This window comes from Mobula hypostoma, unplaced genomic scaffold, assembly GCF_963921235.1.
Source record: "Mobula hypostoma unplaced genomic scaffold, sMobHyp1.1 scaffold_133, whole genome shotgun sequence".
Lineage (NCBI taxonomy): Eukaryota > Metazoa > Chordata > Chondrichthyes > Myliobatiformes > Myliobatidae > Mobula > Mobula hypostoma.
The window spans coordinates 14827-86915 of NW_026948257.1; positions in this window are offsets into that span (position 1 = coordinate 14827).

A 72089-nucleotide genomic window follows, 5' to 3' on the forward strand; every position below is an offset into this window, starting at 1 on the left:
AGTCGGTATAATCTCCCTGAGTGTTTAATCACAATATTTGCAATTGCTGTGCCGATGCTACCAGACCAATAGCACAGAGACACGAGCATCACATTCTTGAACACAAACAGCTGAAAGAACGCTGCTTAACATGTTGACTTCCACAGCTGCTGGCCGATTCGCTACATTTCTGCAGCGGTGTGTGTTTTTATACCCGAATCCAAGAACCCAAAGTCCGGGTGTTTCCATCCAATTCCTGAAATGTGGAATACTGGGAGTGGATATGTGGCAGTGGAAACCGGCGACAGAAACAATCACAGCATTGGAATTAAACTTAAGTTGGCATCAACGGCAGCTGACTCTGCGACTTACCGGGAATTCCAAAGGCTGAAATAAATGGATAGTAAACTTCCCCTATCCGCAAGATGACTGGATACTCCATTTCAGTGAGAATCTGACTTTCGTTGCTCCTGAATTCACAGCTGCGGCAAAAACTCTGAGCGTATGAATGCAAAATGTCCATGATTTATTCAGAGGATCAGTCTCTTGAGATTCAGTTAAACACCTGACTAACTTTCCTGGTTGCAATTACTTTAACAGAAACTATAACTAACATGATTGTCTCTGATGTAAATATTGTTCTGATTGCGGACAAATATATCAAAATTACCTGAGCACTGAATCATCTGGTGGAATTAACGACGGAGCTCTAAGGACAAAGCTGAGCTTTGTCGCTGAGCGGCCACGTTTACAGATTGAATGTTTTTGTTGTCTAATTGTTGAGCTGTAAACAGACTTCACCATCATCGTCCGGCCCCAAACTACAGAGGGAAGTGATGCCGGGCCCAAAGCAAGATTTAGTGAAGAAAAAAGTTATAGTAGAGTGCATAAAAGTAAAAAGCAAAAATCACATAGTTGACTAGATTCTGAAAGGACAATGGGTGTAACGGCACTTTATCTAAATGTCCGTGCATTAGACAAAAAAAAAGGTTAGTGAACTTGTGGTATAGATCAGTACCAAGGCATACGATTTAGTGGCTATTACAGAAGCAGGGTTGCAAGGTGGAGATGACTGGGAATTAAATATCCAAGGGTATCAGGTAATACCGAAAGATAGGCAGGAAGGCAGAGGAGGTGGTTTGGAACTCTTGATTAAGGATGAGACCAGGGCAATTGTGAGAGACGATATAAGATCTACAGAGCAGAATGTTGAGTCCATATGGGTAGTGATTAAGAACAGTAAAGGGGGAAAAAATCACAGGTGGGGATTGTCTATAGGCCACCTAATAAAAACATTGCAGTGGCAGAGGCGATTAACCAAGAACGGAACGGCAGTTGTCATGGGCGGATTTTAACATCCACTTAGATTGGGTGAATCAAGTTGGTGAAGGAAGTCTCGAGGAGGACTCTATATAATGTATAAAAAGACAATTCTATCTTAGATCTCGTCCTGTGAGATGAGACAGATAAGATTAACGATCTTGTACTCAGGGATCATCTTGGAAAGAGTTGCCGTAGTATGATTGAACTTCTTATTCAGATAGATGATGAAATAGTTAGATCTGAAACTAGTGTATTGTGCTTGAACAAGGGAGACTACAACAGGATGAGGGAGGAGTAGTCTAATGTGATTGGGAGCACAGGCTATTTGGTAGGACCGTTGCGGAACAGTGGAATACTTTCAAAGAGATTTTTCACAGTGCTCAACAAAATATATATTCCAATCAAAACTAAGGACAGTAAAGGAGAGCCAGCCTTTGATACCCTAAGGAAATAAAAGATCGTATCAAATCAAAAGCTCACGTGTGCAAAGCCGCAAAGAGTAGTGGGAGACTGGAGGTGGGGCTAACTTTAAAAAGCAACAAAGAGCAACTAAACAAGAAATAAGGGAAGGGAAGATAGAGTATGAAAGTAAATTAGCACAAAATATAAAAGCAGATCGCAAAAGTTTTTATAAATACATAAAGCGGAAGTGGATGGCTAAGGTCAACGTAGGTCCCTTCGAAGACGAGAAGAGAAATTGATATTGAGCGATAAGGAAATGGATGAGGCATTGAACGACTATATCGTGTCGGTATTCACGGTGGAGGACACGTCTAATATGCCAAAGAAGGATGTCATGCACAAAATGGGTGTGGGAGGACCTCGATAAAATCACTGTCACTAAAGAGATATAAACGAGTAAACTGTAGGGCCTGAAGGTAGATAAGTCCCCTGGTCCTGATGAGATGCATCCCAGGGTGCTGATGGAATTGGCGGCGGTTATAGTAGACGCGTTGGTAAGCATTTATCAAAACACTCTAGACCCTGGGCAGGTCCTGGCGGATTGGAAGACAGCAATACCATGCTACGTTTTGAAAAAAAAGAAGTAGGAAAAATACGGCAGCTAGAGGGCAGTTAGCTTAACATCTGCAGTTGGTAAAATGCTTGAAGCTGTCATTAAGGAAGAAATAGCAAAACATTTAGAACAGTGTGGTTCCATTAGACAGACGCAGCATGGATTTAGAAAGGGCAAGTACTGTTTGACAAACATACGGAAAGGTTCTTTGAGGAAATAATGAGTGCAGTGGATAGAGGGAACAGGTGGATGTCGTATACTTGTAATTCCAGAAGGCGTTTGATAAGGGACTTATGAATAAGATACAGATGCATGGAGTCGGAGGACGTGCATTGGCACGGATAGTGGATTGGTTAACCAACAGAAGACAAAGAGTTTGTGTAAATGGGTCTTTCTCCGGTTGGCAGTCTGAGGTGAGTGGGGTGCCACAGTGGTCGATGCTGGGCCCGCAGCTGTTCACCATTTACAGTGATGATTTGGAAGAGGGGACTGAGTGTAACGTAGCAAAATTTGCTGATGACACTGAACTGAGTGGAAAAGCAAATTGTTCAGAGTATCTGGAGAGTCTATAGAGGGGTATAGATAGGTTAGATGACTGGAGCAAGGTCTGGCAGATTGAATAAAACGTTGGTAAATGCGGGATCATCCACTTTGGAAGCAATAATAGAAGAGCAGATTATTATTTAAATGGTGAAAGATTGCAGCATGCTGTTGTGCAGCGGGACTTGGGAGTGCTTGTGCATGAATCGTAAAACGTTGGCTTTCAGTTACAGCAGATTATTAAGAAGGCAAACGAAATCTTGGCCTTCGTTGCTAGAGGGATTGCATTCAAGAGCAGGGAGGTCATGCTGCAGCTATACAGGGTACTGGTGAGGCCGCGCCTGGAGTACAATGTGCGGTTCAGGTTCTCCAAACTTCAGGAAGGATATACTGCCTTTGAAGACAGTGCAGAGGAGGTTCACCAGGTTGATTCCAGGAATTAAGGTGTTAACATATGAAGCCAGATTGAGTCATATGGGACTATACTCTCTGAAGTTCAGAAGACTGAGAGGAACATACACAATTTTGAAAGGGATAGACAAGATAGAAGTAGGACAGTTGTTTCCATTGGTAGATGAGACTAGAACTAGGAGACATTCCCTCAAGATTCAGGAGAGATGATTTAGTACAGAGATAAGGAGAAACCGTTTTTCCCAGAGAGTGGTGAATCTGTGGAATTCTCTGCACAGGGAAGCAGTTGATGCTTCTTCACTAAATATATTTAAGAAACAATTGGATAGGTTTTTACACAGTGAGGGAATTAAGGGTTATGGAGAAAAGGCAGGTAGATGGAGCTGAGTTTACGGACAATAAGCCATGATCTTATTGAATTGCGCGGCAGGCTCGATGGACCGGATGGCTTATTCCTGCTCCTAATTCTTATGTTCTGATGTTCTTATGTACTGTACCTGCGGTTTCCCATTCGGACCTGTCCTTCAGTTCATGAACTCATTTCTGGTCGTACATGCACACGCACACACACACAGATGCAAGCAGAGATAGAATAGACAAAACAAGGTCGGGATGGCAACGGTCAGATGACCACGTTGCTGATGTAGAAAATATGAGAAATTTTGCAGATGCTGGAAATACTCTGCGGAGTTCCTCCAGCGTTGTCTGACGAATTTTATGAACATCGCATAACTGCCAGACGTTTTACCAAAATTGAGAATAAATGTTTCAATCTGCGAGTTAATGGACAGAAGAGTGAAGTAATAAAATGCTACTCTAAATTGGGAGGTGCGTAGATGCAGGATGGCTGGAAGTGAATGACAAGCGTCAGTAATAACGTTAGATACGTATCAATGAGTGAGTCAAAGAAACAGACAGACAGTTCCACAGTCTCAAACAGCAGAGACATTCAGTCCCAGACTGAGCCCAAGACCAGGATACGCACTTCCAAAACCACTCTTACACTGACCCTCAGATGCCCAATATTTCCATTCTATTCTGTACCACGGTGTCCTACAGGTAGGAAGACTGACCTAGATCCCACATTCACACCCACTGGGCTGGGAGGACAGAAACAATAGGGTTGGCAGAGGCAGTGTGGTTTCGGGATATCGCAACAGTTGGAAAATTACGAACAGATGAATGTTCTGTTGGTGGAATTTAAGAAAGTTACGGACCAGCGCATAGTGTTCTGGTCTGCTTGTATAGACTTAGAATTAGTCAGCAATTCAAAGACAGAGAGAGTGAATAAATGGGCAGTTTATCTTTGGGAAACAGAGGCGAGTAAGGTGTCTCAAGGATTGGAGCTGAGACCCCAGGCCTACATAGTCTCCATCGGTGATTGCAATGTGGGAAAAAGTGTATCCATGTCTTCTGCTGTTACAGAGCTGGGTGGTAGGATCAACAGTCAGATGGATACAGAGAGGGTTTGGCGATGCAGACAAAAGTGAAGAAGTGAAGATGTGGCACATGGACAGACTGTGGGGAAACATGAGACCATTCACTTCGAGAGGAACAAACAAAAAAAAAGTCATTTTACATGGGGACAGAGTTGACGGTTCGGAGGGACTTGAGGGTCGGTTTACATAAATCCTTGAGAGTTAGCATTCAGGTACAGCAAGTAATAAGGAAGTCAAACCGTATTTTATCCTGTAATGCAGGATGTCTTACTGTGAGATATCTTATACGGCTCTGGCAAGAATGCATCTTGAATTTTATTTTCACGTCTCGTCACACTTCCTCAGGAAAGTTATAGTTGCAGCAGAGAGAGTGCAGGGAAAATTCGTTACATTAGCTGGACTGCTTCCATTGATGCAGGGTGGCGTGTAACGAGAGACTGAGTAAGCTGTGACTGCATTCTCTGGAATTGTAAACAGAAATGATAGATTCATCCGGATTATTCAGACAAATTGCAGTGATGTTTCCCCAGAATAAGGATTGCGTTACCATGGGTCATAGCTTCAGGATGAAGGAACAGATATTCAGGACGGAAAAACTGAATTTCTTTAATCCGTGACTCTTTCTCTAGTTAGAACCTATAACTGTGCAGGACAGGACGACGCCCTTTGGTCTGTGATGTTGGGCTGACGTAATTAAGCCTGTGATGCTTAATTAAACTAATCCATCTGCCTACATGTTGCCCGTATCCCTCCATTCTCTGTGTGTTTATTTGCCTGTTCCAGAGCCTCATAAATCCTACAGTTTTATCTACCTCCGACACAACCCCAGAAATACATCCCAGACACCAACAGCTCTGTTTTGTTTACTTTGAATTATTTCCTGCCCATGTCCTTTGAATGTTTTCCCCTCTCACTTTAACTGCACGCCCTTTGGTATTTGGTATGTTGATGCTATGAGAAAGATCGACTGTCTACTCTATTTACGACTCTATATAAAGTTTTCAGTTTCCCCTTCACTTCTGGTACTCTGGAAAGAACCACCCAAGTTTGTGCAACTCCTCCGTTTAGTTCTCTTTCTTTTGAACCTGTTCCATACCCTTTTCAAATCCTCGGCAACTTTCCTATAAAGCGGCGACCGAAACTAAATGCAATATTCCAGATGCAACCTGACCGATGCTTTAAAAGCTGCAGCACTACTTTTACATTCTTGAACTGAAACCCTTCATTAGTAAAGGCAAGAATGTCCCGCACCTGCTTTACCACCTTATTAACTAGTGTGGTCAACCCCACGGAGCTCTGGACTGGGACCCAAGACATCTCTGTACATCAACACTGTTACAAGATTCGCCTTGCACTCTGTAATTTCCTCTGATATTTGACCTTACAAAATACAGCATCAGACTTGGCCACGTTACACTCTGTCTGTCATTTCTCAGAATTTTGTTTTTTTGAATAAATGTGGTGTCACGTGGACTGTGTAGCAGTCAGACAGTGATCGGTACTTCTCTGATTAAATAGGAGTTATTGTTAAAAAAAAACAACTCTGATGTTGACTAATGTAGAAGGCACCAGGTGTTGAATAAGAGCAAAGGCAACAGGAGCATTAGCAGTGGAAGAGAGTGACTCATCAGAGCGGAGACATACTTGTAAACTGTACTAAAGTTTATAACTTCCTTGCGGAACATCACTGGCCTCTGTCCTCAGGCAGAAATCCCTCCATCTACTACCTAATCTGCCTTCTGTTAATTAGCTAGTGCCACCATGTATAACGCGATCAAACTCTTCACAAAATTAATATCGACTGCTCCGACATCATCTGTATATTATTTTTGACTTTTTGCAAATAATTCATTCAGGCTCATAGGGACGATCTGCCGACTATCCCGAACCAGAGTACGTTTCTCCAGATAAGCATGAGTTCAATCTCTCAGCATCCTCTCCAATAGTTTGCCCTCTGCTGCCGGAAGATTCACTGGCCTGTAGCTCTCAGGACTATCCCCAGTACATTACTTGAAGAAAGTGAAAACATTTACCATCCTCCGATCCCTTCGTACTACTCCTGCGGCCAGTGAAGACGCAAATATCATGTTCAAAACCGTAGTAATATCCACGCCCGCTTTCACTAAGTACGTTGAATGTATCCGTTCTCGCACCGGGAAAAGATCTATTTTAATGTTTTACAAGTTTCCAGCGCATAATTCGTAACGTCGGCATGTCCCAGCACATATGCGTCTTTACGCTGTATCCACATTCATCAAAGTCTCTCACACTGTTGAGTACGAAGCAAGATATAATTAGCAACCTTCACTGCCTCCTTGCACTCCAGACCCATGCTTCCTCTTTCATCACTGATCCGTCCCACCCTCTCTCTCGTCATCCTCCTGTTCTTCGCGTATCTTAATGCAACTCTCCAAGTCTTTCTCATGTCCCGTTCTAACTCTTCCAATTCCATTGTTTATTTCTCTCCTGACTACATTGTGAATTTCCATAGCCTTGTCTCATCTTTACTTCTTGAGCCTTAAGTATTTTTCTTTCTTTTTCTTGTCGAGCTGTTTCATATTTCTTGGCAACGAGGGTTACTTTACACTAACCTCTGTTCCTCGCCTCGATGAGACAATTCTATTCCGGCCCTGCAATCAAGTGTTCAATTTCACAATCACTTGTTGTGCATTTCAAGGCGCACACCAATTTCCAAATTGCTAACTAATAACACCAATTAATACATTCCATAATGTCTGCTCCCATCCCCGTGTAATGTTATGGTAAATGTCGAATAGTTGACTTGCGACGAGATCTAAAAGGTACTAATGTCCTGGCGGGATTGTTTAATATAGATATTAGGGAGGGTTTAAACTAAGTTGGCAAGGGGAAGGAAACCAAGGAGTTAGGGTCGAGGAAGAGGAAAATAGAAATAAATCAAAAATACTGTGCAGCAAAGATGGCAAGAAGGACAGGCCGGTGAATATACAGGATAATTTGCTGCAAAATAGAAATATGGCAAAATCGGCAACAGATACTGATCTAAATGTACGGTACTTAAATGCAGGCAGCATTAGAAATAAAGTGGATGACCTTGCTGCACAGCTGCAGGTCAAAATATATGACATTATGGCCATCACCGAGTCATGCCTAAATGATGGATGTGATTGGGAGCTGAATACCCAAGGATACACAGTGTATAGGAAAGATAGGAAGGTAGGCAAAGGGGGTGGCGTGGCCCTGATGGTAAGTAACGATATCAAATCAATAGAAAGAAGGGACATAGGATCAGAAGAGGTAGAATCCTTATGGGTAGAATTAAGAAATGGCAAGGGTAAAAAGACACTAATAGCAGTTATATACAGGCCTCCAAACAGCAGCTGGGATGTGGACTACAAGTTGCAGCTGGAAATAGAAAACGCGTGCAGAAGGAACATGTTAAGATAATTATGGGGGATTTTAATATGAAAGTGGATTGGGAAAGTCAGGAAGGTAACGGATTTCAGGAGCGGGAGTATGTAGAATGCCTGCAGGATGGCTTTTCGCAGCAGCTTGTCCAGAAGCCGACCAGGGGACCGGCTGTTTTGGATTGGGTGCTGTGTAAAGAACCTGAGGCGATTAGGGAGCTGGAGGTAAAGGAACCGCTTGGAAGTAGTGATCATAATATGACTGAGCTCAGTTTCAAATTTGAAAAGGAGAAGCTGGTATCAGGTGTATGGATATTTCAGTGGAACAGGGGAAATTACAGTGGTATGAGAGAGGAACTGGCCCAAGTCGATTGTAAAAGTAAGCTAAATGGAGGGACGGCAGAGCAGAATTGGATGAAATTCCTACAAGAAATATGGAAAATGCAGGAAAAATATATTCCAAGAAAAAATGAAATCGTGAATGGAAAAATGGCACAAATGTGGCTAACGAGAGAGGTTAAGGCAAGAATAAAAGCAAAGGAAACAGCGTAGAAGGAATCAAAAACTAGTGCGAAAAACGAGGACTGGAAGACTTTTAAAAACTTAAAGGAGGAAACTAAGAACGCCATTAGGAAAGAAAAGATGAATTATGAAAGGAAGTGGGCGATTAAGGATACGAAGAGTTTCTTAAATATATGAAGAGTAAAGGAGTGACAAGAGTAGATATGACGGAGAAACTGCATGAGTATTTTGCATCAGTCTTCACAGTGGAAGACGTCAGCAATATACCTGATAGCCAGAGGTATCAGGGAATAATATTAGGTACAGTTAAGATTACTCGAGACAAAGTACTTGGGAAGCTAAGTGGACGAAGAATAGATAAGTCTCCCGGTCCGAATGAGGTGCACCCAAGGGTTCTGAAGGAGGTGGCTTTGGAGATTGTGGAAGCATTGGAAATTATCTTCCAGGAATCAATAGACTCTGGCATGGTTCTGGAGGACTGGAAGGTCGCAAATGTAGTTCCGCTATTTAAGAAAGGAAGGAGGCAGCAAAAAGAAAATTAGAGGCCTATTAGTCTGACATCCGTAGTTGGAAAGATATTGGAGTCAATCCTCCAGGACGAGGTTATGAAATACCTCGAGGTGCATGACAAGGTAGGCCGAAGCCAGCATGGTTTCATGAAGGGAAGATCCTGCCTCACCAAGCTATTGGAATTTTTTGAGGTAATCACGAATAAGTTTGACAAGGGAGAGGCTGTGGATGTTGCGTATTTGGATTTTCAAAAGGCCTTCGATAAGTTGCCGCATATGAGGCTGCTTAATAAGATGAGAGGACATGGAATTATAGGAAAGATATTGAAATGGGTGGAGCATTGGCTGATAAGCAGAAAGCAAAGGGTGGGAATAAAGGGATCTTATTCTGATTGTTTGCCGGTTACTAGTGGTGTTGGGGCCGCTTCTTTTTACGATGTATATCAATGATTTGGATTATGGATTAAATGGTTTTGTGGCTAAATTTGCGGATGACACCAAGATAGGTGGAGGAACAGGAAATGTTGAAGGAACGGAAAGGTTGCAGAGAGACTTAGTCAGTTTAGGAGAGTGGGTAAATAAATGGCAGATGAGATACAACGTTGAAAATTGTACGGTTGTACATTTTGGAAGAAGAAATAATCGGGCAGATTATTATTTAGATGGGGAGAAAATGCAAAACTCGGAAGTGCAAAGGGACTTGGGCGTCCTCGTGCAGGATGCCCTAAAGGTTAACCACCAAGTTGGATCGGCGGTAAGGAAAGCGAATGCTATGTTGGCATTCATTTCAAGAGGAATAGTGTATAAGAGTAAGGAGGTGTTGATTAGGCTCTATGGGGCATTAGTGAGACCTCATTTTGAATGCTGTGTGCAGTTTTGGGCCCCCTATCTTAGAAAGGATGTATTGATGTTGGAGAGAGTTCAGAGAAGCTTTAGGAGGATGATTCCTGGAATGCAGGGGCTAACATATGAGGAGCGTTTGTCAGCTCTTGGACTGTATTCATTCGAGTATAGAAGAATGAGAGGGGATCTCAAGGAAACATTTCGAATGTTCAAAAGGTTGGACAGGGTAGATGTGGAAAGGTTGTTTCCATTGGTGTGTGAGTCCAGGACAAGTGGCTATAGACTTAGAATTAGAGGGTACCGATTTAAAACAGAGATGAGGAGATTTTTTTTTAGCCAGAGGGTCGTGGATTTGTGGAATTCGTTGCCACATATAGCTGTGGAGGCCCGATCATTGAGGGTGTTTAAGGAGGAGATTGACAGGTATCTAATTAGTCAGGGTATCAAGGGATATGGGGAAAAAGCCGGAAATTGGAACTAGATGGGTGAATAGTTTAGCTCATGGGGGAGCTGCAGAGCAGACTCGATGGGCCTAACGGCCTACTTCCACTCCTTTCTCTTGTGATCTTGTGAAATATGCCATCGGATCCGCTTCATTTTCTGGTACTAGATCCTGGATGCACTGTTCTCCAGTTCCCCTGCCCGCTTATTGTGCCAGGACACTTTCCGAGACGCAACTGATAAATGTTGTTATATTTTAACCTGAGGAAGTGCCAATGAATATTAAGGAGATTAAGCTGCCTGTGATAACAGCCGTGTTAATATGGCAGATGTCCAAAATCTATCTCACGATCAGTTCTTCTTTTCTCCGCATTTTTGTTTTTTTTGGTGATAGGGTGGGGTGGGGTCGCGGGTTTGGGTGTGCTTTCTCTATAGAATACTCCCAAACGAGTGACTGGTCCGTTTCTGCTTCTGAAATCTACTCACAGTCTATCCATAGACAATCTCTCCACGATTTCTTCCCTCGCTGCTGTTGTGTTACTATCAATCACTCCGCGTGTTTCAGTGGAACTCCCTTTACTCTCGTAATCCAACTCTCTCCATTTTGGAACTTCTGAACCCGGTTATGTCTGGAAGCCAATTCCGTCCTTGTGTTTGTCAATTTTCTGTGATAGTTTGGAGTGTACTTCAACCAATGTAACAATCACGCCAGCCCATTGAATGTTTACCCAGTTTCCATGAGGAATGCAATTTCAGGAAGACCACGTAAATGATTGTTTGAATTTATGACAAATCTACTCTTGCTTAAAACTGTTTATTCGTTGACTCCGCTGAATTGCATTTGGAGGTGGACGTTATCTACACAGATGGCCATTTAATGTAAACACATACCTCAGTCCATTCTTCAGCTCTTGTCTGAATTTCCTCTGTGTCAGTGTATAGATACACGTATTAGTGCACATACTCAGAATCTGCAACATGAGCCCAAATTGCTGTAGTATATATACCGGGGAACTCAAGTACCTGTCCTCATAAAGAATGTTTTCCGCTTTCCATTTCAGGGTATGAACTATATAGGGCATCCAAAATAATATGAAATTAGCTGAAATTGCAAACAACAACATCATCGATTTTCTGCGGTTTTCCGCCTCAGTGTCTTTCTGATTATCACTGCTGTTCCGAAGCCCCCTGCGGACTCTATTTGCCGCAATGATATGTCTTATTGTTAACCCATTCAACACTAACGTTAAGCCGACTGGTAGCAACGGTGTTACAATGCTATCCATTAATTCGAATCCTTTCCACAGGGGTGAAGTAGCGAATTCATGTGTGAAGGCGCAACGCCACGGGGTGTTGTCAATGATGACATCGGGTTCAACGGCAAAGTAAAATGGGAGACATTTCCCGCAGCTCACTATAACCATGATCACCATAACCGTCATTGCTGTTCTGTCAGTGCAGTATCGTTCCCGCAGCTTTCGACAACATATTGCAATGAAACGATCGAAGGTAAAACTGACCGTAAACCAAACAGAACAGTCTCTCGTCACCACCAGAAATACAAGTGTCAGAGCGCATACAGGAGTGATAAACAAGAATCTAGAATAAATGTAGATATTGTTGGTCTCTTTCACTAAACAGAATACTATAACCACCATCATATCCGCTGTTGCCATTCCAACCAGGTAACGGGTGATGCATTTGGAGAGTCCGCATTTCCCCCGAGATAAGATCACAATCGCCGTTAAATTAACTACAAGAAATATGGAGAAAAAAAAGCACAGAATTATGGTTAGCTGCAAATGTCTGAATGTCCACCATTCTTTCGATGCTATGCACGGTATAGTTGTGTTTTTTTTTTGAGAAGTGAACAGAAGCGGTAGAGTGTTGACGACTTTCCGACCATTTAAAGCCGGGCATATGATTTCCACTATTCACGTACCGGTGAACGGTCGATCGCTCCATAAACAACAGCATTTCCATTATTTGAGGTGAAATAGCTGAAGGGATTATTTGTAGTGAAATCATGAGATTTAATGAATAAGGTATGATTTATTGGCTTATGGAAGAACAGACCAGAGTGTCGATATTCGACTGGCCGGTCAGTTGAAAAAGTTTCCGATCTCGCAAAGCGACCATTAACAACAGAAAAAAAAAGCATAACATCGAAATCATATGGAAAGTGAATAACAAAACTATCAGTTTCTCGAACCCTCCATTCTGGAAATACCTTTCATCTGTGCTCAGTAGAAGTCCAAACAGCGCAGCAGAAAAAAAAAGCAAACAGGACGACGGCACCATACATACGGTGACCAGCTCCAGTGTCTTGCCAAACAGAACAGTCCCTCGTCACAACAAATACTACAAGTGTCAGAGCGCATACAGGAGTGATGAGCAGGGATCTAGAATAAATGTAGATATTGTTGGTCTGTTCCGCTAAAGCGAAAACTATAACCGCCATCAGATCCGCTGTTGCCATTCCAACCAGATAACAAGTGACTCATTTGGAGAGTCCGCATTTTCCCCATGATAGGATCACAATGGTCGTTAAATTATCTATAAGAAATTTGGAGAGAAAAAATAAATCAACACAGAATTATCGTAGCTGAAAATGTCGGAATGCCCACTATTTTTCCAATGCTATGCAGGATATGATTATTTTTTTTTTTAGAAGTTAAAAGCATAAATTAAATTTGTGCGGACTCTGTCCGTGCTCTCCGGGTGGACAATACTGGACAGAATTAGCAGTGGTTTGGCGACTTTCCGACAGATCAGAGCCGGGCATCTGATTTCCATGTCTCGTCCCGCTGAAGGTCGATCGCTCCATAAACAACACCATTTCCACTGTTTGAGTTGAAATAGCTGAAGGAATTATTTGTGGTGAAATCATGAGATTTAACGCATAAATTATAATTTAGTGGTATATGGATATTCGACTTGCCGGCCAATTGAAATAGATTTGGATCTGGAAAAGCGACCGCTGTCGGTTCAGAAAGCCAAACAAGGTGAAACTATGGAACTATGGCAATATCGGCAACAACGCAATTGACAAAAGAAATAAAAGGTATCACATAGAAAAGATATGGAAGCTGAATAAAGAAACTATCAGATGCTTGAATCCTCAATTCTGGAAACATATTTCAGACGAAGGTAGCATCTGTGCTCAGTAAAAGTCCGAACAGTGCAACCGAACGAAAGCAAGATGACGACGGCACCGTACATAGAGTGACCAGCTCCAGTATCTTACCAGGGATACCGATCGCTACAATTGCAGGATAGAAAATGCTCACGATGTAGTAAATCGCTGGATATCCCATACTCCGGCAGAGGCAGCGTTCAGTTGCACGGGATGTTCCAACTGCTCATATGGACTGGTGGCAGGTTTTACAGAGTTATATACAGTTCAGAGTCATTCCGCTGAGGCAATTAGCGTGGTTAGGACATCTGTCACATTAGTGACAACAAGCTACACAAATACTTGCATTAAACTGTTTTCTCACTCTGTCACTATGACATGACGTCGTCTCCCCAAGGTATGTTACAAGTTATTAGCTTTCAAACAAATGATAATATGAAAATTGGCAATATAATTTCCAAGATACCTGGCTTCATTTGCTGGAATAGCACATCTTCTGGTCAGTGTTGTTTCTAACATAGTCAATCATCCTGAACAATCAACATAGATAACCATCTTCAAATTGATTTATTTTGTCACATTCGGCCGAGCGAATTCACTTCTAACACCGAGGGCGAGACATCAGCTCGGCAGATGAAATGGAGTACACTTTATTGAAGGGGAAGTTAGGATCATTTTTTTTCTTTCGTTCGTTCTGGTCATTTCGAGTCATTTGAATGACGCAAATCACAGTAACCGCTGATGACATCTTTCACAATAAAACACGCTGTACGTATTTTCTTCTCCGCATACAAAAGAGATCGAAAGCAATATTGCAGAGATATTTCATGATAAAAAGTTACGCGCCCACACGATTTTAGCTGCGGCTTGTGGCCGGGATTGATGAACCTTCGTTTCTGAATTAACAGAGAGTGGATGGCTGATTCTTTGACTCTTAACAAGTTTTTCTTGCAGGATTGGTATTAGGTCCTTTGTTATTGTCATGTATTTTAATAATTTAGATGTCGATGTAGAAAACTGAATCAGAAGAATTGTGGACGTATCCTAGGCTGCGAGCGTTGTGTATAGCCAGGAACTCTATCCATGCTTGTAGCTTGATTTTCACTGGCTGGAAAATTGGTTGAAAAATGGCAGATGGAATTTAATATACAGAAGTGTGAGGTGTTCTGCGTATGAGGAAAGATACAACAAAATGAGCATATATTGAATAGACGGACTTTAGAGAGCAGAATTTAAAAAGAGACCTGGGAATGCAGATCGTTAATTCCAGGAAGGCGGCGTCATTGGCAGATCGGCTCGTATTGAGCCCTAATTACATTGGCCTTCAGAAACAGTTCTCTGAGTACAGGAGTTGGGCTGAAGTTGTACAACACGATGGTGAGGCCGTAGATGGAATATCGTGGGCAGCTGTGACCACCTACCTACAGTTTTGAATTGTCAATATTTCAAAGTGTGCAGCGATAATTTGAAAGGAAGGGTTCAGGGGCTGAGGACAAGAGTTAAAAGGACCTGTTGCATTAGAATTTATTTCCTTGACAGCATGAAAATGAACGTAGATCTCACAGAATCATACAAAATTGTGCGAGCTGCAGACAGGATAAGTGCCTTCAGATTCTCCCCATCCTCTGAGTGAAACTACAATTACTTGATAGGTTTTGGTTGAATCGTGAAATATGCAAGAGCGGTATGTGGTAAAGCATATTCGCTAAGAGGGTCAAACAAGTGTGGAAAGAACTGTCACTGTAAGTGATAGATGCGGATTCAGAATCAGAATCAAAATCTGGTTTATTATCAACGACATGTGACGTGAAATTTGTTAGCTACCTGTATCATTTCAGTAAAGGTTGTCTAGGTAAGGGCATGTGAGACGGGCCGAGTGTGCAGATAAATGGGACGAGGCGAAGGGTCACAGAGGGATGTCCCAGCTGGGCGGGAGAGCCTACTTCTCTGTAGTAATAATCTCTGACTCCATGACCATCTCTGTCCCATTTCTCCATTCAGTGTCTTCTGATTTTACACTTCGTCACCAATCTCGGTCTGTGCAGAACTGTGGATGTGTTAAAATTCACATTTCATAGAAACATAGAAACTTAGAAAATAGGTGCAGGAGTAGGCCATTCGGCCCTTCGAGCCGGCACCGCCATTTATTATGATCATGGCTGATCATCCAACTCAGAACCCTGCACCAGCCTTCCCTCCATATCCCCTGATCCCCGTAGCCACAAGGGCCATATCTAACTCCCTCACTTCAACCACATTTCCTTCTGCTCTTGCAGTACATCACTCTGTGCCTATTGAGGAACTCGTAACGATGAGCAGCTCTCGCCTTATGGACAAAAATTCTCATCACTCTGTATCCATTGTGGAACAGGCATTGCTGTGCGGGCCTCTGATCACTCTGGGATGACTCACCTCTCTGTATCCATTGTGGTGCTGGTATCGACGAGCGGCTGTCGGCCATCCTGCAACCATTGTGGACCTCAGACTGATGAGTGGCACTCGACGCATTTGAGAATATCTCAGCGCTGATACAGGCTTTCCGTTCTTACACTTTGAATACCATTTGTGAGGCTGACTGCGCCAGTCTCATCGACTTACTCAACTTTTCTTGTGAATTAATTTCATCCCTCCCTCGTGAAGAGCTGCTCTTTTTTTGCGACAGATGTTCACTCACTTTCTACTCTTTTTTTTTAATAGTCAACAGCGTCTTTAGTCCATACATCTGATTAATTGATTAATACATCCACACCAACACTGGCTGTCTTGACTTCTGCGATATATATGTTGTTACCAAGGCATCGTTTATTATCTGTCTCCAATTGCTCCTTCTGTGTGGACAGAAAGTAGGATGCTTAAAGAGGCGAGTCACAGAACAAGTCTCCACCATGAATCTGTGCCTCCTGTTGCAAGACAGTTTGAAAGTTAATTTACCAACCAGCCTGGGAATCAGTGGATTCCATGCTTATAGACCGGCCGCAAATCCATTTGGATAGGAATACTGAGAATTGTTTACACGTCCATTCGCTAATGCAAGGATTCCAGGGATTGTAGAGGGTGACTGCAAACGATGGTGTTGCACAATGCCGCAGCCCATCTACATTGGGTCTCACCACTGTGAGGGCTCCATACCGGCAGAACCCGATATAAACGTCTGACCTGGAAGGGCAGATTTCCGTGAATGGTGGCTGGTGAGGGAGGAGGTGTTGATGCTGGTCTGGCACTTGTAACGGTTTCAGGGATAAGTGCCAGGATGGAGATCAGTAGGAAGGGATGCTGAGCAAGGAATTGATGTACAAAGAAATACCTGCAGATAGCGGAGAAGGCGGTGGAGGTGGGATAAGGGATGTGAATCACCGTAAGATCCTGTTGGAGACAGAAGGAGTTACTGAGGACGAGATGCTCGTGGTGTGGTAGGTGACAGTTGGAAGAATCTTTTCCCAGTTGTGACGCGGGGGGATGGTACGAGGGCAAATTCTTTAAAAGGTGAGACATAGATATCAATAAATTCTCAACGAGCTTTGAGAGCTAATATCGTTCAACCTAGTCAAGGTCAGGCAAATTTTGGGGTGACATCCAAAACACTGGATCCTGCAAAATAATGGTGATTACTAACTGAGCAAAATGAGATTACGAAAAATCCATTCCTTAAATGGGTTTCCGAGGAATTTGGGCCGGACGCTAAATTTATCTGCGAGAAAGTATCGTTCACCCAACTCTGCAAAAATTCCAGGAGGTGTGTCTGCGTTAAATGCAATTACTGTCAATATCGGCGTGACTGTGATGATCTCTTGCTGGACCAACAAATATCGTAAACATTTATTATGCTAAATATCATCAACTACAACCTGGATTAAATATAAATGGCTCAGGGAAACGTGGGTTTCCACCTTCAGGAACAGATATAATTAATTGTACCTGAAAATAAATTCCCTTTCTTTATCAAATAAAATTGGGAGCTGGCGAATTTTCAGTAAGAACTGACAGGTACGTGAATCTAATTGTTCATGTTATAAAATTATTAATTATTAGTTAAAGAATAAACAACTGAATTTTCTTGCCAAAATAATATCTCCATGACCTTAATTTAAAATGTTTTAAACAATTATAAAATAACAAAGTTTGTGATATTTTAAGGGACAAAATTAGTTGCTAATTGATCCAGTGAATAATAATAATAATAATAATAATAATAATAATAATCATTATCATCATCATCATAAAATCTCTCATGTTTTTCAGTGTATTGTAACTGAAAAGTTAGCCAGAGCACGGGGTCACACGAATTGAGGCCGCTGCCGTTGCCTCTGTGTATAGAAACCCGTCAAACAAATCAATGTCGTCCGTTGGAAGATATTGAAAATTAGTAGCTATTTCGTATGGAATCTATGATAGGCATGGATTTACTACATGGGAAATATCTCCTACACGCTATTTATAGCCGTCTGTAACCAGGATGCAATTTTCATGCTTTCCCTTTCTTGCTATCCGCTGTATCCCAGAACAGTCGCCTTGAACCGATCACAAATGTTTCTGATGATACTTCCCAGTACTGTTCCGAATTCAAAACATTAGCTTTTGCTTTTTTATTGTATCATTGACTTTGTTTTTGTTCAGTTGTTTTGTTGAGTGCATCAATTAAGTCAATGTAGTCTGTCCTCGCTCACGGCTTTCCCCGTTTTCCTAAGATAAGAAGATAGGTAGGTTCTAGCCCCGCCGCAGTTTTATCGTTCACCAACGCGTTACAGTACCCAGGGAACTGAATAAAAAGGCATTACGTCTCGGCGTCCTCACGAAATATAGATTCATTAGAGCTCCTTCGACTTCTAACTCATAGCGACAAAAGTTAATTTACAAATGATCTGAAAATGGACGACCTGATGCTGAAGATAATTGCTGAACAATCCGGTAATAAGTGATCAACAATAGATGTGAACCTACAAGTAAGCAGTGAGGTCCAGTAATTAAAAGTAAAATAACAAACATACCAGGAAGGACATAACAGAGAGCTAACATCAATATTCTTCCGGCGTTTTACCGTGCACCATTTTCACAAACATTGCAAATATGCATTTGTTTACTAGTTACGACTCTGCAAACGTTCCAAAGAAAACATCACCACGACTATTCCAAAGAAAGAGGTTTTCAGTTTATCACCAATGTAAGTGCGTAAATAAATAGATTGTACGGCATATAGATAGATGCTTACACAGATAGATAGACAGAAAAAAATCGATAGATAGATAGATAGTTAGAGAGATAGATTGATAGATAGATAGATAGATAGATAGATCTAAATGTCTAAACGCCTCTTCATTTGTCCGAAAACATCTCCGTCACCCGTTTTCTCAAGCATCTTGTTAAATATGTCACACCAAATTCAACATTTTCTCTGTTTTCACTTCATTAGAGTTATCAGTGTTGATATGAGCATGTCAATGGAAAAGAAAATTTTAAGTCTGGAGTCAGAGCCAATTGACCCCTTATTGATAATTATGCCGTGGACGTGAGATGGGAGCGAGCCCGTGAAAAATGCTGGCGTGATACTGGCGTAACAGCCTCTCGGATCCGTTGTTGAACTCCAACATGCAGACTATGGAACAGTACCAGGCCACAAAACTCTGCGGAACTCTTAATATGCTCCAAGATCAACCCAACACATCCCCTGTTTCCTTTCTTTTCATTAATGCGCCTACTACAGAGTCGCTGAAATGTAACTAATGCATCAGACTCGAACAGCACTCCGGACAGCAAGTTCCACGCCCACAGCATTCTGCTACCTTCTCCACATAATTTTTGACGCCCCGACTAATCAAGAGCCTATCAAGTTCCGCTTTAAATACTATGTTGAATAACTTGTTTCCGCTGCCGCTTGTGGCAATGAATAGCAGAGATTCACTACCGTCTGGTCAAACAAGCTCCTTCTCATCTCTGTACGAAATGGACGGCCCTAGTTTGGGGCTCTCTTATAATGAGGGCACCAGAACTGAACTCAATACTACAAATGTAGTCTAAGAAGGATTAATAGTTCTCGTCATTAATTCTCCACTGTTGAACGCAGTCTCCCGAATAATGAAAGGCAACACATCATACGCCTTCTGAACAACACTATTAATTTGGGCGTTATCTCTGAATTATGTATCGTGGTCAGCAAAATGGTATGCTCCTCCTCACTGATAAGAATCCTGCCAATAACCCCATAGTCTTCCTTTAATTTCAGCCACAACAGGGTGTGACTTCACACTTGTATGAAGTGAACTTCGACTTCCACTTCTCAGCTCAGTCTCTCTTCTTACTAATGTCCCGTTTTAAGTTAAACCAACCATACACACTAACTAAACATGTCCAACCTTACAGTCACTTATAAACGGACAAATCAAATTTTCCACTTCCTCATACATCGTTTATTTAATAAAATGAAAGAACAGTATACCCAGAACATATCTCCGCGAAACACCATGCAAAATATTTTCCATCTGTTACCACTCTCTTCCTTCTGTGGTCGAAACTGTTCTGAATCGACGCAGGCATCTTCTCGACTATTGCTAATCTGATTTGTGCTGTGCAGTAAGTTTTTCTTGCTTTTCTACACAACTGGGTGGAAACAATGAAGGAGACACATACATCGCAATGTATTCGAAAAAGAAATTGTTTCAATTTGTTAAATGTCTGCTTAGAAAGAGATAGGATATATTGAAGAATATATTTATAACATTCTTTACAACATCAAACAGCAGACAATTTCAGCTGTGCAGTATGAAGTTCTACACATCGTTGAACAGTCAGTGATTCTGCAACAATATTTCTGCATTCACAATTTGGACCATTACCTCCAGTCACTGAATGGAAGTGGCACATGTCTATGCAACTTCTGTTTTGTTTTCACTGATATGCACAAGTGTGTAGATTTAAATCTGAACGGATAAGTCACAGATCTGTATGTGAAAAGACATCAGTATAAATGTACCGCATTCCATTTAGTCTTACAAATGAAAATATGTGTCTGGAAGCTTGGAAGTGACAGATGGAAAACGAAGAGATGGACAATAAGGATATCGTCTCTACATGGATTTATCTATCACTTCCTTTCCCTTCCTGCATATTTTTATTCTGGCATCTATCCCCCTTCTTTTTCAGTCCTAATACAGTAAGTACCTTGGCCTGAAACGTCGACTGTTTATTCACTTCCATGGAAGTTGCCGGACTTACTGCTTTTTTTTTCCAGTAGTGTGTGTGTGTGTGTGTGTGTGTGTGTGTGTGTGTGTGTGTGTGTGTGTGTGTTGCGCCGGGTATATAGCTTCTGCGGAATCTCTTGCTTCAAGTATTTGAAAAAATTGCCTGCGCTGAAACTGTAGTTGAATTGAGCAATATGTCCCAGTCGAGATTATATTATTGCGTTGTTAAATCACCTCACTCCTTCGACCGCTCTATCATGAAACGTTATATCCATTGGTGTTATTTTAATACCATTTCCAATCTGTAATATAGTGACTTATATCCATAGATACGAGACCAGCCTCATTCTGAGAAATTGGGATCTACTGACATTAGGATCATGATTGATATTTAAATTCAACGCCGATGGATGGGATATGCAGTCATCCTGCATTTAAAATAGCGCTGTGGCTGCATGTAGTAGCATCTGTATTAATTCGGCATCTGGTTCGTTTGCTCTATCGTTTTAGGGCAGTAATGTCAATCTTGTCCACGTCGATAACAACTAAAAAGAGTAAGGTACAGAATACAGGCCTGCACTTAGTTGATCCCTTTGGGCTAGCAGTTGACTGAAGGGATTACACAAGGACTTGGATAAATCTCCAGCTGAATTTTGTACAGAAAGGAGACATTAAAAATACATCTGTTTGAGGAATACTGTCAGTGAATGAATAGAGTACGCTGTGGCACGATCATTTTGAGCAGCTGAGGCTGCAGAAGCAACAGAATCAGCAGTAACATCATGTCTTCGAAGAAATCCATTTCCAGAGAAGTATCTCTTTATTGACTGTGCCAATCACTTGGAGTTCGAATTTACCACTTTAAGAACTGTATTGGAATTTTCCACTTTAAGAATAGTTCCAGAGTTGACGTATAGCAGTTACCTTCCGGTTAAGTTAGTCGTTTGAATACTTTTCGCTATTGTCGAGCAGAGTTTAATAAATGTTTGTTTATAAAACGGGACTCAATTATATGGGCTTTGTTGCTGGTCACGTGACACCATATAGGCCTCCTCAACTGGAAGGCTTGCTAAGGCTACAGCCATAAAAAATTTTGAGTGACTTTTTTACCCTTTGTGGATTGCAATGGAGACTCGAACCAGGTCAGAACTCGCATTTCACCGCAGAGGTGATGTAAGATTTAATGATACTACATACAGTAGACGGTCCACATTCCTTCTCGACCAGCAATCCAGTGGAACTGTTGAATAGATGAACACGGCTTTATAGACAAAGTTAGCTAAAATGGCTAAAGAGAAGATTATCATATCGATCACTGTCTTCCCAATTGTCCTTATGATAATTGGAACTATCGAATCTTCTTGTACTGGTTGTCCAACTGTTAGAAACATAGAAACATAGAAAATAGGTGCAGGAGTAGGCCATTCGGCCCTTCGAGCCTGCACCGCCATTTATTATGATCATGGCTGATCCTCCAACTCAGAACCCCACCCCAGCCTTCCCTCCATACCCCCTGACCCCCGTAGCCACAAGGGCCATATCTAACTCCCTCTTAAATATAGCCAATGAACTGGCCTCAACTGTTTCCTGTGGCAGAGAATTCCACAGATTCACCACTCTCTGTGTGAAGAAGTTTTTCCTAATCTCGGTCCTAAAAGGCTTCCCCTCTATCCTCAAACTGTGGCCCCTCGTTCTGGACTTCCCCAACATCGGGAACAATCTTCCTGCATCTAGCCTGTCCAATCCCTTTCGGATCTGATACGTTTCAATCAGATCCCCCCTCAATCTTCTAAATTCCAACGAGTACAAGCCCAGTTCATCCAGTCTTTCTTCATATGAAAGTCCTGCCATCCCAGGAATCAATCTGGTGAACCTTCTTTGTACTCCCTCTATGGCAAGGATGTCTTTCCTCAGATTAGGGGACCAAAACTGCACACAATACTCTAGGTGTGGTCTCACCTTGGCCTTGTACAACTGCAGTAGTACCTGCCTGCTCCTGTACTCGAATCGACGACAAGATAGAAATAAAAGTGTTAAAATCCTGTTCGGCCTGATGCCTTTATTAACTTTGTCTTTAATTGGGATACAGCATGGAATTGCTCTTACAGACCTTCGAGCTGCACCGCCCTTGGACGCCAATTTAACCCATGCTAATCACGGCAAAATTTTCAACGACCAATTAACCTAGCAACCGGTACGTCTTTGGAGTGCGGGAGTAAACCCGAGCACCCGGAGGAAACCCAGGCCGTCCCTGGGGTTGAGAACGTACACACTATTTTCAGGCAGCGGCGTGAATGGTAGCCGTTTCGCTAGTACTGTAAAGTGTTGTGCTAAACTCTACGCCTCCCTGCCACCCAATATGTAAGGAATAAATTAATACAGATATTAGTTGTCACTATTAAAGAGGGAGATTACGTTGCAGTATTGAACATGGGAAGATATAAACACCGGAATAATGCCAATTTTGACGTATGAATAAATCTAGGGAGCTGGAAATAGGGCAAATGATATAATCTCAGTGTGTCACTAAGGGTTTTTGCATCTCCAAGATAAGAAGGGCCATATGCTGTGGCTCACAGTGCCAGTCAGACGGTCTATAGGATCCAGACAGCTACGAATTAGGTCGGTCGGTATCATGTGTTACGAGCCTGCGGTCGTACTGTGAGTGTCACTTTAAGAGCTTCTGAGGGAGTCAGGACTGTGACGTCAGTCACAGGCTGTGGCAGCCTGATGTGGACTTAAACACACGGACAGAGAGAGAGAGGGGGAGAGAGAGGGAACAGATACTCGCGCTGTCTTTGCAAGACTTGGAACTACGAATTGCCAGGGCAAGTTTGCTCCAGAATGCCTGAAGTCTAAAGCTTTCCCATTACCCAAAAGACTGGGATACGGGGCACAATGAATGTGTGACTGTCACTTCTAATTATCCACAGGGGTGTATTTTGGGCATATCCTGTGGGACCACTTCTGTTAACCCTTGCCTGGGTTAGTCGAAGAGGATATACTTGTGACAGGTCACCTTTGGTGATAATTCGTATGTGGGCGCATTCCACGGACTAGGTCTTCGGCGACTATCACTTTGTTTACCTGACGTGGAACCCGTGGAATACTTCGTACTTCCCTTTTCTCTACATTATAGCGTGGATTACAAAGATGTCTCTCCCATCGTTTATTACGTGGATGACTGAACTTTCCTACTTTAACATCTCAAAGCTGTAAGGCTTGTTCCCGCAAGCTCGATAGTTTGGGAGCTATATTTACACACATGTATACACATAACACTGTTAACTTTTGTTTATCTTATTAAGTTACTGTATTATGAGTAGAAACTAATACAGATAGTGGTTTTAACATTAAAACCTGACTCTGTGTGAGATATCTTGCTGCAGGTTCGTTTCGAAAACGTTACAATTCGTAACACATGTTGACCAACTTCAGCCCTCGTAGAAATTCAGTGTTCTCCAGGAGCTGAGGCGCAGTTCAGATTGTCAATAGGATGCTTTGGACCGAAATGGTGATGTCGTCATATTTATTTTCCAGACAATGGATGTGCTATGAGATTGAAACATAAACTGCTCCTATCAGTTTGCTGGGCAACCACATCCAGTTCGCACCCGAATGCGGAGGTTATTTCTCTTCATAATCAGCGTCAAGAAGATAGAATTAAGGCACGGCAATCATTGCAATAGCGTCAGCTAAGGCAGTAAAAATGGAATAGAGAAGCAAATGCATATTGCATTCATCACCGCGTCTTGTGAAAATAAAGGAGGAAATGGAAGAGTTGAACTTAGAGGAAGAATCAGTGTTACACAAAATGATGAGAGGTATCCATATCGCAAATGAAAGCAGGCTTTTGCATCCTGGTTGGGTGGGAATGCATCCAGAGGTCATGGTGTAAGGATGAAAGGTGAAAGTTTAAGGGGAACATAAAGGGAAACCTCTTAATTCCGAGGGTTGTGGGAGTGTGGAACGCGCTTCCAGCACTAGCGGGGCGTGCGAACGCTGTTGCAACGTTTATGGGATATGGAGAGGTACATGGATGGGAGAGGTGAGGTGGCTGTGCTCATCGATGGCATTAGGCAATTTAAATGGTTTGGCACATTGTAGATCGGTGAATAGGCCTATTACTGTGTTACATTTCTCTAAGAATTGATTATTATATTGAAAGATAAATACAGAAAATGCTCTTGATGTTTTCGTTTATTTTATTACCATGTATTCCAAAGTGATTAATTTCGGAATACTATTATTTGCGGAATAGAGAACAAATTCTGCTGAAGGTTACATGTTATGCAATATAGTGTATTATTGGTTAATTAAATGTTCGTTTGGACAGGTGCAAAGAATAAAGAACCGGTTGGCTGCACATGGACTATTCACAAGTTTCACGGAACAAACAGCCATTTAGATTCCACCAGATACCATGGTGCTAGTAGACTATGTGGATGAGGAAGGTAAAACGGTAGTATGAATTCATGAAAAACTGGTTTAGTAAAACCGATGTCTGTTGAGAATCATGGCCGAACAACATTGATGGAGGAAAAAGATGGATAACACTAGGAAGTCATGTTTGGGTCTGCTTCATACAATAAGGGGTTTATAACTCAAGTACAATTTCAAGGTAAATGTAATAGAACTGTCGTGTGGTCATAAATCAGAAAGGATACCATGTTAAAATCTACGCCTGGAAACTCAATTACAATCGTTCTGGAGCCCCGAGATGTTTCGTAGGTAAGTTATCCCATGGACAGGTCGGCGACAATTGAGACCAAAGGATTACAATTCCCACTTTTACAAGTCTTTTGTTTTGTGCTGAGATTCATAAGGAGATAACCAATAAGGTAATACGCGGAGAAAAAAAAATGAGGTGCAAAGGTAAACTAGCCAAGAATATAAAGGAGGATAGTAAAAACTTCTTTAGGTATGTGAAAAGGGAAAAAAAAAGTCGATGTTCCGGGCCTCCTCGTCGACGGGAGTGTAGTGAAACCATCTCTCACTGCTCCGCATCTGTAATTCCTTCGGGTCTTCAACTTTTCGACCACATTTTGACTCAGACTCGCTATCAGCTCTTGGCTCCATTCCTCCCCTCCTGTCTTCTCCTATCATTTTGGATCTCCCCCTCCCACTTTCAAATCTCTTACTAGCTCTTCCTTCAGTTAGTCCTGACGAAGGGTCTCGGCCCGAAACGTCGACTTTACCTCTTCCTAGAGATGCTGCCTGGCCTGCTGCGTTCACCAGCAACTTTGATGTGTGTTGCTTGAATTTCCAGCATCTGCAGAATTCCTCGCGTTAGAGTATTAAGGGACTGGACACGCTGGAGGCAGGAAGCATGTTCCCGCTGATGGGTGAGTCCAGAACCAGAGGCCACAGTTTAAAATAAGGAGTAGGCCATTTAGAACGGAGTTGAGGAAAAACTTTTTCACCCAGAGAGTGGTGGATATGTGGAATGCTCTGCCCCAGAAGGCAGTGGAGGCCAAGTCTCTGGATATTTACAAGAAAGAGATGGATAGAGCTCTTAAAGATAGCGAAATCATAGGTTATGGGGATAATGCAGGAACTGGATACTGATTGTGGAAGATCAGCCATATTCACAGTGAATGGCGGTTTTGGTTCGAAGGGCCGAATGGCCTACTCATGCACCTATTGTCTATTGTCTATTGAGAGCTGCCATCATCAGAAACAGTAGAGCTGTTATTTTACTACCGGGAGATAACCTCCATTTCCCGGGAGATATCATTCCAAATTACTAGTTGGTATGTTGATGCACGCCTCCATGAAATTGTACATTTATTAATTGAACACGTTATCCATAGCTGATTTACAACATGAGAGACAAGAGGAAGAAGAAGGATGTTTTGTTGAATTTATCAGATTGGGATACACTGATGCAGTTTTCCTTTGCCCGTAATGCACTAGATAGTGCGGTGGTAAACGTTCAGATGAATTATCGGAAAGGAACAAATGAAATATATTTTTTAAAGATATTACGAGGATATGGGGCAAGTTGCACGTTAGGTAAGCAACAAGCGATTGTCCTATCGGAATTGCGGCATATTTTACAAACCATGGGGAATATAAAAATCCGAATTATAAACAGTATTAACAATGAAACTGCTCAAACCACGAAGGTGCTGTTTCAATAATTGACAACCTCACAGTTACATTCTGTATTTGAGAATAACAAGGTAGAATTGGAGATTCAGAGATTTCCCGATTGGATTTCAGATGAACAATTGAAGAAATTGATAGGTACTACTACCACAAGTTGCCACTCATGAATTCACCTTGACAAACTCCTCCCTGCAAATTGTAAGAAGATGTTGGGACCACTGTTTGTTGCAGCATATTTCTTACCAGAGTGACAACCGAACGTGCCCACCGTACAATGTTCATAATGTGGAGAAACAGAAGGAATGAGTTTGGATTTCACTCACTAACCCACCGATTTACGCTGTCCAATGGCCAAAATCTACAAGAGTACATTAGGATTCCTTTCATCAAAAGTGAAAATATTAGTTTTGTCCGGCGCAATTGTTAAAGAAATGGGTAAAACTTTGCGGGCTTTTCACATGATAATGTCATAGATATCCATCTATGTTGCCTGTCAATAGCAAAGCAATCCTAAAATTAGTGATTTATGCCAATTACAATGCTACTTCAAGCGAGCATTAGAGGAGGAAATTTTAATTTTGGCGGTTGCTTCACTCTAATGTTGCGGTTTCCAATATATCGAGGAAAGCGGTGGGGCGAAGTAGGTCTACCTTTGGTGAGATCGAAAACAGCAGTCCGTGTTTTACTCAAGTAACCCGAACTGAACGTCCTACTTTGATTCAGAACATGCAAAGAAATATTAATTGCAAGTCGTTACTTGCTACCTTCGACCAGAGTCAATGGGAACACCTGAAACAGGTGGACAAGACTGGCCAGGTACACCAAGATCGAACAACGTTTCTAACTGACAGGAAAAGGCTGAGATAGTTCGAGCGCAAAGCAGCGCGAACTCTGGAGAATAAATACCGCAATGCCAGGAGCTGGTTGAAGAGGGACCAAATCCCCCATTTTAGTGTCTGGAGTTTGGCGAAGTATTCTGAGTAAATATTGGTACAAAAGCAACAATAGAAATTTGATTTAATTTCCTGCCTTGAGGTCACCGAAGTTCCAATGATGCTTGTTCAGATACAATAAATTGCAAACTTTGAATAATTTAAGAGCTGTACAGTGAATTGCCGAACCTAGATCAGATGGCGATTGGCGATCAGATCTCACAGAATCATGCAAAATCGTGCGATCTTCAGACAGGATAAGTGCCATCAGATTCTCCCCATCCTCTGAGTGAAACTGCAACTACTTGATAGGTTTTGGTTGAAACGTGAAATATGCAAGAGGGGTATGTGGTAAAGCATATTCGCTAAGAGGGTCAAGCAAGTGTGGAAAGAACTGTCACTGTAAGTGATAGATGCGGATTCAGAATCAGAATCAAAATCTGGTTTATTATCAACGACATGTGACGTGAAATTTGTTAGCTACCTGTATCATTTCAGTAAAGGTTGTCTAGGTAAGGGCATGTGAGACGGGCCGAGTGTGCAGATAAATGGGACGAGGCGAAGGGTCACAGAGGGATGTGCCAGCTGGGCGGGAGAGCCTACTTCTCTGTAGTAATAATCTCTGACTCCATGACCATCTCTGTCCCATTTCTCCATTCAGTGTCTTCTGATTTTACACTTCGTCACCAATCTCGGTCTGTGCAGAAATGTGGATGTGTTCAAATTCACATTTCATAGAAACATAGAAACATAGAAAATAGGTGCAGGAGTAGGCCATTCGGCCCTTCGAGCCGGCACCGCCATTTATTATGATCATGGCTGATCATCCAACTCAGAACCCTGCACCAGCCTTCCCTCCATATCCCCTGATCCCCGTAGCCACAAGGGCCATATCTAACTCCCTCAGTTCAACCACATTTCCTTCTGCTCTTGCAGTACATCACTCTGTGCCTATTGAGGAACTCGTAACGATGAGCAGCTTTCGCCTTATGGACAAAAATTCTCATCACTCCGTATCCATTGTGGAACAGGTATCGTTGTGCGGCCCTCTGATCACTCTGGGATGACTCACCTCTCTGTATCCATTGTGGTGCTGGTATCGATGAGCGGCTGTCGGCCATCCTGCAACCATTGTGGACCTCAGACTGATGGGTGGCACTCGACGCATTTGAGAATATCTCAGTGCTGATGCAGGCTTTCCGTTCTTACACTTCGAATACCATTTGTGAGGCTGACTGCGCCAGTCTCATCGACTTACTCAACTTTTCTTGTGAATTAATTTCATCCCTCACTCGTGAAGAGCTGCTCTTTTTTTGCGACAGATGTTCACTCACTTTCTACTCTTTTTTTAATCGTCAACAGCGTCTTTAGTCCATACATCTGATTAAATCTCGAATCTAAAGCAAAGGGATGCTGAAAGTTATGTATCGCCCGCAAGTTATTATTCAAAAAATATAAAACATGACGTCACCACGTCACCGAATCTCCAGGGGCGTCCAAGTTTTCTGCCTCTAATCTCTGACTAAGGAGAGGATTGAGATTAAATTAAGGTTTAGTTGCATACTATCAGGTTTACTAATCCGTATGAAGACATATTCTTTTAGTCGTTACCTTCCTTATAATCGCACACCTGTACTTTATTATTCACACGCGATAACTTTTTACTGAGTCTCCATGCTTCACTCTGTGTAAGACAGAACAATCAAACGTTACCATAGACTTTCTAGATTCGTCGGTGCTGCGAGACACTAAAATTCTGAACGATGTATATGTGACTTCTGTCTCTAAATTGTCTCGATATAACGTTTGTTAATCATTGCGCCAGGAACACCATTCACAGATTTGACGTTAATGTAGTGGGTGCTTCCCGTTCGTCTGGTTACATTTGGTGAGCAGGTCTAACGGTATCCTCTGTTAACACCCGAAACTAACTTAATGGATTTTTTAATTCTTCACTTGCTCCCTTATCCTTGGCAAATTCGAGTGTTAAGAATGTAATTCTGAGGCTTTAAAGGACTGCTTGGTGTTATGGCCTTATGATATGTTCGCATAAAAACACACGCCAATCAATTTCCTTTCCTCTGCAGTATCTGGACAGTGCACTACTCTCCGGTAATCAGTTGCCTGTTACAGTTCTCTATGCTTATCCGCGGGCAGTAATGGCTGTACATCATGATCAATATCTCTGAGATACTGAGGCACGAAGGATGTAGTGCATGTTATCTGCTTCATTCAGATTCCTGCCCCTGTTTCCCTCCATTGCGACTTTTTACCTGGTCGGAAATGGGGAAGGAAGTCGGAGTAGTGACAATAGTACTGGGTTGTTCGGTTCTGTGCTGGCAGGAGATGTATGGACGTAGGGTACGATGTCACTGCGATGTCACTACGTCCATCACCAACGCCCGGTTTCAAATCCAGCCCCTGTTTATTATTTCTCTCTGAATGGGGATGTTGGAACAACAACTTTTTCTGTCTGCTTTAGACACTTCGTTTGTTACGTTTCTTTTCTGATAATGATTTCGGCATTGTATTCAAAATGTGTTTAAATCAGTATACATTTTACTCAATCCTTCTACATCGCTGCAAGCTAATGTGCTTCTTATCACTCACTCTTTCCTTGCACAAGACATCTAAAACTGATTCAAATGCATTATTTCCACTCTCCTCCCACTCACCACAATCACCAGTATGTTGTCTTCTCATGAAAGCGGACAGTTTCTCTTCAATATGGGTCATTACATCATGGAAAACATGATTGCTTCTCCTAATCAGTCCCGCTGTAATTAACCATGCTGCCGCCATTCTGCACAATCCTCATCTAAAAATTATTTTGCTCTGCCTTCGTTTACATTCATCGCATCTCGTCGTCCCCAGTGTAACTATCCAAATATTCATCACAGTGTTTTCATTTTTTTCATACATCTATGACCAGGGAAGCCTCCACACGGAGGAGAATTCCGCGTTATCTCCATTTCCATCAGAATATTAATAAAAAGAGAAGTTCTGAGAGTGATGTTATATTTGTCGGGGTCTTTTCTTCCCAAATATTGAGTGGGGAAATGCGGTGACTAATGGAATACAGGGAAGTGAATTCACTCAGTTAATGAATTATTGTTTTTTTTTGACGCACTATGTTAACGCACCAGCAAGAGGTGAGGCCTGCCTAGATTTGAAATCCTGTAACAATTCAGGATAGAATTTTGAGTAGGGAAGTCGTTGAACCTTTCAGAACAAATGATCGTAACATTCGTGTGGGGACACCCAGCTGGACTGAAAAAAAAAAACAGGACCTGACAAAGGGTGGGTGAGCTCCTTGTGAGCCAACGGCCATCTTCCGTGGTAGAGATTAAAGCCTCACCACGTATCTACAAATCGTATGCTATGCACCTAGTTAGAAGAGACATGACGAACTTGGGCGCTGCTCCGTGTGCCTGGACCTGCCCAAGGTCTCCGCCTAAGGAAAGGCCGAGCTCGAAGAAGCGGCCGCCACTGGAGGCCGACACGGCGTCGGGCTCCAGTTCGGCGGGGGCGGCGGCGGACGGTGCCAAGGCGGCCAGCGAGAACAAACTGGAGGAGAGGCTGCATTCGGTGCTGTCGCAAGATCGAAGAAGATGGAGGTACATAGCCGCCAAACCCGGATTCGGGACGGCACCCATTGACCGACTGACCGACTGATCATAACATTGTTAGCCTCGATTTCTTTTTCTAAGAGTGTATCTATAACAGCCAAAACCATTAAATCGAATTCCATAAAGGAAAAGTTGTGAAGACGCGGCTCTCACTTCAGAGGTAAACTGAAAGGAACTGCTTGACGTTGCGTCAGTTGAGGAACAATGGAGTCGACTTAAAAAGGGAAAACACCCTGTTTGGAAATCGTTAAAACTCAAGATCATGAGAAGCAAGAAAGCATTGGATCAAAGTTCAAAGTAAAATTTATTTTCAAAGTACAAACATGTCACCACATACAACCTGAGATTCTTTTTCTGCGGTCTTATTAGGCAAATCTATAGATGGTTACATGGCTGAATAAAGATATACGTAAAATATTGAAGAAAAGCCAGCTATAGAAAGAATAGAAAAACCATAGTAATGATGTTAACCGTAGGGCTTATGAATATACGACATCTCCAGTCTAGTGGAAATTTCGGATTACCATTATGCAGGGTGAGAAGGATATTACCGATTATGCTAAAATTGACCCAATATATTGTTGTCCCAACAATTTACTAGTGAAAGAAATGTCAAGGAGGAAGTTAGGTGTATGCGGAATAATAGTGGGGTGTCAAATTATGCATAGAAGGACATAGTGTATACTCTTAACTCATATTGTGCTGCCGTATTTCTCTACGAAGATGTCAGCCATATGCCAGTGAGTGTGGAGGATTCAGGTTGTTTGAGGTGTTGACCTGAAGAAACTACAGCCTAATCAAGGACAACGGATGCAGACAAACCAGTTGTCTTTGCTTAGTCGCATTTTGTGGATTCTGAACTGATTTTTGCTCCTCGATAAACTAATCAAAGCAGTTGAAAGCGGACACAGTATGCTTCAGGTGATGACCTGCTAAACCTGAGCCCATTCTCAGACAAGTAATTATTTGTGAGGTAAGGAGCGAGAAATCTGAAATGATTCTGGTTCTGGGACAATCTAATCCTATCAATTGAATGTGGACACAACGAACATCAGTTTCTACATCTGCTAAATCTGAGACGAGTCTCGGCTGAGTAGCTACTTATACTGTAAAATACCAGACGTACCAAAGAAGCCCATTGTAATCCCATTAGACTCTGTCTGGATTGTCTCATTTAACTGGTCTGAGTTAAAAGACACACGTACGCAAGCAACGAGCCGACAGAACCACGAATCAGTGTTGTTTGTAGTCTTGTACAATGACCCAGGTAGGTCAGGTGATCTTGGACCAAATACTATCTGTATTCCTATCTAACTGCTTTACCTGAATGTGAAATCTCAGTAATTTCTTTACCGGGAGCCCCACGTCCCTGGGAAACTTTTGCTAACCACCACGTGAAAATTAATTTTATAGTTTGTTTCTGTCGGAGTGGAATAGACTCATATTCTGCCCATCCTCAGTCATGCACTTCTGTCTGCATCCCCAAACCCTCTTTGCACCCTCTCACCATTGAGCTTCATCAAGCTCTGTAACAGCAGCAGACATGATATAATACATGTTGTCCGACATCCAGATCACTGATGTAGACTGCTGGGGATTCGGACCAATCCCCGTGTCATCCTACTAGTCACAGGTACCCAAGTAGAAAACGGCCAGTTTATTCCCTCAGCCTTTGACCTGCTGATTAATTTTGAATATACACCAGTATATGACCGACAAAACCATGTGCTTATTAAATTCCAGCCACACCACGTTCACCAGTTTTCAGTTCTCCATCTGTTTGTCCTTTTCTGAAACCACACTGACTCTCTCAGCGATGCTTTTGCTGTCCTCCCAGCCCGGCGGTCAGTGATGTGGTGTTTGTGTCTGTGTGTCTGCCCTTGGGACACTGGAACTGAATACGATGGCTATATTGACTGTCTTTGGTTCAGTGTAACAGTAGTATTGGAAATGTATGTCTGGATCTTTGACTCATAGTGAGACTGAAAGTCTTTGCTGTCTGAGATGATTGAACTGATGAAGAAATCGGTTCCTGTGCTCAGTAAGACATCGTGTGTGTGAGAGATGAGCGGCTGTTCTGTCCCTTGTGTCTACGCGGGAAGAAATATCATAATTGATTGAAGAACATCTTTGTGTGTAGGAGAAGGAAACTGGGTCAGTGACGGCAAGTTAAACGTCACACGTTTGTGCGAAGCGGCCGGTGTAGCCAGTGCCAGTGTCAATCACTCTGTCTGTGTGACTGACTCTCTCTCTCTCTCTCTCTCTCTCTCTCTCTCTCTCTCTCTCTCTCTCTCTCTCTCTCTCTCTCTCTCTCTCTCACACACACACACACACATCTAACATTGTACCTGAACAGTGCAGTGATGGCGAGAGTGCGGTTGAGTGAATAACTATTCCTGAACTTGATGATGAGGATCTCGAGGCTCTCGTACCTTGTCCTGACGGCAAAACCGTGAAGAGAGCATGGTTTGGGTGACTACAGTCCAATCGACTGTAATGGCACTTACATGCTGAGCCCAGACCAGATCCTCCGAAATGATAACAGTGAGGAATTTAAGCTTCTGACCCTCCCTAGTTCTGATCCCGCGATGCGGACTAGCACAAGGTCCACGAAGATGGATCGAAATAAATGTGTAAGTTGATGTGAATTAGAGGATTTACCGGTGAATCATGCGTGCGTGTTAAGTGGGGTGGATTTCCGCATTTCGGCAGATGTACTGGTGCGAGGGTTGAGTTTGATTAAAGGTATCGGGTAGGTAGAACTTATAGGTAGAAGGTGTGGGAAAGAACTGGAGTCCAGCTGGATGTTGGTTCGGACGAGTGCCGACGTCATGACGTTGGAACTACCAGCGACAGTCCACGTCCAGGGGGAGTTGGGGCCGTGGGGTCTCCACACCCTTCGGAGGATGAAAGTGAGGAAGTGCCGGAAGAGGAGCTAGATGAGGTCCCAGGGGAGGTGCCAGTAGCCAGGGGTGGAGGCGTGGAGTGTGGAGGCTTGGCCAGACGCCGTCCCCCAGTTAGGGGTGAGACCTCCGAGTTAGTGGCTGCCATTACCTCCCTGGTGAGAAGGGCCGAGGGGCCCCGCCCGAACCCGGAAGGGGAGGATGACTATGAGGCATGGATTGAGGATACGTCCCAGTTGTTAGAGGTGTGGTCAGTTTCGGATGAGGAAAAGAGACAGCGATTGATGGAAAGTTTAAGGGCGGGGCGGCCCGTGTAGTCCGCGAGTTGAGAGCGGAATGCCCTTCGGCTTCCCTGTCGGAGTGTCTGGCCGCTTTGGAGGAAGTGTTTGGACTGTCAGGATATCCCTGGCGACTTTTAGCGGAGTTTCAACAGATGGGACAGGGAAGAGTGGGAAAGCTCTCAGAATACATTTTCCGGCTAGAAAAGAAGCTTACTGGGCTGCGGCGCCGGGGGTGCTAAAGGCGGACGAAGTGGCGAAGTTGAGGATGAGCCAGATATGTAGAGGTTCCCCAAAGAATGACAGGGTGGCTTGGAGTATCCGGGAGTCATATATGAGGAGCCCCCCTCCATCATTCGGGCAGTTGATTAGAAAGGTGCGAGCGGAGGAGAGTGCTTCGGGCCGAACAGGGGGCTCGGACCCCCGGGGACGGTTTTCAGCGGTTCACAAGGTGGTAGCTGTGTTGAAATCCAAGGGATTCCAGGAGGGGCGTACCGGAAGGAGAGAGGTGGCGGGTAGCGCGTGCTACAGCTGTGGGAGGGAGGGGCATTTCCGGCGGGAATGTGAGTGGCCGGGGGTGTGCTACAGCCGTGGGGAAGCGGGTCACTTGCGGAGGGATTGCGAGAGACGAGATGCTCTGAGGGGGTGGTGTCAGGAAACTTAGGAGAGGCTCAGTTGGGAACGGACTGGAGTCTCGGGAGGAACACGTTCCCAGAAATCAGTCATGGAACCCCAGAAAGTACAAGTCCTTATTCCGGATGGACTGGTGGGACCCCGTTCCAGCGTGTCCCTACGGATAGAGGTAATCTTTGCGAAAGCTATCCTTGACACCGGATTGCAGGTTGCCTTACTGTACCGGTCGTTCTACAACAAATATCTGAAACATTTGCCAGTAACCCCGTTTAATGCACTGGAGACTTGGGGTATAAGTGATGGTAATTACCAGTACGATGGGTACCTGTCAGTGAGATTGGAATTCTCGGAGGGCGATGTGGGAGTGTCAGAATCGCTTGAGACGCTGGTGCTGGTCTGTCCGGACCTGGAGGAAACCGATGGCGCTGCCCTACTGGTGGGGACTAATTCACCTCTGGTGCGACGGCTCCTGGGAGCCTGTAAGAAGAAGGCGGGGGAGAACTTTCTGGAGACGCTCTCGGTACACCCAGTGTTTCGAGCGGTGTACGAAGGAGTGGGTGACCCCCAGGGACTGGATCCTGAGTGCAAACGAGGGACGGTGTGGTGCACTCAGGCGAGGCCTAAGGTGATACGGCCAGGAGAGGCGGCATTAGTGATGGGGACTCCCAGATTCCCCGGAGTACGGGCGGTCGAGGCCCTGCTAGTGGACGCCCCAGACGAACTGGAAGTGGAGCCCCGGTTCCCGGCTGGGGCGCTGGTGAGATCTGAATTGCGGAGGCCCTCAGCTGTACGGGCACGGCGGATGGGGGTGATGGTAAGGAACATAACGGAGAGGGAGATTACCTCTAAGCGCGGGATGCCCCTTGCGCACTTGTTCCCGGTGACGGTGAAGTCTAGCGCCCCCGTGAGGCCCACTGGAGGAAAACTATTGGAGAACGGGGGGCTGACCGAGGAGTAGGCACCGCCCCCCACCGCCGGAGAGGTTGACTGACTTATACAGCGCCGGGAGAACAGGGTGTGATCTCTTCAGCCCTGGGAAGTTATGTCACTGCTTTACGCACCTGGGTTGGATTCTGTGTTTTACAAGGAGCACTGGTGAACCCTGTTACCGTCATGAGGGCATGACTTTTATTTGGTGGGGGGAGAGTGTACGGGGTCTTTCTTTTTTGTATGTTAAATTTAAAATGTTTTTTGTTTTGTTATACTTGGGAATGCTTCTTTGTTATGTTAAATGCTGAGAAAGTCTCCAGCTAGACATTTACTTGGGTTAATACAGATAGCAGGATGTTATTAACCAGTGGGTGGTCATGTATCGTTTTGTTTTCGGATATAATGCTGTATCATTTGACTGTGGACGGGGTTTTGGCGGGGAGTCGGAGGAGAGACGGGGAGGACGGCAGACGTGCGGAAAGGCTCCGGTCGATCACTCCGGGTTGTCCCGAGCCGTGAGTCGACAGGATTCGGGTGGTCAGCAGGAATTGATTGAGCTCCAACGATTGTGCACGAAGACCTTGGACTTTGGTAAGTCTGGTGCCTTTTTTTTCCCATTGCTTACATTTCTGTATCGAATTTATATTAAGTTCACAGACTTAGTAATATCTATAAAGTGCACTTGGTAAACGTACTGGGTGTGCTGGCTGATGATTGATGTTTGGGATTGATTTGGGCGGCAGTCGTGCAGCAACCGACGCCGTGGGAAGCGTTGAGGCAGGTGCTGGGTGGGATTTCCCCGAGACATATACCAGCCAATAAAACTGAGCGTTACATATAGACCAGTGAGCATTACGTCTGTGGTGGGAAAGCTGTTGGAAAAGATTCTTAGTGATAGGATCTATGGGCAGTTAGAGAATCATGGCCTGATTAGGGACAGTCAGAATGGCTTTGTGAAGGGCAGATCATGTCTAACAAGCCTTTTAGAATTCTTTGAGAATGTGACCAGGCATATAGATGAGGGTAGTGCTGTGGATGTGATCTATATGGATTTTAGTAAGGCATTTGACAAGGTTCCACACGTAGTCTTATTCAGAAAGTCAGAAGGCATGGGATCCAGGGAAATTTCGTCAGGTGGATTCAGAATTGGCTTGCATGCAGAAGGCAGAGTGTCGTGCTGGAGGAAATACATTCGGATTGGAGGGTTCTGACTAGCGATGTCCCACAGGATCGGTTCTGGGAACTCTAATTTTCGTGATTTTTATTAATGATCTGGATGTGGGGGTAGAAGAGTGGATTGGCAAGTTTGCAGACGGCACATAGGTTGGTGGTGTTGTGGTGTTGTTGGTCTCATGTTCTGAATGCTGCTTAGAAATTATTGGAGAAGATTCTTAAATGCAGGACTTAGAAACATAGAAACATAGAAAACCCACAGCACAATACAGGCCCTTCGGCCCACAAAGTTGTGCCGAACATTTTCCTACCTTAGAATTTACTAGGCTTGCTGAGAGCCCTCCATTTTTCTAAGCTTCATGTACATATCCAAAAGTCTCTTAAAAGACCCTATCGTATCCGCCTCCACCACCGTTGCCGGCAGCCCATTCCACGCACTCACCATTCTCTGAGTAAAACTTAACCCTGACATCTCCTCTGCACCTACACCCCAGCACCTTAAACCTGTGTCCTCTTGTGGCAGCCATTTCAGCCCTCAGAAAAGACCTCTGATTATCCACGCAAGCAATGCCTCTCATCATCTTACAAGAGCATTAGGTGGAGGTTAGTCTGTTTAGAGATCATGGCACTGTAAGAGACATGTTGTCCACAGATCGACGGGTTATACAGATACTTCTTTAATGGCGGGAAAATGGGCATAGCATTAAGGTGATTTGAGGAATGTGTAGGTGGATTCCCAGAGGATTGTTTTTTTAACACAGAGCGAGAGAGGCGTGTGCGTAGAACAGGCTGCTGGGGTTGGCAGTGGAAGCACATTTCGGGTCGTTTAAATGTCTCTTATATAGGCAGATAAATGGACGAAACTGGGAGTGCTATGTGCAAGGGAAACGATTAGATTGATTTCGAAGCAGTTCAAAGGGTAAACCAAACTTCATGGACCTTACTGTACCGTTCCATGTGCTGAGGTAGATGGAGAGAACTTCCCATTCACATTCCAGCGTGTCAGTACATGACCTCCTCTACTGCCGTGATGAGGCCACAATCGCGGTGGAGGAGAGACACATAGCATTTTGTCTGGGGACCCTTCAAACTGATGGCATGAACATCGATCTATCGAATTTCTGGTAATGGCTTCCCCGCTGTTTCAAGATTTACTATTCCTTTTCCCTCTCTCGACATCTCCTTATCTGCCACTCATCTCCCTCTGGTGCTCCCCCCATTTCCTTTCTTCCATGGACTTTTGCACCCTCCTATCACATTTTTGTTTGTCTAGCCCTATGTCTCTTTCACCATTCACCTTCCCAGCTCTTTATTTCATCCTCCAACATCCCGATTTCATCTATCACCTACTACCTACTATTTCTTCCACACTGCCCCACATTCTTACTCTGATTTTATCTTTTTCTCCCGTCCTGATGAAGGTTGTCGGCTCGAAACGCCGACTGCTTACTCTTTCCCATAGATGCTGCCTGTCTGCTGAAACTCTCGCGAGTTTGGTCTGTGTTGATCATGACATATTGGAGTAGAGTTAGCGCATCTGGCCTTCCTAACTGTTTCGGCATTGCAGTAGGGGGAGCTATTATTCCTCTCAATCCAATTTTCTTGCCTGTTCCCTGTAACTGTTGACGTTCGGACTAATGAGCAAACTATGAAGTTCCATTTTAAATATACTCAATAACTTGGCTTCCAAAATCGGCTGCAGCAATAAATTCCAGACATTCATTACCCTGTGCATAAAACAAAAAATCTCCCCATCCAAGTATGCTCTAAATGGACGTCCGTCCTTTCTGAGCCTTTGTCGGCTAGTCCTGGACGCTACCTCTGTTGGAAATATTCAATCCATCTGGATCTTTCAATATTCAATAGTTTTAAAGGAGATTCCAGCCATTCTTTCAAACCCCAGCGAGTACAGGCCCAGAGGCAGAGAACGCTTCTCATATGTTAACTTTCATTCCGAGATTTATTCTTCCGAACCTCCTCTGGATCCTCTGCAATGCCAACGTATTTGTTCTCAGCTGAGGCCCAAAACTGCTCAGAATATTCCAAGTGAACCGAATCGCTGCGTCATAAATCCACTGCATTGCATACTTGTTCTCATATTGGATTCATCTCAAAGTAAATGAGAAGATTTTATTTGTTTTCCTAACAGCGACTTCAGGTAACCCGGCACGACAACTCAGTATTCGCCGTGCACCCTTATTTTCTGATTTACTCTCCATTTATAGTCGATAGATTTAGTCACTCTAATAAACTGCTTAACTATACATCTCCCAACAATATTTTCTCTTTGCCGCTTCTTTGCCGATTGCCCAATCTATCTAAAGCTTTTGCAAAGCGTAACCTGCTCCTCTACCTGTCTTCATGTCATCGTTGTGACAGGGGCATCGTTTTATTGTCAGATAATGTGAAAGAAGCGCTCTCGTACTGAAGAATGTTGTGACATTTGCACTTGCCAATCCGTGGGACCATAATAGCAAATGGCAGAAGAGCAGAATTTGGCCGCTTGGAACATCGAGTCTGTTTCACCGTTCAGTTATGGCTGACCCTTTGACCCGTTCTCAGCACCGTTCCCGCCCATCTCTCCGCAACCTTTCACACCAGAAACCTCTCAAGCTCTGGCTTCAATGCACTAGAAGTCCTGGCGTCCATAGATGCCTGTGTGATGTAGGAGAACAGGAGTACAGTACAAGAGGTGCATTGCAATCCTACACCCTGTTTCTGTTTCCGGCTGTCTGTCGGCCTGTTTGTCTATCTGACTGTTAGACTCTTTATCTCTCTCTCTCTCTCTCTCTCTCTGTTGCCCTCCCGCCCCCCTTCTCTCCCTCTCTCTCTCTCTCACACACACACACACACACACACACACACACACACACACATACAGGTACACACGTAAGTAACAGTATAAGTGACGCTTGTCTTTCTGTCATTCAGTTCCAGACATCAAGCATCTATTCATCTCCCAATTTAGAGTACTATTTTTAAAATGATTATTTACTCGTCAGCCCATTCATTTGCACATTGAAACATTACTTCTGAATTTTCAATTTACTGCTGGCGGATTTGAGATGCACGTAAAAGTCTGTTACATCAGTAAATTCAGAAAATGCTGGAGGATCTCAGCAGAGTTTCTCGGCATTTGGTGTCGGTGCTTGGATTTCCAGAATCTGCAGATTTTCTCATTTCTGTAAATCACCAACGTGGTTATCTGACCTTGTCCCGTCTATTCTATCATTCCATATCTGTCCGTATCAGCGTTTCTGTGTGTGTGTGTGTGTGTGTGTGTCTGTGTGTGTGTCTGTGTTTGTATATGCTCAGAGGGAGTTGAAGGACTGATGGACAGTTCAAAATGAGTAACCACAGGGATAGAGTTGGGGGTCGGTTGCTGTCGGTAAACTCCACTTACACATGAACAATTATCTATCACAAAACGTGAACCTGGCTGCACACTGGCAAAGCTCAGTCTTTGCAATTATCAAAGGCATTATGTTCACCAGATGAGTAATGCTGAGGTAATGCCCAAAAAGTTGTATCGACTTCTCTTCAATCGGCCCAATATATATATGACACAATGGTATTGTATTAAAGTGCTTGTTCAACACTTCAACAAATAAAGTTCTTCAGGGATATGACTGTATCTCTGGAGACTTGTCCTCTGTATAAAAAGGTCGGTTTGAATGCAGAGATAAGAGCGTCTGCCGGAGCTGTGAATTGAGGACCAACAGAGCTGTGAACTCGGGAGCGACAGAAGTCATACATTCTCCCTGAAATGGGGTATCCAATCTTCTGGAGGATAAGAAAGGTTTACTATCCTTTTATTTCAGCGCTTGGAATTCCCGGTAAGCCACTGCGTAAACTGCCATTAGAGGGAATTCAAGTTTAATTCCAGTGTTCTGACAGTTTCTGCAGATAATTTCCACTGCCACAGACCAGTCCCAGTATTCGGCATTTCAGGACTGGAATGAAATGTTTGGGACTGTAGATTTGGATCTAAAAACGAACCGCTGCAGGAGTTCAGCGGATCGGATACATCAACAGAATTCAAAAGGTTCCAGCTGTTTGTCATCGTTAGGGTTTCTGTTTTTTCTGCTATTATGTGTAATTGTTTTCCTGCATTTGTATGTGAGCGGTTATTTGAATTGGGTGTAATAGTCAGACTATCGGCTGGTAGCATCACTTCAGCATATGAGAGGAGTCTTATAATGAGACTTTGGAGTACTGTGAGCTCCTTTGGTCTCCATATCGTGAGAAGTCTCATGCTTTAGCATGACAGTTCTGGATTTTCAATGAGTCTGTGCGCTATGACTGAATGTGATACAGTTGATCAACAACACAATAAAGGCATTGTTCGGACAACTGGCACAACCGAGATGTACTGTGACATGTATTGTACATTTGACACTGTTACAGACATAGGACTACTTCAACGAGCTTGATGCTGAAATCCTGTGCCCTGTTTCTCTGTGATGGATTCAGTGGGAGGCGTCATATTTCTTTCTGAGTTTCTGTCAGATTGCGTTTTATCTGTTGAAATCAGTCAATGTTCTGTTGTATTTTTACTGAGGTGGAAAATGCTGGAATAGGAAGCAAACATAAGGAATGCTGAAAGCACTAAGCTCTAGCTTGTATGGAAAGAGAAGCGAGTTAACACTATTGTTAGGGGACTTTCTGGAACAGTTCTTAGAAAAGGCATTTTAAATGTTTTATCACATACTCGCTTTGTCTGTATACGTTTTTTCTGCATTTCCTGTTTTCGTTCCGCCCTTCGGCTGTTCTGTCGCTGACGAGGACCGACAGGGAAGTTGATGATTCTCCGGTGGAAGAATCCCGCCATCAGTACCCGCGGTCATTCCTTTCATCCATACGAGACGCGGACGATGCCGGTGGAAAATGATCTAGTATTGACGGAGGAATCTTCAGCTTTCCGCTTCCACTTGCCGTTTCACCATCAATAGGGAATAGTAATTGAGATCATATTGATTGTTTTTCACTGTGGAAACTCCATCCGGGTTTCGGGCAGCTCTACGGTTTCTCTAGATCCTTCAACCGCTAAATGCAACAATAATGTGGAAATATTACAGGGTACCCTCAAATCACTCTATTGGATTCTGCTCAGTATTTTCTAAACTTGCTGTTCACTGTCTCTGTTCCAGCGAACTTGGTGGCGATTGTGATCCTGTCCCGGGGAAAGTGCGGTCTCTCCAAATGTGTCACTCGCTACCTGGTGAAAATGGCCGCGGCCGATCTCCTGGTCGTTATCTCCGATCCGCTGCTGAGGGGGACTGCTGTGATTTATTTTCGCCAATCATTCCCGTTCAGCACTCCTGTGTGCAGACTCAATTATTGGTTGATTTTTGCGAGCACTGCGACCTCTGTCTGGTTGACTGTCAGTTTCACCGTCGGTCGATTTGTGGCTATTTGCTGCGAGAAGCTGAAAACAAAATATTGCACCGACAGAACGGCGACTGTGGTTGTCGTGACAGTGAGTGTGCTGGCCTGTTTGGAGAGTGTCCCTTGGAGCTTTACAATGGAGCATGTTCTGATAATTGATGGTGTTCATTGGTATTGTACTTACAGACAGAGCTACAGTACCTCTCCCTCATGGGCAGCATTTGAGTTGTTTTACCGCCTTTTAACCCCTTTTGTCCCATTCTTTCTGATTCTGCTGTTCAATATTCTGACTGCCAGGCGGATTCTAGTGGCCAGTCGAGCCCGCAGAGGGCTCCGGGTACAAAAGAGTGGAGAGAATGACAAGGACCGAGAGATGGAGAACCGACGCAAATTCATCGTTTTACTCTTCAGCATAACCGCTAGTTTCATATTTTTGTGGGTAACACAGGTGGTATTTTATGTTTATAAACGGATTTCAACGAGTTTTGGTTATTCTGCCACGGATCCCCGGTACATCACAGAATACACATCGGGAATGCTGCAGATTTTCAGTTCCTGCACCAACACGTGTATTTCCGCCCTGACTCAGAGCAAATTCTGCGGGGAACTAAAGAAAGCGGTGAAGTACCCTCTGAAATGGATTTTGAATCTCGTTAAATGTTAGAAATAAATGCTGTAAATTATTTCAATTCAGCTGCCTTCATGCTCCCTTTTCTATTCCCCTACATGTGGATAAATGGAAACAATGTGATGAACAGAACAAGCTCTAGAAAATCTGCAGATGCTCGAAATACAGAACAACACACGCATATTCAGCGTCCTGATGAATGGAGTCGGCCAGAAATGTCGACTGTTTCTTTTTGTCCGCGGTAGATGCCTGGTCTGTTGATTTCTTTCAGTACTTTGTGTGTGTTGTTTTCGAGCAACAGAACCGTAGTATACAGCTGATCCCGACGGAATCACTGGCCAGAGCATCCCAGAAACATCCTCGTTGCTCCTCACCTGCCACCCCGATTAAACTGAAGCTGGAGGCGAACATATTCCTTCCTCCCCGTTCTTAAAAAAAAAAGCCTGATCTTTGAGTATATTTTCGCCTGTGATAACCACTGCTGCTCCCGTATAACCCGTCCTTCCCTTCACGCTCTTTTTATCCTCTTTCTCCACCTGTAGGTTCTCCTCCTCTCTACCTTGAATTGTCTTCCAGTAGCAGAACCTTCACTGTTTTACAAATGACGATAAAGTGTCATTGCCTTTGCTAGTATCTGTGAGCGACCAGTGTAATCACTTCCTCCAGTGTAAGAATTCCCTTCAACCAGTGTATCTCGGACAATTTCTCGACTCTTAGCGCAAAAAAAAAAAAAAAAAAAATGCTGTCTCTAGTGAGAACATCTTTCTGATTTCCATAAGCACAGTAATCTGACAGGGCATGCAATGCTGTGATGATATCCTTAGGCTTTTATTTAGTAATGTGTCACAGGTGTCTGTTCTAGGAAATTTGTTGTTTGAGCGTTCTTTGAATGATTCGGATGTGAAAGTACAAGGCATATTTAGTTTCCAACTGATACTGAAACAGGTTGTGTTGCAAATCGTCTATTTGGCTATGAAGGATTACAAGGGGACCATCTGGCAATGTTGGCTGAGAATTGGCAAATGGCCTTCAATTCAGATAAATGTGAAGCATTGCCTTTTGGGAAATCAAACCAGTGTAGGATGTGTACAGTGAAGACTGGAGCCCTGGGAAGAGTTATGGTTCGGACGGTCCGAGGAGTAAGTGGGTAGTTCACTGACAGCAGCGTCACAGGTTGATAGAGATGAAGAAAATGCTTGGCCCACCAACTTCATCAGTCAGGGGACGTAATGAGTAAAGGTATTAGGAAGTGTTACTGCAGTTATGTGACACGTGGTTCAGGTGGCAGTTGGCGTATTCTTCATAGATTTGTCATTCTGTTACAGAAACGATGGTACTAAATTATAAACGGGTCCAGAAACGATTTACGAGGCTCTTGCTTAACTTGGGGACCTGAATTACAAGAATGTTGCATATTTACAGGAATGTAGAAGATCTGATGCAGGTGTGTAAGATAATGGGTGCCATGTATAAGGTGAAAGCATGGTGGGTTACTCAGGAAGGAGGTGATTAAAAACAAGAAGGCATCGAGGTAAAAACAGAGACCAGAGATTATTAAGATTTATGTGTGTAACGATTAAAGAAAGAACTTTATTAAAATGCACCCAAGAGAGCTTTTTGTGCCAGTACATGGATCGTTCCATCGGACATTGGGCAGGGAGATGGGTAAAGTGTCAGTGGATGAGAACTTCGGGACAGAACTCCGGATGCTTCGAATCAGATCTGGGACAGGGAGATGGGTAGTCTGGAAACAATGGCCAATTTTATTACCATAGACAGAATCTGACAAGAGTTATGGCGCGATGTAGCAGTGCCTTGAGAAAAGTATTCATCCCCCACACCTTATTTCACATAATTGTATATTACATTCAGGTATCTTGATCATTTAACTGAGATTCTTAATTTGTGAATCTTATACTCTTGCTTTCCACAATCGAGCCCAAAACCAGATTGTAAAGCATGAACAATTAAAAATTAAAAAGCTGCAATGCTACACACCTCTCGCAGTTATTACAGTGGTGATTTTAGATAATTGTTTATTTGCTTTCTACTACGTGATAAAGGAAGAGCTCATCCATACTACCCAGCAATATTTATCGAGATATGCTAAGTTAGCTGGGGTTTGTCACTGGATGGCAATTCTGAGGTCTTGACAGATATGATCGATTGGTTTAAGGTCAGGACTCTGGCTGGGCCAATAAAGGACATGTTTTTTTTTTCATTTGAAGCCACTCCATGTTTGTTCTGGCAGTGTGCTTTGGGTTGTTCTCCTGCTGAAAGACGAACTTCCTCCCCGGTGTAAGCTTCCTAGCAGGTTTGTTTATTATTTTGTTTTATCCAGGATCTCTCTGTGTTCAGAATCATTCATCTTCCAATCAATGCTGACTAGATTTCCTTGACCTGCAGGTGAAAATTATTCCTTTTCAGGTTGATACCTTCACCATACATTACCGTTGGAATGGTATTACCTGGCTGATGTGAAGTATTAGATTTACACTACATCTACCATTCAGTGTTCCAAGAAGTTCCACTTTCATCTCATCCGAACACCATAACTTCTTCCATATCTTTATAGCATCTTCTAAGCGACGCTTTACAAATCGTTACAGTCAAGGATATGTTGCACCACCCCGCCCCACAGTGGTTCTTCCTGGCCATTTTTCAATAGAAACCCTGTCTGCTGATGGTCAGAGACAAAGAGATTGTGGAGCCAGGAGATTGCTTCCAGTTTCAGGAACTACTCCTGCAGGTCACTCAGAGTTACTGGAATAGTCACGGTAGACACAGTTACAAGTTCAATTCTGCTCTGTTGATGAGGTTTAGACGGGTGTGCTGACCCATGTAGGGTGGCGATGGATTCAGATGTTTTCCACTTTTTTCTCAATGAACTGCACAGAGCTCTGAGGTATATTCAGTGCTCGTGAGATGGTCTGGCACCGTTCCTCCGATTTGTGCTTTCTATTATCATTTCCCTGACTTGCCTGGAATGTTCTTATTTACTTGATTTTGGTTTGGTTTGTTGAAAATCTACCATAGACCTGGACCCTCTGAAAGAGAGGGTATTGATTCTCCAGCATTCATTGAAAACAGGTGATCCTCCAATTTCCTACATCAACACATTAGGACAATTGGTAAGGTAATACAATATCTTGCACCTGGTTAAATTTGACGTTGTAGTTACATAGGACATGAATACCTATTCAGCTTCACAACTTTTGGTTTCATTATTTCATGGATTGTTGACACGGTTTGGCATTAATCTTTCGATTTGACATGATGGACAATGTTTTATAGATGAGCTCAAATATGCAAATTCAATATAACTTTTAAACTTAGAAAATGAGACAGGGAAGTATAAAAAAGTTGTGAGGGCTGAATATTTTTCAAGGCAGTGCACCTATCGGTAAAGCAACGTTGGGAAATGGAGTTATTTCAGACTGAAGTAGTGAGTGTTTAGTGTAATCATGTAAGGGCAATTACAGCAGGTTCACGGATGTCAAGAGTTATTGGGAGATTGACTGAAATAACAGGAAGAATCTGGAAAAAAATGAAAACTGAGAACTGTGGAGGACGTTCAGTAGCATCAAGTGTGTACAGAAAGTTTAAAGCAAGAAATCAGAAGGGCAACATATTTCACAAATTACCAGTGGCAATTATGATTAAAGGAATGATCAATTATGACAAAGATATAAATGTATTCATAAGTGTTTTATGTATATGAAAAACAACAGGGAAACTCTGGAATGATCACGGCCTGTTAACAGCCAAAGTGACAATATATGTATGGATGTGCAGGTGGGCAGGGTTTGAAGTAAATAGTTCTCATCTCTATTAACCGGGGAGAATAGTATTGTTGGAGATTTCAGTTTGTGTAATGAAATTCCACATCACATTATCACTAAGATTAGAAAGGATATGCTAAATGTCCGGGAAAAGATAAAAGTCGATAAATCATAGGACTTGAGGAAATGTATATCAGGATGCTATTGGAGACAGCGAAGGAGATTGCAACGGCCCGGGTATATTTACTCTGTCATGGCGATATGGAATTTATTACAGATATCTCTGACAAAATATATTATGTAGAATTAAAAAGGGATAACACACACCATGGGGGCTCAGGGAGTACTTGAGGAAAAATGCAAAAATGCAGAGAAAATAAGACATTGAAGCATAATTAGGCCGTTTGGAAATTTATGTCTTCTTCACCATGTTATCCTGGCTTGTACATGAACCCATTGTTCTGCCTTCTCTCCATAACCTTTCACACCTTTACTAATCAGGAATCTGCCAAATATACTGGGTGACGTGGTCTCCACTGTGTTTGGCAATGAGTTCCACACATTCAACACCTACTTGCTAAAATAATCCTCTGTTCGAAATGTAAGTCCTTCTATTCATAGATCATGTCTTCTGATCCGAGAATCCCCATTATAAGAAATGTTCTCCCCATTTCCACGATGGATTGGCTATTCAGTATTCACTATGTAAAGGTCTTTGCCCCAACTGACTCCCGTTGTCAGTGGGTGAATGGCCGTCTACCCCACCAAACAGTGCAAATGCTTCGGTGCGGATACGGTGTGAGGCGCCCAATGATTAGCCACGACACAAATATCAAACAATATACCAAGTGCGACTAAAGAATTATACTTTATAGCAAATGTTGGTGATATTGGAAAATGTAAACGCATACATTGTATTTTCTAAGTATTACAGTATTTACAGTATTTACTCAACAGTATTTCAGTATTCACTCAAATGCACACATTATATTTTCTATATTTACTATGTAACCACTGCTAGCTGAATAGAGGGTATTCACTATGTAGCCATGACTTTTGACCTAATCACTATTAATTCAGGAAGAGAACTAGAATGAAACCAAGTAGGAAGATAACCGTGGCGAGTAAGGTAATGAAATATGTTGCAGTATGTCAAAACAAGACCAATTAAGAAATAACTGTGGTTAGGGATGAGGGGACACCTGGTCTAAAAAGTAAACTAGGACATAATTAAATTGGGGAGTAAAACAATAGTGGAAGGTCGAGAGCGTATGTATTGATGATATGTGATCACAGGCCGTCTGGATATGATAATGTAGCTAAGATAGGAGATTGCTATAAAGAATGCTGTATACAAGCCTCGCTGGGCAGTCAGCTATTAGCTTTCTGATTGTCTCAGCTTTGATTTGCAAATTAAAGTTTAAAACTTCTTGAAGGATTTTCTGCGTCTCCTTTTTGTTTGTAAGAAACGAGAAACCACGACAAAATTGGCGTCACGAACAGGATCGGATAGAGGCCCGCGAGGAAGGGAACGGCAGATTGGGACGCTTCCCGGTCCCTCGGGGACCCTCACGTGGCCAACAGAATTAAGGGTGCACCCAAAGAAAAAAGTGAGCGCTTTTTGCGATAATTCGGACTAAGAATTCTATTGGTTTTGGGGGGTCTTGGGGACTCTGAGGTTTGAAGCAACTGCCGAAAGGTTTCTCCGATCCGAAGAATCTGGTAGAAACGGGGATAAAAGGAGGCTCAGAGGATTAATCAAGAACACTGCAGTGGGGGTAAGTACGAATAAAGTAATAATAAGTTAAGTAAGAAAATTCCACGTGGTGTTGGTAAGTCCCTGTGGATACCACTTCGCACGAAACGAAGGTCTCAACAGGCAGGGAAGGAGAATTAAAAATCCTCGTGAATACCGCCTTAAGAAGTGTAAGGGTCTGCATAGGCGAGGTGTAAAAGGTTCTGTGGATATCGCCCTAAGTAGGGGTCTGCACGGGCCGAACGTACTAAGAGACAAAGATAGTTTGATAGAGAATTCAGACGCTGGTGAGATAAACCATAAGGCTAGGCAGAGAAATAGAGTTAAAAAAAATAGTACTATTAAGTAGGCAAGTAGTGAGATGCTAAAACTACCATAATAGAAAAAGGAAATAGAGAACAACATGACAGAGAAAGGAACAGCAGTAGAAATATCGAGCAGAAAATTCCCGGTGTGTCAAGGTAAGATCGTGGAAATTTCAGAAAAATGGGAAAAAAGAACTAAAGAGCTGGTCACGAAGTGGCCAAGAGAAGGAACATTTGATGTAAGCTTATCTGAGGAAATGGAAGCGCTAATTAAAAATCACAAACCCAAAGATAAATCTAAGAAAAGAGAAGGAAAAAGGGAACAAGAAATGGAAGTGTTAAAACTCTTTAGGATGGTGGGAGAAAGGTTGAGAAAGACGGGAAGTATATTAATAGTAAGTAAAAAAGACACTGAGAAACGAAACGAGCAGTCTGATAAAGAAAAGGAAAAGCATAACAGGGAGTCGGCTTCGGCTTTATACCCAGACCTGAAAGACGTAGAAAAACCTCTTCCCTATTATGAGAACGAAACCCTTAAGCAGTGTCCGGTGATAACAGGCAGAGTGGATCTAAATGGAGAAATTAAAGTCTGGGATACCGAGGAGGAAAGAAAGAATCACGAAAAGGAGCAGGAAGAACTACGGAAGGTAATAGAGGAAGACAGGGCAAAGATAGAGCAGGAGAGACGGGAAATAGTAGAAGAGATCAAAGGGTTACAGGAATTAAAATCGAAAAGGGATGAAGAGAAATCTTTGTTATATGGGCACGGAACTGAACAGGCCAGAGCAGAAGGTAACTTGTCGGGAGAGTACGAGTTAAGTAGCGAAAGAGAGGGTGCCGGAGAATGTAGGCAGAGGATAGGAGACAGGAGCCTTGAAGGGGAAAAAGAGAGTGAAAAGGCAGATATTAGGAACAGAGGGAGAGATTAGGGAATTACAGCGCAGACTGAATTTCCAACGAGAGTTTGAGGATTTCGCATGGGCCAAAGCAAATGCTAGCTCAAGGAGAAAGAAAGAACTCCACGAGGAGGCCAAGGGAGAAAGGAAACCCCGGAAAGAATCATGTGGCAGCCAGTGAAAACGTGCTCAGAAACAGATGGGGAGTCAGGCGAGGAGGAGAGTCAGGAGATGTGGGAAAGGAAAGGGAGAATGATGCCGTTGTTAGTAAAAGGATTGGGACAAGTACAGTATATTCCTTGGGGATCCCAGGACCTGGAAGGGCTGAAAAACACCCTGCCCAGCCTACATGAGGATACAGGGAAGTGGATTAGGGCCTTTGAGGAAGAAACCACGGGACGAATGTTGGCTATGGGAGATTTAAACGCGCTGCTGATAAGGCTGATGGGAACCCCCAAACTACAAGAGCTGATGGAAGTGGCTGGCATACAGAATGCGGACAGCACACTGATTGACGGGGCCAGATTTGACACAGTGAGGCAGAGGGTACGGGGGGCCCTCAGGGAGCTCTATCCACCCAAAATGGACCCCAAAGCCATGAAGGGGGATCCACTGGGAGACACTGAAAATCCAGCAGCCTATATAGAAAATCAGTTGAAAAGGTGGAGACTGGAAACTGAACAAGAGGTGGAAGGCAACCCGTTTATGACCTTGATGTCCCGAAATACTGTTTTGGATGTGATGCCTTCCCAAGTTAAGTCTAAACTTGAGGAAGTGGTTGGACTGAAGTCAATGACCCCACAGGAATTCAGGGACCACGTAGTCCATGCGGTCGAAAAATATCGGAAAAACAAACGAAAGTTGACTGAGCAGCAAGACGAAGTGCAAAGAAAGCTGATACAAATGCAGCTTGAAGAACTTAAAAAGAAGGAAAAAGAAAAAGGCAAGAAGATGCTGCCAGCAATGACCGATCTAAGCACAGCCGTTGAAATGAATGAAATGCCACCATATGGAGGGACGGGTCGTGCCGTAAGACAGAGCCCAGAAAACCCCATGCCAATAATGAACGTCTTTGGGGGTGCTTTTCCACAAATGCCTTATCAGGGACAGGATCAATTTAAACAGCAGCCCGGATAGGACTGGAAATCCCAAGGAGGGGGGCAGAGAGGTTATGGGCAGGAAGCACCGGTAAGGAAACAGGGGGGAAGAGAGATACAGAGACTGTGCTCGGGATGTAACCAGCCAGGACACATAAGAAGGGACTGCCCACTTAGGCCATGGGCCGTCACGTACCAGTGGGAGCCAATCAGATGGGAACCACAGTCCAGCCAAGGGCCAGACCCCGCAGGGCCGAATGGACCCGTGAACCCCTATGCAAGACATTAGGGGTGCCCAGAGAACCCAGGTGGGAAGGGACACCACCCAGTGATAACAAGGGAGGCAGAGGAGGAACCCATTGTTCAGGTTGTGTTAGAAGGGCAGCTGACACCAATGATGATAGATACTGGAGCCACGTATACTTGTGTACAACCGCAGTAAGCCCTTCACCTTCCCATGTCAGGAAAATTTATTAAGACTGTAGGGTTCTCGGGAAAAACACAGTTGACACAGTGTACAGCTCCAGTGAGATTAAGGATGGGCAGCAAAGGAATAGTTTTGGCGATATTAGTGTCCAAGGGAACTGGGGTGAATTTGCTAGGCAGAGATGCCCTATTAAAACTAGAATTAAAATTAGAATGTACCAGAAGTGGGTTGAGTGTGGAAAGAGTAAGTGCTGAATTACTAGTGCGGGTAGTCAAGAAAGCTAATGTCTTTTGGATAGGAGACATAGAAGATCAGATCTGGGAAATCTGGGGAAAAATGGAAAAAGGGCGTGCAGGCTATATTGTCCCAGGCTGTAGCGCCCAAATCCGAGTTACATTGCACAGTGATTTTTGACGAAACTCAGAACAGAGAGTTAGAGGAGAGATGGTACAGGGAGGCAGGTAACCGGCAGCACCTAAGAGGAGAAGCTGTAATAATTGGGTGACAAGAGGCAGCCCTGCAAGTCAGGTGGAATACCTTCTTGGAGAAATGGTACAGGATACTGGAAGCTGAGCCCCACATAACGCTGCTGGTAAATGAGGAACATCAGTCCAAAGACCGAGGACCCTTAGTAAAACACGCTGGAACCGTAGCGGTGTGGAGGAAAATTATGCCACAGGTCTGGGTATCGGGAGACAACAACTACTTTAAAATAGAGGTAGATATAGATATAGTAGGAACAGCAAAGGAGGTCGAAGTAACTCTCCAACCAGACCTGACGTTATTGGGAAAGGAGGAAGGCCAGCAGAGAGATAACAAGCTGGATAGGTTACCATCTATCCTGTGGGCACAACATGACACGGATGTAGGGAGAATAAGAACAACCAGTCCGGTAGAAATAAAGCTGAAAAAGGGAGCAGTTCCGCCCAGGAGACCACAATATCCCCTGAAACCAGAGGCAGAAGAGGGAATAGCGCCAACGATACAGGGGCTACTGGAGGCAGGAGTACTCAAAAGGACAGAATGTGAAGTTATCCACTTTGGTGGCAAAAATAGGAAAACAGATTATTATCTGAATGGTGGCCGATTAGGAAAAGGGGAGGTGCAACGAGACCTGGGTGTCATTATACACCAGTCATTGAAAGTGGGCATGCAGGTACAGCAGGCGGTGAAAAAGGCGAACGGTATGCTGGCATTTATAGCGAGAGGATTCGAGTACAGGAGCAGGGAGGTACTACTGCAGTTGTACAAGGCCTTGGTGAGACCACACCTGGAGTATTGTGTGCAGTTTTGGTCCCCTAATCTGAGGAAAGACATCTTTGCCATAGAGGGAGTACAAAGAAGGTTCACCAGATTGATTCCTGGGATGGCAGGTCTTTCATATGAAGAAAGACTGGATGAACTGGGCTTGTACTCGTTGGAATTTAGAAAATTGAGGGGGGATCTGATTGAAACGTATAAGATCCTAAAGGGATTGGACAGGCTAGATGCGGGAAGATTGTTCCCGATGTTGGGGAGGTCCAGAACGAGGGGTCACAGTTTGAGGATAGAAGGGAAGCCTTTTAGGACCGAGATTAGGAAAAAATTCTTCACACAGAGAGTGGTGAATCTGTGGAATTCTCTGCCACAGCAAACTGTTGAGGCCAGTTCATTAGCTATGTTTAAAAGGAAGTTAGATATGGCCCTTGTGGCTACAGGGGTCAGGGGGTATGGAGGGAAGGCTGGGTTCTGAGTTGGATGATCAGCCATGATCATAATAAATGGCGGTGCAGGCTCGAAGGGCCGAATGGCCTACTCCTGCACCTATTTTCTATGTTTCTATGTTTCTATGTAATACCTCACTGTTACGGGTCCTTAAAGCGGATAAATCTAAATGAAGACTGGTACATGACTTGCGAGCGGTGAATGAGGTAATGGAAGACTGGCCAGCGGCAGTTCCCAACCCACACGCGCTCTTGACTAATGTTCCACCAGAGGCAGAATATTTTTCAGTGATTGACTTGTGTTCGGCTTTTTTCAGCGTTTCCCTGGCAGATCAGTGTCAGTACCTATTTGCATTTACATACAGAAACAACCAGTATACTTACACTAGAATGCCTCAAGGATTTAAACATTCAGCACACGTATTTAATCAAGTGTTAAAGGCGGACCTAGAGGGCATATCGTTGGAAAGTGCGTTGATACAGTATGTGGATGATTTGTTGATTTGCTCTGAAAGTGAGGGACAGTGTGAATAGGATACCATAACCCTTTTAGAGAGACTGGTGCATGGAGGGCATAAGGTATCTAGAAAGAAGCTGTAATTTTGCAAGCAACAGGTAGAATACCTGTAGAGTGATATCCAAGAGAGTGAAGGCGATAGCGCCGGATCAGATTGAGGCTATAACTAAAGCTCCCAAGCCCCAGACAGTGAGACAGATGATGACGTTTCTGGGACTGACAGGATATAGTTCAGATTGGATTGGGGAATATGCTGAAATTGTAACGCCACTAAGGAAAATAATGAAGGAAGCAGGACATACAAGCTTGAGAAATAATCTACAGTGGAATGCGGAGGTGGAAGTGGCTTTCAATACTATAAAGCAGGAATTGCAGTCAGCCCCAGCATTAGCATTGCTGACTACGAGAAAGCCTTTCATCTGTACGTATCCAATCGAGAGGAAGGTTATGCCACGGCAGTTCTAATGCAGGAGACTGACACAGGCAAAGCAAAGCAGCCGATAGCATACTACAGTGCGAAACTGGATGAGGTGGCTCAGGGGTACCCATTCTGTACACACACCACAAGGTAGCGGAATTACTGGAAAGAGGGAAATTCGTGTTGACACCAGCCAGGATAGCAGCATATCAGATGCTACTGACATTTCCAGATATAACTATACAGAGATGCACCAACAGTAACATAGCTGATTATGTCCCTTTAGGGTATGAAGGAGAACCCCATGATTGTGTAGGGAAAGCAATGACATTTGCTAAATTGAGAGCAGATTTACGATCAGAACCATTAGAGGACGAAGATAAAAAAGGTCCTGTTCGTAGATCTCTTGTTACAGGGATCACGATGGGAATCACGCAGGGTTCTCAGTAGTGCAACAGTATCAGGCAGACTTCAAGGTCATCAGAATAGAGGCATGTCCCCAACCGTGCTCCGCCCAGCTAGCGGAAATCAGCTTTCACGGCAGCGTGTGAAATGATGGAAGGAGAGAAAGTAGATATCTATACAGATTCAGCATATGCTCATGGAGTGTGTCATTTGTTTGGGGCAGTGTGGAAACAGAGAGGTTTTAAAAAGAGCAGTGGAGATCCCATACAGCACTGTCAGCAGATTTTAGATCTAATAAAAGCGCTGATGAAACCTAAAGCACTGGCTATAGTAAAATGCCAGGCACACAAAAAAGGAAACGATGCAGTAACAAAGGGAAATCAAGCTGCAGATGAAGCAACCAGGAAAGCGTCTGGGTGTACATCCGCTGTCATCGCACCCCAGGTAGGTCTAGAGCCGGAACCCATAGTAGAGAACCTGATTGAAATACAACGAAAAGCAACTTTGGCAGAACAAACACTGTGGAGACGAAAGGGGGCCAAGCAGAACCCAGAAGGCCTATGGACCACGAAAGATGGCCTACTGGTAGTTCCCATCCCTTTACTGACTATCCTGATCTCAGAAGCACATGGGATGGATTATTGTGCAAGGGGGGAAGTAATAAGGAAAATAAAAAAGGATGGATTTTGGTCGCCTTATTTTCAGGCTTCAGTAGACCATGTGTTGTCACAGTGCGAGGTATGTGTGCAGAATAATGTTCGGAAAGGAATTACAACCCCAATAGGTCATATACCCGTACCTGAAGGGCCATTTAAACACCTAGTGATTGACTATGTAGACATGATAAAAACAGTAAGAGGGAAAAGATATATGTTGGTAGTAATCGACAGATTCAGCAGATGGGTAGGGTCAGTACCCTCGAAAGATCAAGAGGCAGGAACAGTGGTGAAATTCCTGAAAAACGAAGTGATCCGAAGGTTTGGGATACCGACAGAAATTAGCTCAGACAATGGTTCAGCTTTCATCCAAAAAGTGGTGAAGTTAATACAGCAAGCACTGAGAATAAAGCAAAGATTCGGATGCCTGTATCACCCTCAGTCTCAGGGTATGGTGGAAAGAATTAACGGGACCTTAAAAACCAAACTAAACAAAACCTGTGCAGATACGAAACTCAACTGGGTCGATGCACTACCGTTAGCATTAATGAGTTACCGCATGCAGACTAATCCGATGACGTGTCTAACACTGCATGAGATGCTAATCGGAAGGCCCATGCCAGTGCCCCGGTGGGGAGGACCATATAAAGGGCCTAGTTTAGAACAACTGGAATTGGAATTAAAACAATACATGTGAAAATTAACTATGATACATAAGTCTATTTATGTACAGGAAAAACAGAAAGAGCCAGAAATCGATCAAGGGGAAGGACCAATCAAGCCAGGCGATCAGGTCTACGTGCGAGCGTTTCGAAGAAAGTGGAACGAACCCAGAAAGGAAGGGCCCTTTACAGTAACCAAAGCATCACCCACCGCAGTTCAAGTGGAAGGACGCTCCACCTGGTATCATCTCAATCACTGCACTAGAGCAGTCCCGCAGGTACAGTCAGGTGTGCCAACCGAGGTAAGTGGTGACGAGGAACAAACAGTAGGGGGCAGGCAAGAGCAACAAGAAGCTGACACTGAACCGCAGGAACTTGACCAAGTAATAAGGGAAATTTTTGGTCCTGAGGACAGGCCCGAAGATCCTAAGGATGGGGTTATGGATGGTAGTACTCTTTCAGATAATGGGGATGACTTGGGGGCGACCAGTCCTGCCCCCCCCCCCGGGATGATACAATCAGATACTCTTGTGCAGATTTGGAGACCATTAATTTGGCAGATGTAGCATGGGACTGTTAGGATCCCACCAAACCTGAGAGAAAGGAGTAAGAGGAGCACAACGGTTACCTCCGTACCATGGTACCAGAACATGTGGTACCAATGGGCAAATTATACAGCAGGGATGATGAAGAGACAGAATTGTTATCTATGCTCAAGGGCAAGTCCAGTGCAATACGTAGCCCCCATGCCTTATAACTCTTCCACCTGCACGCAATAGCGAAAGGAGCGGAGGGGGCAGTGTGCGCAGCCGTGTCCAAGTATAGTCAAGACCTGCAGTATGGGAATTTGTAGCGGGATAGATCCTTGTTATCAGAAGTGTGTGGCCAACTCACCAATGTGCCCTTATTGGTGTATGTTATACCAGGCTTCCTCGCAGTTTGATCAAAACAAGCTTGCCTCTAACTGTAATTACAGCAGACCGTTGGCTATAAATAAAAGAAGCCAGACACCCACATTGGGAAAGCTTAAAATGCAGGAACATTTGAGTTATGAATGTTTGACGCGGACGGGTGACCTCTCGGTTGGGCATTTCAGCGGCAACTGTGTTAAAATTTGGGATGCAACCCCAGGACGAAGATACCAGACAGGTACCCCTCTGCCCCAGGGTGCACTGAACTCCCTGACCATCCCTTTAGCACATCCTGGTGGCTGTGTGGACAGGAGGGGGTCTGAGATCCACACTTCCCCTTAATTGGGCGGGTACATGTACGCGTGTTATGTTCATTCAAGAAGTTGTAGTATCCCCTGAAATACAATTTGACACCTCAAGGCAACAGACACTAAAACGGAGGAAGAGAAAATATGAGCCTGACCTGACGGTTCGGATCGACAGTATAGGACAGCTTAGGGGTATACCTAACGAGTTTAAGGCAAAAAATGAGATTGCTGCGGGCTGGAAAGCACTTATACCTATAATAGGGATTAGCAAAAATGTTGAATGGATAAATTATATATATTATAATCAACAGAGATTTGTTAACTACACTGATGATGCACTAGAGGCTTTGGGGCAGCAGCTAGATGCAACCAGTAGAGTGGCGTGGCAAAAAATAGACAGGTACTAGACTGGCTATTGGCAGAGAAAGGAGGGGTTTGTGTAATGTTTGGGGAACAGTGCTGTACTTTTATACCGAATAATACTAGTCTGGAGGGATCGTTTACCAGAGCAATGAATAAACTGAAAAATCTAAGAAAGGAAGTTAAACAAAATGCAGGGTTTGGACACCAGTTCTTTGACTGGTTAAATAGTAAACTAGGAGGATGGGGAGCATGGCTGACCAAGATTGCAGGAACAATTGGTATTGTATTGCTAAGCTGTGTGGTCATTCTGAGCTGTTTTCTTCCACGCCTCAAGTCGCTTGTAGTGCGTGCTGCAATGAAACGGTTTCCGATGCTCTTGGAAATTGTTGGGTCGAGCCCTACGGAGAAGGAGACACCGATGATGTATTCGTACAGTCTACGAGACACACAAGATGAACAGGAGAGAGATGAGATATGTAGGGATTAGGCTGTGAAGAGAACTAGCTCCTGAGTCTTTTTCCCTGTCTCAGATACGAAGGGATGGGTTTTTGACTCAGCGGCCTAGGGAGGTAGGGAGAGAACACTTTGAGTCCTAAGCGCAGGAAACTATAGTATAACCCAAATTTGGGAGTAAATGCGGGGCTTTATTTGAGCTTTTGTGCATAGACTCTCAGTCCTCTCTCTCTATGAGACCCTGTGGGTCTCAAAGGGCGGATTATATTGGAAAATGCATTGTATTTTCTATGTATTACAGTATTTACTCAACAGTATTTACTCAAATATACGCATTGTATTTTCTATATTTACTATGTAACCACTGCTAGCTGAATAGAAGGTATTCATTATGTAGCCATTTTGACCTGTTCACTATTAATTCATGAAGAGAACTAGAATGAAACCAAGTAGAAAGATAACGGTGGCGAGTAAGGTAATGAAATATGTGGCAGCATGTCAACGCAAGACTAATTAAGAAATAACTGTGTTTAGGGATAAGAGGACACCTGGTCTAAAATGTAAACTAGGACATAATTAAATTGGGGAGTAAAACAATAGTGGAAAGTCGACAGTGGATATATTGATGATATGTAATCACAGGCCGACTGGATATGATAATGTAGCTAAGATAGGAAATTGCTATAAAAATGCTGTTTACAAGCCTCGATGGGCAGTCAGCTACTAGCTTTCTGATCGTCTCAGCTTTGATTTGCAAATTAAAGTTTAAAACCTCTTGACCAGTTTTCTGCGTCTCCTTGTCATTTGTGAGAAACGAGAAACCACGACATGAGCAGCCGCAAGATCTGCAGAATCTGACAGTAAAAGTTCCTCATGAACCTGCAGCTGCCTTCAGTCACCGTGATGGTTAAACATTTAACACAGAGCTGATTTGAACTTCCTCCCTGGTGTGAAGTTGCTGGTGTTGCAGCAGCTGGGATGATTGAGTAAAACTCTTTGCTCACTCTGGACAGAAATGTCTCGTCTACTTGTTGTGAACTCACTGGAGCAGCACAAAGTGGGTTCACTGAATGAGTCTCTTTGCACACACTCAATCACATTCACATTCTGCAATATTAAATTTCTATTCACATTCCTCCGGTCTCACTGGACAGTAACACTGAAACATCAAGTGAGAAACAGTAGGAGGAGGCCATTCAGCCCCTCTAACCATCAACAAGATGGCGGCTGCTCTCCCATCTCAGCCACATCTTTCTGCCTGATCCTCATTTCCTCGACCCCTTCGGTCTCCACACATCTGCCGGCCTCTGTTTTATGTGAGGACAATCACTGAGTCTTCACTGCCCTCTGCTGTGTGGATTTACAGACATTCACCACCCTCGAAGCGGAGATGTGTCTTGCTCACAGGCACAATACGCTGACTGGACTGAGGCTCGAACTCACGACCTTCAGATTGCTAGTTCAACAGCTTAACCACTTGGCCATGTGCATATCACAGAAACCATTCTCCCCCCCCCCCGCCCCCGTACTTCCCAGTCCCTTGGTAAACCAGGCAGTGAAATCAAAGATCCCCATAACCTGGGACATACTCCTTTCTCACCCACGCCAATCGGGGAGAAGACACAACAGCCAGAAAGCTCAAGGACAAATGTGAGGAGCCTCAGGAAGCAAGGCAAGTTGGGGGAAGTTAACGGGACACAGTGGCCAACATCATATTTCCCAATACAATATGGAGGAAGCATCACCACCCATCCGGGGACTTCCCAGGGAACTTGGGTTTCATTACAGCCACACCAACCTAGAGCATAAGTATAGCAATACAAAAACCACAAACAATCAAACAACAAAATGCAAACTATGCCAGATGGAAAATAAGTCCAGGACCAGCCTATTGGCTCAGGGTGCTGAGTACACACCACGTGATCTTCCGTCACAAAGCGGAGGGCGGGGTAGATCTGCGGCATACAGCCTCACGTGACCTGTTGGCGGGACTTCCATTTCAATTCTGCGGAAATAGACAGCTTGGGCTCCTGGTTTGGATCGTTCAATGAAGATTAAGTGAAGTCTACGCATTTCTGACGAGCCCAGATAACTGGAAAATAAACGAGTAATTGGCCCTCAGTTCGGGGCTCACGGCCAGCATCAGATCTCCCCGCTCGGGATTGGTCTCAATACTCACCGATGAGAAAGTGATATTTTCGTCCCTCAGACAGTGATCCCGAATCAGGAGGCGAGGATACCCTACCCGATCCCGCAGACGATCGGCCTCAGCACTGAGCGGAAAGGAAAACACCGCCCACTCGGACACTGTGAGCATGCGCGAAGTGAGTGTTACATCATCCGGAGGGCGGGGCCTTGGAAACAGACGCGCAGATGCTGCCCATCTGTGGTTAAGCGGTGGGGGGGGGTGGTGGGCAAACGCGATTACGTGATCAATGGGGTCTACCACCCAGGCAGGGACTCCAGCTACCAACTACTCACCTTAAATGTACTCGATACTTTAACCCGAGGGAAAATATATCATCTGTCAACTCTACTTATTCCTCTCGTAATCTTATAAATATCTACACGAGGAATTTTGCAGATGCTGGAAATTCAAGCAACACACATCAAAGTTGTTGGTGAACGCCGCAGGCCAGGCAGCATCTCTAGGAAGAGGTACAGTCGACATTTCGGGCCGAGACCCTTCGTCAGGACTAACTGAAGGAAGAGCAAGTTAGAGATCTGAAAGTGGGAGGGGGAGGGGAAATCCAAAATGATAGGAGAAGACAGGAAGGGGAGGGATGGAGTCAAGAGCTGGACAGGTGATTGGCAAAGGGGATATGAGAGGATCATGGGACATGTCACACCAGCCTGCGCCGCTCTGGAGAATACAACCCAAGTTTGTCCAACCTCTCGTTATAGCTATGCCCGCTAATCCAGGCAGTATCCTGGTAAAGCTCCTCTGCGCCCTCTCCAAAGCTCCGACATCCTTCCGAGAATGTGGGAAACCAGAACTGTATGAAGCACTCCAGATGTGGTCTAACTAGTTTTATAAAGCTGTGATACGAACTGTAACGTATTAGAAACGAACCAGCAGCAACAGAGTTCACACTGGAATCTGGTTTTGATGTTAAAACCACTATCTTTATTAGTATCTACTTATAATGTAGTAACTTATCGAAATAAAGGAAAGTTTACAGTGTTATGTATATATATGTGTAAATATAACTCCCAAACTTGCCGCTCACATCTCCTCTCACCTTAACTGTATTAGATATTTCAACCCCCAGTAAAAATATATCGTCTATCCACTCTATCTATACCTCTCGTAATCATATAAACGGCGTTTGTTTCTTTGCACAGAGTGATGGGTAGCTGGAGTCCCTGCCTCGGGTAGGAGACTGAGAGAACAAAGCTTAGAGTCTTGAGACGGTAAAGTAGGAAAGTTCAGTAATCCACGGAATAAATGATGGGAGAGAGATATTTGTAATCCAGGGTGAAACGTAGAGAAAAGGCCGTTACATCAAAATAACCGTCGTCGAAGTTCTTATCCGTTGAATCCGTCCACATACGAGTTATCAGCGAAAGTGACCTGTCACAGGAATACCGTCTTCCAGGGGTTACCACACAACACACCCAGGTAAGGGTTAACACAAGCGGCCCCCAAGATATTCCAAAATCCACTCCTGTGGATTATACGAAGTGATAGCCACACACATTCGTTGTGGTTCTGTGTACCGATGATCAACTCACTCTTGTGGGCATAGGAGAGTTCCAAGCCTCAGCTGCGACAAACTGAAGCTATCAGCTTTTCCAGTCTCTCTCTCTCTCTCTCTTTAGACTGGCCGACTGCCTGTCTGCAGATCGCTCTCTCTCTCTTATGGTTAAATCCACAGTCAGCACCGTCAGCCTGTGACTGACGTCATAGTCCCGCCTCCTCACTCCGGCGCTCTTAAAGACACAGTCACAGTCCGACCGCAGGCTCGCAACAGCCGCAACACAACTTCCCGACTTTTCAACTCAATGCTTCAACTAATAAACACAACCACGCCATTTGCCTTCTTAACCACCCGATCAATCTGTGCAGTCTCTTTCAGGGAGCGATGAACGTGGAGTCTAAGATCCCTCTGCTCATCAACACTGTTCAGGGTTTTGCATTTAACAGTGTACTGTCTCATACATTCGACCTACCGAGCTGCCAAGATGATCATCACTAATCAAATCTCACTGAGATTTCTCAGCTCCTGTTGAATTTATTGCCAAGTGCACAAGTACGGGAAGGTACAGGTACAGAGAAACACTGACTTGTGACAGCATCACAGGCAAGTACATTCAGATAACACACGGAACACAAATTATACGATTCTCTGTCAGTAACAATCTAGAAATATGTTTTATGCCATTAACAATATATAAAATACATTGTGTCCTGATCAATATTAAAATATGCATTTAAGATAGATATATAGATAGACATACTTTATTGATCCCGAGGGAAATTGGGTTTCGTTACAGTTGCACCGACCAAGAATAGAGTAGAAATATAGCCATATGAAAACATAAATAATTAAATAAAAAATATGTAAATTATGCCAGATGGAAATAAATCCAGGACCGGCCTATTGGCTCAGGGTGTCTGACACTCCATGGTAGGAGTCGTAAAGTTTGAGGGCCACAGGCAGGAATGACTTCCTATGACGCTCTGTGTTGCATCTCGGTGGAATGAGTCTCTGGCTGAATGTACTCCTGTGCCCAACCAGTACATTATGTAGTGGATGGGAGACTTTGTCCAAGATAGCATGCAATTTGGACAGCATCCTCTTTTGCATGTGAGATTTCCCTTGGCAAATCATATGGCCGGAGTCCAACAGCAAAAAAAAAACTGTTTTATTCTAAGACTTCTCTGAATTGCAATTGGAGTGGGTTTTATCTACACAGATGGCCATTTAACGTAAACACATACTTCATTCCATTCCTCAGCTCTTGTCTGAATTTCCTCTGTGTCAGTGTATAGATACAAGTATTGGTGCACACACTGAGAGTTTGCAACATGAACCCAAACTGCTGTAGTATATATACCGGTGAACTCAAATATCTGTACAAGTAATAGTAATTTTCCTTTAACCATTTCAGAGAATTAACTGCATAGGGAATCCAAAATGATATGAAATTAGCTGAAATTGCAAACAAAATGTACCACCTCACCTTTCTCCGGGTTGAACTCCATCTGCCACTTCTCAGCCCACTTCTGCATCCTATCAATGTCTCTCTGCAATCTTCTACAATCCTCTACACTATGTGAAACAACACCAACCTTTGTGTCGTCTGCAAAATTGCCAACCCACCCCTCTATCCCCACATCCAGGTCGTTAATAAAAGTCACGAAAGTTGGAGGTCCCAGAACAGATCATTGTGGGACACCACTAGTCACAGTCCTCCAGTCTGAATGCACTCCCTCCACCACGACCCTCTGCCTTCTGCAGGCAAGCCAATTCTGAATCCACTTGGCCAAACTTCCCTGGACCCCATGACTTCTGACTTTCTGAATAAACCTACCGTGTGGAACCTTGTCAAATACCTTACTAAAATCCACGTGGATCACATCCACTGCACTACCCTCATCTATATGCCTGATCCCCTCCTCAAAGAACTCTATCAGACTTGTTAGACACGAACTGCCCTTCACAAACCTATGTTGATTGTCCCTGATCAGACCATGATTCTTTAAATGCCCATAGGTCCTACCTCTAATAATCTTTTCCAACAGCTTTCCCACCACAGACGTAAGGCTCACTGGTCTATAATTACCCGGACTATCCCTACAACCCTTTTTCGAACAAGGGGACAACATTCGCCTCCCTCCAGTCCTCTGGTATCATTCCCGTGGGCAACGAGGACATAAAGATCCCAGCCAGAGGCTCAGCAATCTCTTCCCTCGCCTCACGGAGCAGCCTGGGAAATATTCCGTCAGGCGCCGGAGACTTATCCGTCCTAATGTATTTTAACAACACCAACACCTCCTCTCCCTGAATATCAACATGCTCCAGAACATCAACCTCACTCATATTGTCCTCACCATCATCAAGTTCCCTCTCATTGGTGAATACCGAAGAGAAGTATTCATTGAAGACCTCGCTTACATCCACAGCCTCCAGGCACATCTTCCCACCTTTATCACTAATCGGTCCTACCTTCACTCCTGTCATCCTTTTGTTCTTTTCATAATTGAAGAACGGCTTGAGGTTTTCCTTTACCCTACTCACCAAGGCCTTCTCATGCCCCCTTCTTGCTCTCCTCAGCCTTTCTTAATCTCCTTTCTTGCTACCCTATATTCCTCAATAGACCCATCTGACCCTTGCTTCCAAAACTCATGTATGCTTTCTTCTTCCACCTGACTAGATTTTCCACCTCACTTGTCACCCATGGTTCCTTCACCCTACCAATATTTATCTTCCTCACCGGGATAAATTTATCTCTAACATCCTGCAAGAGATCTCTAAACGTCGACCACTGGGGTCTTGTGGCTTGAACTTGGAGACGGGCTGGGGTCTTGAGTCTTGGGCTTGAAGACAGGCTTAGGTCTTGAGTCTTGAGCTTGGAGACAGGCTGGGATCTTGAGGTTTAAGCTTGGAGACAGGCTGGGGTCCTGAGTCTTGAACTTGGCGACAGACTGGGGTCTTGAGGCTTGAGCTTGGAGACAGGCTGGGATCTTGAGGTTTAAGCTTGGAGACAGGCTGGGGTCTTGAGCCTTGAGCTTGGAGACAGGCTTGTGTCGAGGCTTGAGCTTGGAGACAGGCTGGGGTCTTGAGCCTTGAGCTTGGAGACAGGCTGGGGTCGAGGCTTGAGCTTGGAGACAGGCTGGGATCGAGGCTTGAGCCTGGAGACAGGCTCGTGTCTTGAGGCTTGAGTTTGAGACAGGCTGGGGTCTTGAGGCTTGAGCTTGGAGACAGGCTGGGGTCTTGAGGCTTGAGCTTGGAGACAGGCTGCTTCTTGAGGTTTAAGCTTGGAGACAGGCTGGGGTCTTGAGGCTTGAGCTTGGAGACAGGCTGGGGTCTTGAGGCTTGAGCTTGGAGACAGGCTTGTGTCTTGAGGCTTGAGTTTGAGACAGGCTGGGGTCTTGAGGCTTCAGTTTCAGACAGGCTGGGGTCATGAGGCTTGAGCTTGGAGACAAGCTGCTTCTTGAGGTTTAAGCTTGGAGACATGCTGGGGTCTTCAGGCTTGAGCTTGGAGACAGGCTGCTTCTTGAGGTTTAAGCTTGGAGACAGGCTGGGGTCTTCAGGCTTGAGCTTGGAGACAGGCTGGGGTCTTGAGGCTTGAGCTTGGAGACAGACTTGTGTCTTGAGGCTTGAGTTTGAGACAGGCTGGGGTCTTGAGGCTTCAGTTTCAGACAGGCTGGGGTCATGAGGCTTGAGCTTGGAGACAAGCTGCTTCTTGAGGTTTAAGCTTGGAGACATGCTGGGGTCTTCAGGCTTGAGCTTGGAGACAGGCTGCTTCTTGAGGTTTAAGCTTGGAGACAGGCTGGGGTCTTCAGGCTTGAGCTTGGAGACAGGCTTTTGTCTTGAGGCTTGAGTTTGAGACAGGCTGGGGTCTTGAGGCTTGAGCTGGTGGACAGGCTGGGTACTAGGCTCCTGAGGCTTGAGGCTAAGGACTTGGCTTTTGAGGCTTGAGGCTGGGATCTTCGCTCTTGAGGCTGGGGTCTTGGCGTCTTGGCTCTTGAGGCTGGGGTCTTGGCCTTTGAGGCTTGAGGCTGGCGTCTTGGCTCTTGGGATGCTTAGGCTGATAACTCGGAGATAGGTACTCGGAAACAAACTGGGAACTGTACATCAACATAGTGCCGGGACTAACCTTCGAAAAGCCGGGACTCATCTTTAACACGACACCAACATGAGACAGGACAGTACATAGACATAGAGCTGGGACTTAGACAAGCCGGGACTCAACTTCATCTCCACACGAAAACTGCCAGACTTACCCAACAGAGGCAAAGACAAAACAGATACTCCGCAGGGCAACGGCTGAACGGCCTGACTTACTTCACGGAGGCGAGGACAAGAAGAGACAAACACCAAAGAACGGCAGACAGTTCCATCTCTGCATCGGGGTTACGGCCAGCAACCTTGGCTAGCTATGGAAACAGCCGGATCCGTACCTAGCTTGGAGTGACTGACGGCCACTCAGCTGGCCCAGGAAACAGCCGAATCCATCCCGCAAAGACAGCTCCGACTACTGACAGCAAGGCTCCATGAGGGGATGATTCCCCAACGCGGCCTAAAGATGGCAAATTGCCGCTTTAGCCTTCCACCGACAGGTTGCTCCCAGGGGATCTTGACAAGACAAACCAGCAACCCACAGTCGTAACCCAAGGCTACTTATATTCAAAGTCCTAAGATGCGAAACTGGTGCCTATGATTAACTCAAATAAAACAGGGGACAGCTGGAAGACCCGGAGTCCTGTCTCCACGGACTGTACCGTGACACCCACACTCTCACACTGTAGCAGAGACTGACAGATACAGAATGAAGCCCAAACTCTCACACTGTAGCAGAGACTGACAGATACAGAATGAACCCCACACTCTCATACTGTAGGAGAGACTGACAAATACAGAATGAAACCCACATTTTCACACTGTAACAGAGACTGACAGATACAAATTGAATCCCACACTCCCACACTGTAGCAGAGACTGACAATTATAGAATGAAACCCACACTCTCATACTGTAACAGAGACTGGTATGTATGTACAGTATGAAATGCACACTCTCACAATGAACCAGAGAGTGGGAACTAAAGTACGCCACGCTCTCATTCTGTTCCAGGGACTGATAAATATAACATTATCCCCAAACTGTCACATTCTACCGGAGACAGGTGGGTACAGAATGAACCACCACTCCACACTCTACCGGCGACAGGCAGGTGGAGAATGAAACCCAGACTCTTACATTATCCGACTGAATGTCTCCCGTTTGTCGATTGTCTCTCACTGCTGTCGTTCTCTCTCACTAATTCTGCATTTTATATTAACTGCATATTAACCTTCTCTTCATTTTCACCTTGAAACCGACTGCATGCTCAGTCTTTTCCTCTCTCTGGCAGACTGGCCTGTGACTCTGTTCTCCCAATTTACTGTTCTTCTTCTTTCATTCTGCTGTGAATAATTCTTGTTTCTACAACATGGTCTTGCAGCTGTTTCAATGTCGCTTCTGTTTCTTCAATCACTTCACCGATATGCTGACTCTTCCTGACGGAGAAGAGAAAGGCATGAACTGGGAGATCGGCAAAGAACTTAATAAATGTATTGACGTTCATTTGCCTCTGTGTGTGTGTGTGTGTGTGTGTGTGTGTGTGTGTGTGTGTGTGTGTTGTGTGCATCTGTGTGTGTGTGTGTGTGTGTGAGGGAAAGAGAGTATGTGTGTATTTGTGCGTACGTGCGTGTGTTGTATGTGTGTGTGTGTGCATTTGTCTCTGTGTGTGAGGGAGAGAGAGTATGTGTGTATATGTGTGTGTGTGTGTGTGTGTGTGTGTGTGTGTGTGTGTGTGTGTTTCTGTGTGTATCTGCTAATAGCGGTTTTTCATATGGCTTTATGTGATGGTGTAGCCCTATTTGTGGGTCCTGCATTCATTTCTGCAGGGCACTGCGAAGGTAATGCCAAGGACACGGACATTTTAATGTTTAACCATGAGAAAAAACGGAATGGAATCTATAGTTGGCAGAAAGTATTTTATTAAATTATGCCGGTATTCACACCTGGGAGAAACGTGTTGATGGTTGTGCTGTTAACCCACAGGACAGTGAATGGCAGTCGTATCAGCCCATTGTATTTCTAAAGCTAACTGACAATATTTCAGAATCTAACTGTTCCTCAGGTGGATTCAACGTCGGCTTTGTCCGTCACTTTACCGTTTCAAAATCCACAGCACGAGTAGGAAATTTTATACATATTCGTTATAAGATATATAAGGGGTACACACTTACAAACGTAACTGTAACTGCTTAAAAAGCACTCTTTCCATGAATCAATTTCTTTCTGAAATCTAACTTCACAAATCACCTGGTGACTCTGTAATATCCTTACTGGTACTTATTTGCATTAAAACTAGTGTTGATACAATGCTTTCTATTTGTCTCTGACTCTGGTACTGCAGCGGATAATGTGATTGTTTTTCATTTCGCACCGCATACTTGCCAACATCTGTGTTTGCCACTGAGTCGGTAACAGTGCAAACAGTGAGAGTTTGCGCCAAAAAATACCCATTAACGTTAATGTATCATGGCCAGAAAAAAAAAAATCACCGGAGCAAAGTAAGTGAAACATATTAAAGGTGCGTCATCACAGAGAAATAACAAGGCAGAGACTTAATGTCAGAGTGGAATGAGGTGGACTCAGCAAAAGGATTACAGACTATTGTCGCTACCAGCGATGCTCAGATAATGTCCTATCATTACACAGAGTAGTTTGACAACAATCAGGTGTTGCAGTCCCAGCGTCAGCTGTCTCTTGGGGCGTCAAGACTGGTGTTGAGTTCAGTTCAATGAAATCAGGCCTGTTCTTTCCCCATTGGCATTCCGGTTCGCTAAAGCAGGGAAATAATTGCTAATTAGCAGTAATTAGCACCAGTCAATGTACAAGTTGTTTTCATCATTGGTAACCGATTATTCTACAAAAGTTCGTCATTATGTACTTCGGCTACATTTAGGACAGAAACATTTAGACGCGGAGGACTCTCAACAACGTGTGACCGGTGAAGAATTTTACGCATTAGGCGCAAAATAAGTTTGCTATCTGGGCTTTGTTATAACTGTTTGAGATTATTGACTGGTTATTTACAACTTTTATGACATTTAGAAATTGGGAACATTCCGAACAGAATTGTAAATACTAACAGCCTTGGATTAGCAATGCCTCAAGACAGCGCCATCAGTTACATAGTGATTATAATTGTCGGTATCCCGGGTAAGTACCTTTCGATTACTTTATACTGAAGCAGAGACCTCACGCTGCTCTCAGCTACTGCTCATGTGGTTTTAATCGTATTTATTAAAAATGCCTATAATGCCGTCTCGTTCCTCTCAGCCTCCTGCCCTGTTAATATTTTAACCTGGGTCATACAGACTTGTCACTGGAACTGCCTGTAATCTTCTCATTTGTGGCGTTGAGACTTCGAACTGTACAGACACAACACACATAATCCGTGTCTATCAAAACCTCCTGTCATTAGCGAACCTCATTCCTTCCAACCCTGTCTCGTGAGCAGTAGATTAACGCTTAAACTCACAGTAAATAGCTTTGATTTCAATTTGAGAAATTATATTCCCTCTTCTTGTTCGGGTTCACGGGAAGTGAGCATCACAAGCAATTCTGATATTATTAGCGCTTCTCTAACTTTCCCGACCAGAGGATTAATGTAACAATCCACAGGATTCTTGTGTCTACAGCCGCATAAAATCCAGATGAAGGCCAATATTCTCCTTCCCTAAAGGACATTTGTGAAACAAATGAGGCTTTACAGCAACTTAGTCGTGTCGAGTGCTTCGTCACCGAGGCCGGCTTGTCATGGAAGGGCGAACGAGACTCGTCTAAAGACAGGAAATCCAATAGCGCAGCCGGGTGGTCGGGTTCCATTTCAGCATAAACGATGCGCCGCCACAGCTGTGATCCAGAGACACTTGTCGCTCCACAAACACACACGCAACTTCCAGCGGTTGAGCGCCCAGTTGGAAATTTACCAATTTCCACCAAAAATTTCTCTTCCCTCTTTCTGAAAGTTAAAATCATCTTTTCCCCTTCTATTTTCCCCTTCCAACACTGCTTAATTAAAGGACGCTTGATGTTCTATCCTTTTCTTTGACAATTACCAAGTTTTTTCCAGTCACCGAATTCTTATCTATGTTTCTTGGTGTCAGCACTGTTCCCTCATGCTCGTGTACGCAGCTGCGCCATAACTGAAATAGGTCACTCTGTAAATATATTTTAAAAAATCTTTGTTAGTATAATTATGAAATACTGGGAAATTAACTATTATTGAATATAATCCATAAATGTGCTAAATACTAAACGTACCACATTTACGTTAGAACATTTTAGAGCTTCAACGTATTTGCATTGTCATTGTTTCAAGTTACAACACTGTCAAAAATGGTCACAATAGAGACAGAAACCACCAACGCCGTTCAGTCAAAACAGTTTACTTCGGCACACTCCCTGTCAGAGGTGACTGTGTAACAGCGTTACTTGTGTGGTGTATTATGTTTTGTCATTGTTCGACATGCATATTGAAGCGCCGTGCACTTTTCAAACCGTGCAAAACTGTTCTACTCGGTGCAATGGTTTGCCCATGAATCAGTAAAAGAAAATAGACGGAAGGTTGCTGGGGTGCAAGATCCTGGTTTGAGAATCTGACCTTGCAATCGAATAATAACTAAACCCTTCATAAAGGAAGTGAGATGCGCACTTCAATCACACTACCTCTCTGCTTGGAGATGCCGCGCTTGGAGTTCTGTGAACAGTTTTGGTCGCCCTGTTATCGGAAAGGCAGAAGTGCGCTGAAAGGAGTGCAGACAGTATTTACAAAGAAGCTGCAGGAACTCCAGGGCCTGAGTTACAGGGAGAGGTTCGGCCGAGTGGCATTTTATTCTTTAAGGCAGGTGATTGGTGGAGGTGCATAAAACCGTGATAATATACGGATACAGTCATTCATCTCCGTGGGGTTGGGTAATCGTGAGTAAAAGGGAATATATTTAAAATCAGAGGGCAGAAGTAGAGTTGGATTCCGAGCGACGTTTTCCCACTCAGGGGTTGCTCAGTGTATTGAAGAGCCTGGCAAAGGAAATGAGCGATACAGGGTCATTAACAATATTTAAAATACACCTGGATAGTTTGACAAATGTGAACGCCGTAGAGAGATGTGATCTAAACGCGAACAAACGGTACCAGCTCAGATGGCCATGTCGGTCGGTGTGGAGATATTGAGCCGAACGACGCGTTGCTGTGCGTTAACATTCCTGGACTCTACTCATCGCTGCTGCATCCGAGATCGTGAGGAGATAATGTAGCATGTGCTACGGTAAAGCGCTTTATTCTGCGGTCAGGTTTTCAAACACACCGCATCAACACAGGCATTCTTCACTTCCACTGATAATGTCCGGCAGAGATGGTATTACTTTAAGCGAACAAATTATGGCTGTATTTCTATGCAAAATGCGTTTGATTTTCTTTATTCTTATTTTTGGTCCTTTTCTTTTTGTTTCACTGTAGTTAACCTTGTTGCAATCATCATTCTCTGCCGAGGAAACTGCGGTCTCTCCAAATGCGTCACACGCTACCTGGTGGCGATGGCAGCGGCGGATCTAATGGTGGTGGTTATTGAAGTCCTGTTCTCCCAGATGGCTGAAGCATACGGATTTTACAGTGTCCTTGGCAGCGCTCCGTACTGCCTTGTCCACTACGTCATGTGTCACGTGGCCGTTGATTGTTCCGTCTGGTTTACCGTCGCGTTCACGTTCGACCGCTTTGTGGCCATTTGTTCGGTTAATTTCAAAACAAAATACTGCATCCCCAAAATTGCGGGTGTGGTGATTGGTGCGGTATCTATCAGTTTATTTTTTAAAAACATACCATTTTATTTCATCTATATGGAAAGAATATCGTGGTTGGTGAGGGGTAACTGGGTCTGTATCGGTAAACCCCTATTTCCTTTCTTGCTATCGTTTGAGGGGTTTTACTGGGTGGACCGTCTGTTGAATCCGCTACTTCCTTTCTTCCTCATTTTGACCCTCAATGCTCTGACCGTCAGACAGATACTGGCGGCGAGCAGAGTCCGTAGGGAGCTGAAGGGACGGGGAAATTGTGGGAAACAGCGAGATCCGGAGATGGAGAGTCGGAGACAATCCATCATTCTGCTCTTCAGCCTGTCGGCGAGTTTCCTTCTGTGTTGGGCGACAAGCACTCTGGTCTTCATTCTCATGCGATGCCTCTACACAGATCTGGAAATGTCCATTCGGCTTTATCAGGCACAGTTTTGGGGTTCTGTTATTCAGAATTTCAGCAGTTGCACAAATACATTTATTTACGGAGTGACCCAGGCAAAATTCAGAGAGCAGTTGAAAGTTCTTCTGCTCTC